The 72,089-nt window shown below is 43.3% G+C and overlaps 1 protein-coding gene and 1 pseudogene across 1 annotated transcript; both read left to right on the top strand.

The window, feature by feature from the left end:
* Window positions 1-26,996: 26,996 nt before the first annotated feature.
* LOC131006516 (uncharacterized) lies at window positions 26,997-69,467 on the top strand (annotated as a pseudogene).
* A 1,314-nt stretch (window positions 69,468-70,781) lies between these two features.
* Window positions 70,782-71,126, top strand: LOC131015525 (uncharacterized). The gene has a single exon (XM_057943970.1). It carries the CDS (start codon window positions 70,782-70,784, stop codon window positions 71,124-71,126), a length of 345 nt encoding a protein of 114 aa, XP_057799953.1.
* The last annotated feature ends 963 nt before the right edge of the window (window positions 71,127-72,089 follow it).

Genomic DNA, 72,089 nt, shown 5'->3' with positions numbered 1-72,089 from the left:
ATGGCCAAGGAAATTGATTTCTTTAAGCCATAACTCACATTTGCTGAACTTAGCATATAGCTTTTCAGCTATCAATCTCTCTAACACGATTCTCAACTGCTCTTCGCGTTCTTGTTTACTCTTTGAGTAAATCAGAATGTCGTCTATGAACACTAACACGAACTTGTCCAAGTATTCGTGAAACACTCGGTTCATGAGACCATGAATACTGAAGGAGCATTCGTCAATCCAAAAGGCATGACTATAAATTCATAGTGCTCGTATCTCGTACGAAATGCCGTCTTCGGAATATCTTCCGATCTTATCTTCAACTGATGATACCCCGTTCTCAAGTCAATCTTTGAAAAAGTGCTCGTTCCTTGGAGTTGATCGAATAAATCATCGATCCGAGGTAACGGATACTTATTCTTCAGTGTCAACTTATTCAGCTCGCGGTAGTCAATGCATAACCTCAAACTACCGTCCTTCTTTTTGACAAAGAGAACCGGTGCTCCCCACGGGGAAACACGAGGTCGAATGAAGCCCAAATCTAGCAATTCTTGAAGTTGTAGCATCAACTCTTGCAACTCTGTCGGGGCCATTTTATATTGTGCCTTTGACGTCGGTGCGGCTCCGGGCTCAAGATCAATCGTAAACTCGAGCTATCGATCTGGGGGTAATCCTGGTAAAGCTTCAGGAAAAACGTCCTTGTATTCTCGCACGACTGGCACGTCATCTATGTTTGTTTTGGACTCCTCACTCTGATCAGGTATACAACATACACGGTTGTATCCTTTCTCTGCAAAAGCTTTCGGGCTTGAAGTGCCGAAATTATTGGCGGCTTTCTCCATTTTCTCTCAACGCCAATAAATGAAGTAGGCTCTTGGCCTGGAAATTGAAATTATATTCGTCTCTCCTTGTATTGTATCGTCACATGGTTCTCCTCTAACCAATCCATTCCCAAAATAATATCTATGTACCACATAGACATCATCCTTAGGTTTTTAACCTTGAGCTTAGTCGATTCTAGCTCGAATTCTAAGTCAGGACATACGAGTGAGACCGTAGTGGTTCTGCCAATAGGAGTCATCACTCTTAGATGTTGCGGAGCAGGCTCTACGTTCAATTTCATAGTATTGACACAAGTATGGTGAAATAAAAGAATGGGATGCTCCCGTATCAAACAGTATTACTATGGGTACACCCTTCAACTCATCAATACCTGCTAGATTTCCTCGATTCTTGTCCTGAGCCTTCTGCTCAAGCGCAAACACTCTGATGATGGGGTTGATTCGCCTGCGGGGCTGGTGGCTGCCTTCCTGACTGACGTGGTCGATAGGCTGGCTGCTGTCGCTGTAGCGGCGGTAGCGGTAGGACTCCTTCCATCGCTTTGAGCTGCGGCTGGTACTGGTACGGCCTTCCTCCGCCTCCACTTTGCTGGCGATTTGGACACTGATTAGAGTAGTGTCCGATCCTTCCGCAGGTGTAGCAGCTGTTCTGTCCCATCTTGCACTCTCCTAAGTGTAGCTTGTTGCATTTCGGGCAAGGAGGTATTCCTCGCGATCTTTGTGGAGTTGCTGCTGGAGCAGTCTGGCCAACGTAAGGCCGTCTATCTCGGTTCTAATAGTGTAGCGGTGCATTCTGACTCTGCCACGACTTCTTGGGACCTTGACTTTGGTCGTCCCATTTTCTCTTACCTTTCTGGCCTTGGCCAGAAAAAGATTGGCTTCCCGATTGAAAATTCGGGTTCGACAGTTGTGTCGAAGCTTGACTCATTTTCTCTGGCTGCATAGCCAATTCCATATCTAGCGCACTTTTCAGCGCTTCATCATAAGTTACCGCACTCTGGCTTGCTAACACAACTCGTATCTCTTGCTTCAATCCAGAACAAAATAGTTCCGACATCTTTTCATCCGTGTCCACTCGATAGGGGGCATATCGAGCCAAATCGCAGAATTGCCGGTCATACTCGGCTACTGTCTTATTGCCTTGCTTCAAATTGGCAAAATCTGTTTCCTTCTTTTTCCGGTAACTCCGGGGTATATACTTCTCTCACAGAGCTGCTTTGAACTGATCCCAAGTAAGGGCATCTAGTTGCTCTGGGGTCATGGTTCTCTGTTTAACTTCCCACCAGAAATCTGCAGATCCCTTAAGTTGATAGGACATGCATGTAAGACGCTTGTGATCATCACATCTCAAAAATCTAAAGATCCGTTCCATACTCCGGATCCACTCTTCCGTCTCAGCAGGATCTCCAGATCCATTAAACACTGGTGGATTTTGTCTCAGGAAAAGTTCCTCTATTCTCCTCTCTGGTGGTGGAGGAGGTGGTGGTGTAGGATTTCTCTGTTCCTCTTCCTCTTCTCGGTTTCTGTTTCTCCTTCTCGGAGGCATACTATAAGGGTAAGAATTATATATATATATATATATATATATATATATATATATATATATATATATCAGCCTCAAAGCTAATCTTTTCATCATTTCAAAATACAAGTTCTATTTTCTCAACTCAAATATACGTCTCAACTCGGTTCTATATATTTCATATAGAATTCTCATCTCAGTTCTCTATATCTCAACTCAATTCTATATTTCTCATATAGAATTCTCATAGTTCTCGTAATCTCTATCGTTCATCTAACATCATGCATCAAATCATCAATCTCAAAACTCTGATGTGACATCAAGCTCTCTAGTCATCAACGTCATCTCTATATAATAGGGAAAATTGCCTCTCTTTTGAGGTCTTACACAAAAGCGAAGGTTCTCTGTACAAAACGCCTTATACTATAATGATGCTCTCGCTATGCAAGCATCATAGGGACTGAGCGTCATATATGTTCTATACTATGCTTCTAGCTATGTACATCGACTATGCATCACTATATATATACCTATACATCTCTAGATAGTCTCGGTCGTCATCTATCAATCTCCCATCTCGTCATCGTCATCGTCATCACTTGATATCCTACTCCCAACATCATCAGTCGGTGCATCCTCGCTTGGCTCCGACTCTTCCTCCTCATACTCGTCTATGATCCGATATACACTATCGTCACTCGGCTCATCCTCAACATCCGTGTCATACATTGGATAGTAAACCGGCACCTCGGGAATAGAAACCCATGTCTCGGTGCCGTCGTCCGCAACCTGATGCCGTAAAGGTTGGGTTCGCCCGCGTCCAACTGTCATATCCGGAGTTTCCTCGTCCGGATCCTCCTCATCGCTGTCTGACCTCGCAGGTCGAGATCCTCCCTCTTGGGCACCTCGATAAGGTGCATAGTGGAGCTGGTGCGTGTAAGGCTGTAAAGCCAAAACATCAGAATCTAGCACTGGGGCAACTCTCGAATCGGATAGCCTCGATACCCGCTGAATCTGAGGTTCTGTAAAAACAATCGGCGGTGCTGACCTAATAGGTAGCACTGGCAAGGGTGCCATCACCGGGGTCAAATCCCATAATGGTAAGTCAGCGCTAGGTTATCTGATCATCGCCAAATACAAAAACGGATCGTGCTCCACGACCGGTGAATACGTCTCGAAAACTATCGAATCTGAATCAGCCTGCTCAGATATAATCAGCATCGCCTCACTAGGGGGTGGTGGTGCAACCACTAACTCTCCACCCTGGACTGGCCCATCGGGCACTTCGTACGGCGGTGTAGGGGGATCGCCGAACACAAAATAACAATGGCTGAGTGTCGCGATAAAACCGCTAATATCACCATACCTCACTCCTCCCAACCACGTAGTGCCCACGAATAGGGGGACTAAAGTTGTCGCCCAAACTCCCCACGTGGGTGGTAACCGCGGAATCAGAAGGTCGATAGCTTCCGCTCCGTCGATCCCGTAGGGAATAACCCTCTGCCAGCGGCGATGGTAATGCGCTAGAAACTCTCCTAGCGTATCGTCCTCATCTGGCTCATACTCTCTAAACCAGCGTTTCGTTGCTTCTTCAACAATACGCTGCATCCTGAAAACAAAAACATCGTGTTTCTCAAAAGTGGATACGAAACTTACTTGGTATTCCACCCCAATCATCAACATACTCTTTCTCATTTGGTACGGTGGGGCAACGACTATACTAGCCTCAACATGACTCCCATATATTCCTCAACTCATGGTTCTCATTCTGTTCCATCATGCTCAGATAGTTTCGCCATCAAACATCACATAACTCATCAGTGGGTCAACTCAAAACTCAGCATGAAAGCGGAAAAGAAAACATCAAAAGCTCTTACCTCGATAAGTCGGAGGAGATGGGGTGCTGGGGTTCTGTTTCGACTGACTCTCAAACCAGTCTAAGAACTCAAATTAGACTAGTACTCAACTCATAAATAAGAGCAAATAAAAGCTCAACTCAATCAAGCATTAGACTCAGAGCACACAACCTGCTTTGATACCACTCTGTCGCAGCCCGGTTCCGACACTAGTAATAGCGGGGACCGAGTATCGATACGACTAATAACAGAAAGGGGAAAGATAAAAAGAATACATAGATCAACAGCGGAAGCTCACAAAAAAAAACATGTTAAGGAAAGATCTTCATAGTTCATCAAAAGGGTATATTCGTCAACATCGTCATAACTCGATAAACATCAGGAATCTCAACATGAAAAGCAAAACAAGTATAGCTCAATTTTTATGTAGAGTTAAAATATTCAGAGTGTGATAACAAAAGGTGAACCGACTATATGTATGAAGACACATAATCGGGAGTAAAATGCTTGATTTAATATAACATAACTTCATATCAAAACTCTATCGACAAAACAGTCATACGACAGAGAAAGAAAACGTCAACCCGAAACATTCCCCACCAGCACCGTTTAGAAATACATGCAGGACGTGAGTACATAAATACTCAGTGGACATATCGCCGGAAACAAAGCTGCTCATAGAGCTATAAATTGAACTTGCCACATTTCAGCAATACACAGGAATTATATCTTAAAAGAACATGTGTAAACAGTTTTAACCATAAACATCATAATTAAGTGTCCGCAGACAAGTACTCGACATGTATGAACCACATCTACAACTCTTCATCATCATCAAGGTACTGAGAAGTAGGCCTCCTTCTCAAGCACCGTGACCGGCCGACCCGAAGACGGCTCACAGTCACCTCAATGTACACTAGCCCTGGCAGGATAGCTATCAACTGCTTAGGACCCGATCATCTCATCTCAACTCATTAGTAGAGGGTAAACATACAAGCTCAACATCATCATAAAAATATTGGCAAGTCAAAAATTCTCAAACATCATCATAATCTCAAAACATCAAACATCTCATAATTTCATCATCATTTAAAACAGTTTAGAAAAGCTCTTAAATTGTATACTCAAAATAATGCCCACCTGAAGACCTTACTCAAAATCTCCCGTCAAAGTGGAGTTACTTACTTCCTTGCTCTGCTCGTGTCTTCAGGGATCATCGTCATTGAAAGTTCATGTCATAAAATGAATCTCGATTAGAAACTCATTGACTAATTCTCAAGCCTTAACTCACGCTAGCTCTATCTCAAATTCTATCTCCTTACTCAACTCTATATAAACTCTCCACTCATCTCACATCCTTAAGTTCAAGGATAGGTTTCAAGAAAAATCATGGTTCTAAGTCTCGATTTATCTCTCATATAAGGTTCGTCTAATCTCATTCAAACACATAGGCAACACAATCACATAAGACACATAAGAAATCACAATCAAACATCAACAAAACATGCTCTATTTTTTACACTGACTCAACTTCAAAATTTAAACTGTTCTGACTCCGACATTTCCTGGACTCGAGACTCATACCGAAAGAAAGATCTTCGAGTCTAGTTTCATTTAAAAAAAAGTAGAGTCGAAAAATCCAAGTGGTTTGAGAGATATGATGTTTTTACCACGATCTACCATTTCTGGCAGTTTTGTGCAACCTAAAGTTACAATTTTTGAAAAATAGTAAACGTTGTCAAAATGGGCTCAACTTTGGTTGATATCTAGTTAACAAAATAAGGTTGATACCATAAAAATTTGGAAATCTAGATCACATAGAAAGCTACTGAAATGAATGACTCTTTCCCCTGTTTTCTGAAATTCTCGGTAATAATGTGCAGTTTAGGTTCTGCATTTTAAAGAAATATCAAACGAAGTTGAAATGGCTTGAAATTGTACCAGGGTACTCAAGACTCATGTAGGGACTTGATATAAAAGTTTCAAAGCTATTAGACATCGAAAAATCGTCGATCACAGTAGGTCAGTAGGCCTACGAAATTTCTCCAATTTGGACTCAAAATCATATATCTCAAAAACATCTCTAACTTGAATATAACATCATAACTCTCAACAACAAACTCATACCACAACTCATTTCATCACTTCTAATCATCAATCTAAACCATCACTTAACATCATAGCATGCTCAAGAACTCATATAACCACTCAAATCTTCACATCAACTCAAGAACTCATGAATTTCCTCCAAACTTTCGAAAATTAAGAAAAACAAAGAGTTGAAGTTTTCATGCTTCAATCTTCCATCTAATCTCACATAGCACAACATAGAAGCTAGATCTATGCAAAAAAAAAATCACTTACCCAAGATTAAACAAAGATCAAAGTTTTCCTCTTTCATTCTTCATGATCAAGCTCCACGGTTCTCTTGGAAATTTCAAGATTTGGAAGTGTTGAAGCTTGATTTGGTGGATGATTTTGATCTTGATGTGTGTTTAGGAAGCTTTGGAGGTGCATCTATGGTGATCTTTGGAGAAAAATCGGAAGAGGGAAAGAGAGATTGAAGGTGGCCGAGAGTTGAAGTGTGAGGGAGAAGTGAGATGCTTGTCTTGTTAAGGAAGAGTGATTAAGGACAAAACACTATTCCTAATTAATGCATGGTTCCCTCATAACTCGTCTCATCAAAAAGTGTAACTCTAATGCTCAATATCTCTATTTATCATCATAACTTCATCTCATCTTAATTATAATCTTATATCTCAGTACCGTAGTACACTCTCTGTAGTGTCTCGGCACTACTACTACTCATAAAAGTACGGGGTGTTACAACAAATTTGTCCAAATCCAAATAAAATGAAACACTTTTCTCATGAACAATATACACATGTTTGGCACCTAAGGTTAGGCCACATCAATCTAAACAGGATCTAAAGGCTCGTGTCGAATGGAATTTTGAAAGATTTTCAAGCTGTTCCATTTAGAACCTACGAATCATGTATAGAAGGAAAGATGACGGCAAGGCCTTTTAAGGCAAAGGGGAATAGGGCCTTGCATGTGTTAGAATTGATTCACTCTGACTTGTGTGGACCGATGTCCACAAAAGGTCGTGGAGGATATTAGTATTTTGTCACTTTCATTGACGATTACTCAAGATTTGGGTACATTTACTTACTTCAACACAAGTCTGAATGCTTTGAGAAATTCAAAGAATTCAAGGCGGAAGTGGAGAAGAGATTGGGTAAATCTATCAAGTCATTGCGGTCTGATCGCGGTGGCGAATACCTCGGAAACGAGTTTAAACAATACTTGTCAGATTCTGGGATTACATCCCAATTGACTGCACCGGGTACTCCCCAACAGAATGGTGTAGCGGAGAGAAGAAACAGAACTCTTTTGGAAATGGTACGATCAATGATGAGTTATGCATCGTTGCCTATTTCGTTTTGGGGATACGCCTTGGAAACAGCGGCCTACTTGCTGAATCTAGTGGGGTCCAAATCGGTTCCTAAAACTCCTGTCGAGTTATGGTCTGGGCGTCATCCCAGTTTAAGCCATTTAAAGATATGAGGTTGTCCTGCATACGTGCTAGACAAGGAAGCGAACAACTTGGAGCCTAGATGCGAAGTTGTAACAACCCGCTCTTTTATCAGTATTTAATTCCAGTATTGCGTGTTTACTTATCTATCTACTAGTAAATGAAGCACCTTATGTTTTCAACTATGTTTCTGAATTACGTATTTTGGAGACAGAGTCACTACACTAGCAGTATGCATTTTTATTTATCTTCGTGTGTTTAAGACCGCGACGAGAATCATTGAATCGATGAATTATTATTACTCAGTTATAACCAACTTAGCGAAGTTGTGTTATTTATTAATCAAGATGGAGTTATTTCATGTTGTTACTTAAGTCGTGAATTATTTCCGACTTTGAAGCTAATTAAATCTACGGATTTAATTTAAGTATTAGAATGACGAACGAATTAAATCTACGGATTTAATTTAGCATTTATCGATTTTAGCAAACACGAAACCAGTATTTCTAATACAGAGAAACCAACACTGAAGGGTTTTATTTTAGATCTTTTATTTAGATCACATCACACGCCCACCCTACACCTCTCTACGTCTGCCACATCCAAGATTTAAGGAAAAAGAAGGAAAAATGGTGAGAAAGGTGTGCTGCAGCAGCAGCTCTTCCCCATGCAACAAGCCATGCCCAAGTACACCTAACATGTCAGTTCAGCCACACTACAACCATGCTCCTCCTTTTAGCACTCAAGTGCACATCAACCGAGCTCCAAGTATAAATTCACTCTTCAATCCTTGAGCCGCCCCTTTCTCCTTTCAACACTTAGAATTTTCAGCAGCAACAGCAAGAAGTTTCATCTCTCTCGACGCCTTGCACGAAGGGGAGTAGAGCAAGATTCTTGCTGCCGACTTGAACATGGTAAAAACTCGGCTTATTTTTCCTCCCCTCGCCATGTTTCTTCCCACCTGTTTTCGGCCTAAGAACAGCAGCCATTTCATTTTCAGTTTGCACCTCGACGCTCGAAAAAGTGAGGGAAAAAACATTGTTCTTTACCCGACCAAAGCACGCGATATATCAAGGTAACCTTCGACCTCTGTTGCTACTACAATCGGCATGAATCACACTCGCAGAAATCATGTTTCATGGGCTGTAAACGAATGAACAAAAAGCATGTTAAGTCACGTTTTTGTGGAACCTACAACTTGAAACTTTGATGAACGATGAGAACTTTAGCTTTAAACGTAGACGAACGTGAAAAATCACAGCATGCTCACATAGGTATAGATTAAGGTCTGTATACGAGTGAAAATCGAGGCGAGATAAGGACGGAGAATTCTGGTTTTGGAAACTGGAGTCCCCGTTGTTCTTCCCAGACCTAGAAATGGCCAGAGCAGAGAAATGGCCAGAGCAGAGGAATGGCCAGAGGAATGACCAGAGCAGAGCGGAGAAAATGCCAGACCAGAGAAATGGTCTCGCCAGAGGAATCACTTCGCCAGAGGAATCACTTTCACCAGAGGAATCGTTCCTCGCTAGAGGAATCATTTCGCCACAGAGCTAACTCAGCCAGAGCTGACTTAGAGGCCAGAGCTGACCTCCAGAGCAGAAAGTGAAGAAGCAGAGCAGACCGAGAGAGAGAGAGAGAGAGAGAGGGAGAGAGAGAGAAGAGAACATAGGGTGTTTAAATCTTTATTATTTTCTTTCCCTTGCTTACACGAATGGAGATTATTATATTTTTACTGGCAGTTTAGAACACCCTAATGAGAACGAATCAATGTAGTTAATTACTTGACTTCATGGGACGGAACCTAGTTGGATTAATTGTTTAATAAAAAGGAATATGAGTCATGCATAATTACATTACGCATCCTCATTTATTTGAGAATTTCCTCGGATTAAGACCTTATGTTATTATTTTCCGAATCAAGGTTGAACGCAAGAGTTTAAGGCTTAGTCGTGACTCTCCACTACCAGGTGGGCTTTCTTACGTATAAACTAAAACCATATAGTAGAATTGTTAAGACTTTATGCTTATGAATTTGAATGATGTTGTCAATGCCTAAATGCTTTATGTTTTGTTATTAATTGCCTATCTGATGTTAATCGAATTCAGATTCCGGATGGGACCGCAAATCCCTTCGGAATTAGTGTACACCCTTGTGATCGTGAGTCATCTAGCGGGTTGGCCGATCATAGTGACCGTAGAGGGAGGCCTCCCTCTCGGCACGAGTTACTGATATGGTGATTAATGATATTAAAATGCCTGCGCGGGTTATTGATGAAAGAAATGATGTTATTTTGGTAAATACGAGTCTTTAAAAGAAAACCCTCGTATCTTACTACTGTTGAAGGCTTGACAATAAAATATTATGCATGTATGTAAATTTCGGCAAATGTCCACTAAGTACTACCGTACTTAGCCCTGCATGTATTTTTAAATGTGCAGGTTGAGCTGTGATCGGGGATGTAGTGTGCAAGCGGAGCTTTTGTCAATCTAGGACGAGAACCTCAGATTGGAGTATATGTCTTCATACATATACTCAAATTGTTGTTTTTCCGCTGCGAACACTGATTACGAAAAGATATTATGTCATTTGTCAAAAAATATGTATTATTTAACAATGTACTCGAACTCATTGAGTACCCTTTTTGGATAATATTATGTACGGTCCCCTTGTGGCCTTCGTTAATATCTAGTTTTTTTGAATGTTTCCCTTATACAAAGTCGAGTCATCAAGAAGCTAAGCATGTCCCTTTCTAATCCCGCTCCTAAATCCACTCCCCTAGTCGCGGTTTCCCCGAATTTGCTATCCTTAGCAAGTGCGGTCGTGACAGAATGGTATCAGAGCTATTCTTTTGCTCTGAGTACTAATCATTCCTTCTAAGTTGAGTCTAGATTAAGTAAGTCAATATACTTTTGAACTAGTTGACAAAAGCTTGGCACTACATGTCGTCACGCTCAACGGAGGTTATGGTAAGTGCTTTCAAGTTTTAATTAAGTTAATTTCTTGAAATGCATGAAGCATGAATAAGTATGATTATTGTATGAATCACAAGAACTTAGAACTATTAAGTCATATACATACTCACTCTCACGATGGAACATAGAAGAGTACATCATCATCGCATGACAAGCCTTAAGATCGGTAGACGATAACACTAGAACTTTATGATTGTCGAATTCTTAATCTGTGATTAAGTATTAAGGACCTCTATGACATGTGCTTGAATACTAGATTTAGATGATGTTGTGATGTCTAGATTTTACAAGTTATGATTTTCGAACCGATTCTTGATTGCCAAGTATAGACGTTTGGAACCTTATCGTTTTAAGTTACTTGTCATGTTTTACTTTGAGTTGACGATAGAACTTCTTTTGTTAGATGGCGAGGACTGTCTTTACTCGACGACGACCATTACCCCCGTGCGCTAGTCCAGAGGAGGTCGAGCGGTCCTACCGCACTTATGCCCCATGTCACGGGGATAACCTCGGAAAGTTCCTAGTAGGTTTTCACAGACACTGGGTCGAGGCGAGTGCACACGGAGTGTCAGGGTATGACGGCATCCTGAGGTTGATCTTACTGTTACCTTCTGAGTGGCAGGGATGGGCTGGGCAGATCTCTGCCCATTACATCTTTCGCCGGGAGGATTACCACGACCTCGTGGGAGACTTCCCTAGTTTCATTGCGGAGCTCCAGGCCTGCTTCACCTTGTGGGGCAGCGCCCCTGTAGGGCCCTACATCCTCCCAGGAGACTACGTACAGGTAGGGACGCCCTTGCCCGCTGAGGCACCCGCTGCTGCACCCGAGCCCCCAATGGCCATGCCACAAGACCCTCCACCACGTGCCTCAGTTCTAGGGCGCCGTGGTAGGCACGATGACGAGGCAGGCCCTTCTCGTCCACGGGCTCGCAGGGATTTCCCATCGCCTCCCGACTCAGCGATACGGGCTGCTACTCCTCCACCACCACCGATACCCACGGTAGACGCAGAGCTTGCAGCGATCATGGCAGACAACGACAGGGTCATGGCCAACATGAGGGAGTTCCTAGATAGGGGCAAAGCCCCTATTCAGGAGGATGATGATACGGCACCGTATGGTGCGATGAAGAGGATTACTCACCCCGAGCCGTTGCCACTTCCAGCCCCGACCGAGCCTCATGCCACGGCCAGGATCCGCACCATGGACGATCTGATTCGTGAGATTGCGGACGACATCTTCCGCATAGCCCAGATCATACGGGAGACGGGTGAAGGTCAGGGAGAGACCCTGTCGCCCAGCGAGGAGGAGGAGGAGGATCCCGAGGAGGATCCGGAGGAGGACCCCCTGGCGTCACCGAGGAGCAGCCGTACCGCGACTCAGGGTTCGCAGATTTGATAGTTTTAGCTTATGGATGTATTCCGGAAATGATGATTCGTTCCGATGTTTTTGTAACCCTATGACTATATTTTATTTTGATGTCGTTAGCTGACGATAGTACGGAAACGTTGATCTCTAGGACGTTCCGCGACTAAGTACCCTTTTGTGATTGCTTAGCTAGTAAGCCGGTACATCATAGGGAGTACTTGGATAGACTTTACTTACGTTTTGATTGATGATGTAAAAGTCCTCGATGAGGCAATTTTTTTCATGATATGTATGTATGACCCTAGCATGGGCTTTCTGCGACAATCTCGCGTATGTTTTATGTTTCTCTACGGGTTTTATTCCTCACAAGTCAGTTAAGGATGTAGTATTTATGAATAATGTGACTCGTTTATGCAACGGTTCCTGTTAATATCTTTGTTTTTGGAGTTATGATAAGTTAATTTTGACAAGCAGTTCTTTATTAATTGCCTTAGAGACTCCCGTATAGAATGTGCTAAAATAGGTGTTTTGTAATTTTCAAGAATGCCGCCTAAACGAGGTCGCCCCGCTAGGAGAAACGTTAACAACGATGGAAATCGCGATGAAATACCAGAAGGACCGCGAAACGACAGGGAACCTACCCCACCCCCTCCACCCCCTGCTAGAAGAACTGAAGAACTTTTTCTTCTACAGAATCCGCCCACGTTCACTGGGACAGGCAATCCAGCCGAGGCCGAAGCCTGGATACGCGCTTTGGAGCGTATTTTCACCATCCTACACTGCACTGAAGAGGAGCAGCTCTCGTGCGTGTCTTTCCAACTAGCCGGATCGGCTGACTTTTGGTGGAAAGCCCACCGAAAGACTCTGACTCCTGAACAATGGGCAGCTTATACTTGGGAAGACTTTAAGACTGGATTATACGATAAGTATATTCCCAAGAGTTACAGGAAGAAGAAGGAGGCTGAGTTCTATAGCCTGAAATAAGGAAAGAAGACAATGACAGAATATGACAGGGAATTCTGCGATCTATCGCGTTATGCTCCGCAGCAGGTGGATACTGATGAGAAAATGGCGGAGAAATTTTGTGCCGGTCTGAGGCACGAGATTCGGATGACTCTAGCTAGTCATGGTGGACTCTCATACACCGAATCTTTGAACAGGGCACTGGACATCGAAGCTGCGATGCCAGTAGAAAGGTTGACTCCGTCACAGACCTCAGCACCAGCCAACCCACCTGCACGCCCTCAGAACTTTAAGGGGAAGCGCAACTGGAACGACCAGGGAGGGAGTGAAAACCAGACTAACAAGAGGCCATGGCAAGGAAGTGCGCCGTTGGGACAATTTCAGCAACAAGGACAAGGGAAGCAACAGGGTCCTGCCCCGGCCGGGGGCAACCAAAGACAAAATGAAGTTCCCCTTTGTCCAAAATGTAACAAACCACATCGTGGTGTCTGTAGGGCTGGAACTGACAATTGCTACACGTGTGGCCAGAAGGGCCACTACTCCTCTCAGTGCCCCAACAAACAGCAGGGCGCGGCAATTAGGGCCACTTATGCCCAGCCCTGCGAGCAGTTCAAGGGCAACACCAGCCCCGCCAACAACAGCAGCAACACCAACACCAGCACCAACAGCGCCAACAGCAACAGAAACGGCCGCAACAACTGCCGTAGCAGGCGAGAGCGTTTGCTATCACCCAAAACCAGCCCGAGAAAAACCTAGGGAAACCTGGCAGGTATGGGCAAGCTTAAGGGTTTTTCCATTATGATTCTGTTCGATACTGGTGCCTCGCATTCTTTTATTTCTGCCCCTTGCGTAGATACCTTAGAAATCGAATCAGAACGAGCTAAGTGTGTCTTAAGAATCACTACACCCTCAGGAGGAAGATCTACCACCACTCATGTTTGCTCGAACGTAGAATTTGAAATGGGAGAACTTAAGATGGTAGCGAATAATCTTAATAGTCTGCTCATGTGGGACGTAGATATGATCTTAGGAATGGACTGGCTAGCCGAGAATTACGCCACCATTCTTTGCAATGAACGAAAGATTTCTCTTCGACCACCTGGAAAAGAACCGACAGAATTTCACAGCATTGGTATGAAGAAAAGAGTACCAGTGATATCCGCATTGCAAGCCAGAAAAGAGATGATGAAGGAAGGAAGCACAGCTTTCGTCTACCTAAACGGGGAAGCTAGTGATGACAAGAGGGTGGAAGATGTGGCAATAGTACGAGACTTTCCAGAAGTTTTTCCTGAAATATTGCCAGGACTACCTCCAGACAGGCAACTAGATTTCACCATTGATCTAGAGCCTGGATCTGCCCCAGTATCAAAGGCACCATACAGGATGGCCCCAAAGGAACTACAAGAATTGAAGGTGCAACTACAAGAACTCTTGGACTTGGGTTTCATTAGGCCCAGTGTCTCACCTTGGGGAGCGCCTGTACTCTTTGTCAAAAAAGAAAGATGGAACCATGAGGATGTGCATTGATTATAGAGAGTTGAACAAACTGACGCTTAAAAACAAATACCCCCTTCCGAGGATAGATGATTTGTTTGATCAACTCAAGGGAGCCAGTGTATTCTCAAAAATAGATTTAAGGTCTGGGTATCACCAGCTGAAGATATACCCAAGACCGCTTTCCGCACAAGATATGGTCACTATGAATTCGTTGTCATGCCTTTTGGTTTAACCAATGCACCGGCAGTATTCATGGACCTCATGAATCGAGTTTTCCATCCATACTTAGACAAATTTGTCTTAGTATTTATAGATGATATCCTCATCTATTCTAAGAATGACCCAGAGCATGAAAAGCACTTGAGAATCATCCTGGAGACATTAAAGACGGAGAAGTTGTTCGCCAAATTCAGCAAATGCGAATTTTGGCTGAAAGAAGTAATGTTCCTAGGACACATCGTGTCAGTAGATGGAATCAAGGTAGACCCCGCCAAGGTGCAAGCAGTGCGCGAGTGGAAATCACCAACCACACCTAATGAAATCCGGAGTTTCTTAGGTTTGGCGGGATACTACCGGAGATTCATCGAAGGATTCTCTAAGATAGCAAGGCCAATAACGCAATTACTTCGCAAAGAAATCAAGTATAAATGGACCGAAGAGTGTGAAGCCAGCTTCCAAGAGCTGAAGAGGAAATTGACAACTGCACCAGTGCTAGCAGTTCCAGCAGCCGATAAAGAGTACGTGATCTTCACGGATGCGTCCAAAAATGGGCTAGGTTGTGTGTTGATGCAGATAGGGAAGGTCATCGCCTACGCCTCGCGACAACTAAGGCCACATGAGTTGAACTACCCCACTCATGATCTGGAACTGGCAGCAATTGTGCATGCTCTGAAAATTTGGAGGCACCATCTATACGGAGTTCGATGTGAAATCTTCACTGATCACAAAAGCCTTAAGTACTTTTTCGAGCAGAAAGACTTGAACATGAGACAGAGGAGATGGCTCAAACTCGTGAAGGATTACGATTGCGGTATCAATTACCACCCGGGGAAAGCTAATGTAGTAGCTGAGGCTTTAAGTCGTAAAACTCAATTCGAGTTAGGACTTCTTCTCACTCAAGAGGACACACTTGTAAGGGATTTTGACAGATTGAAGATAGAAGTGGTTCAGCCACCGGCAACAACAAGAGCAATTATTGCAACTCTGGTAGCCGCCCCAGACCTCAGAGAAAGGATCATTAGTGCCCAGAGAGCGGACGAGGGCTTGGAAAAAGTTCGTCTTAAGATCCGAATAGGCACGCCCGGAGGCTACCAAGAGGCAACGGATAACGCCGTTCTTTTTGAAGGGAGACTGTGTGTTCCCCATAACGAGGAACTCAGAAACGAGATCATGAGTGAAGCTCATGACACGCCCTATACCGCTCATCCCGGGAGTACCAAAATGTACCAAGATCTGAAACAGAAGTTTTGGTGGGACGGGATGAAACGAGATATAGCCTCGTTTGTAGAGCGCTGCCTTGCATGCCAGCAAGTGAAAGCTTTACATCAACGACCATTTGGGAAATTGCAGCCTTTGGAAATCCCAGAATGGAAGTGGGAGCACATAGCGATGGATTTCATGACGGGTTTACCAAGACAAATAGGGGCAACATAGCTATTTGGGTAATAGTAGATCGACTCACGAAATGCGCTCATTTTATACCGATCCCAATTACCCATGGATCGGAGAAGTTAGCCCAATTGTACATCCGTGAGATTGTACGGCTACATGGAATACCAATATCCATTACTTCGGATAGAGATTCAAAATTTACTTCTAGATTTTGGATCAGCTTGCAGAAAGAGTTGGGAACAAGATTAAACTTCAGCACCGCATTCCATCCACAAACTGATGGACAATCGGAAAGGACAATTCAGACCCTTGAAGATATGTTGAGGACAGTGGTGCTAGACCGAGGAGGAAGTTGGGAATCAGTGCTGCCACTGATCGAATTCGCCTACAACAACAGTTACCAGGCGACCATCGATATGGCACCTTACGAGGCGCTTTATGGAAGGAAGTGTAGTCACCACTTTACTGGGATGAAGTGGGTGAAAGAAAAATCCTTGGGCCAGATGCAGTAAGCGAGATGATCGAGACCATCCGCCAGATTAGAGCAACAATTAAAGAGGCCCAGGATAGACAGAAGTCTTATGCTGATACCCGACGAACCGAACTACAATTTCAGATTGGAGACAGGGTTTTCCTTAAAGTATCACCCTCGAAAGGGATCGTTAGATTCGGTGTTAAGGGTAAGTTGAGACCCCATTTTGTAGGACCTTATGAGATCCTCGAAAGGATAGGTCCCGTAGCATATAGGTTGGCGCTGCCACCTAGCTTTGGAAACGTCCACAATGTATTCCACGTGTCACAGTTGAGATGGTACGTGTTTGACCCCAAATACGTGATCCACCAAGAGGAAATGATTCTTAACCCAGACTTGACGTACGAGGAAAGACCTGAAGCCATTTTGGACCGAAAGGTGCAAGAGTTGAGGAATAAATCGATCACGTCAGTCAAAATATTATGGAGACACCATGGACCTGAAGAAGCGACGTGGGAACTTGAGAACCAGATGAAAGAAAAATACCAGAACTTTTCACATAGGTATGCAAATTTCGGGACGAAATTTTTGTTAAGAGGGGTAGTATGTAACAACCCGCTCTTTTATCAGTATTTAATTCCAGTATTGCGTGTTTATTTATCTATCTGCTAGTAAATGAAGCACCGTATGTTTTCAACTATGTTTCTGAATTACGTATTTTGGAGACAGAGTCACTACACTAGCAGTATGCATTTTTATTTATCTTCGCGTGTTTAAGACCGCGACGAGAATCTTTGAGTCGATGAATTATTATTACTCAGTTATAACCAACTTAGTGAAGTTGTGTTATTTATTAATCAAGATGGAGTTATTTCATGTTGTTACTTAAGTCGTGAATTATTTCCGACTTTGAAGCTAATTAAATCTACGGATTTAATTTAAGTATTAGAATGACGAACGAATTAAATCTACGGATTTAATTTAGCATTTATCGATTTTAGCAAACACGAAACCAGTATTTCTAATACAGAGAAACCAACACTGAAGGGTTTTATTTTAGATCTTTTATTTAGATCACATCACACGCCCACCCTACACCTCTCTACGTCTGCCACATCCAAGATTTAAGGAAAAAGAAGGAAAAATGGTGAGAAAGGTGTGCCGCAGCAGCAGCTCTTCCCCATGCAACAAGCCATGCCCAAGTACACCTAACATGTCAGTTCAGCCACACTACAACCATGCTCCTCCTTTTAGCACTCAAGTGCACATCAACCGAGCTCCAAGTATAAATTCACTCTTCAATCCTTGAGCCACCCCTTTCTCCTTTCAACACTTAGAATTTTCAGCAGCAACAGCAAGAAGTTTCATCTCTCTCGACGCCTTGCACGAAGGGGAGTAGAGCGAGATTCTTGCTGCCGACTTGTACAAGGTAAAAACTCGGCTTATTTTTCCTCCCCTCGCCATGTTTCTTCCCACCTGTTTTCGGCCTAAGAACAACAGCCATTTCATTTTCATTTTGCACCTCGACGCTCGAAAAAGTGAGGGAGAAACTATCGTTCTTTACCCGACCAAAGCACGCGATATATCAAGGTAACCTTCGACCTCTGTTGCTACTCCAATCGGCATGAATCACACTCGCAGAAATCATGTTTTATGGGCTGTAAACGAATGAACAAAAAGCATGTTAAGTCACGTTTTCGTGGAACCTACAACTTGAAACCTTGATGAACGACGAGAACTTTAGCTTTAAACGTAGACGAACGTGAATAATCACAGTTTAGAATGAATCAATGTAGTTAATTACTTGACTTCATGGGACGGAACCTAGTTGGGTTAATTGTTTAATAAAAAGGAATATGAGCCATGCATAATTACATTACGCATCCTCATTTATTTGAGAATTTCCTCGGACTAAGACCTTATGTTATTCTTTTCCGAATCAAGGTTGAACGCAAGAGTTTAAGGCTTAGTCGTGAGTCTCCACTACCAGGTGGGCTTTCTTACGTATAAACTAAAACCATATAGTAGAATTGTTAAGACTTTATGCTTATGAATTTGAATGATGTTGTCAATGCCTAAATGCTTTATGTTTTGTTATTAATTGCCTATCTGATGTTAATCGAATTCGGATTCCGGATGGGACCGCAAATCCCTTCGGAATTAGTGTACACCCTTGTGATCGTGAGTCATCTAGCGGGTTGGCCGATCATAGTGACCGTAGAGGGAGGCCTCCCTCTCGGCACGAGTTACTGATATGGTGATTAATGATATTAAAATGCCTGCGCGGATTATTGATCAAAGAAATGATGTTATTTTGGTAAATACGAGTCTTTAAAAGAAAACCCTCGTATCTTACTACTGTTGAAGGCTTGACAATAAAATATTATGCATGTATGTAAATTTCGGCAAGTGTCCACTAAGTACTCCCGTACTTAGCCCTGCATGTATTTTTAAATATGCAGGTTGAGCTGTGATCGGGGATGTAGTGTGCAAGCGGAGCTTTTGTCAATCTAGGACGAGAACCTCAGAGTGGAGTATATGTCTTCATACATATACTCAAATTGTTGTTTTTCCGCTGCGAACACTGATTACGAAAAGATATTATGTCATTTGTCAAACAATATGTATTATTTAACAATGTACTCGAACTCATTGAGTACCCTTTTTGGATAATATTATGTACGGTCCCCTTGTGGCCTTCGTTAATATCTAGTTTTTTTGAATGTTTCCCTTATACAAAGTCGAGTCATCAAGAAGCTAAGCATGTCCCTTTCTAATCCCGCTCCTAAATCCCCTCCCCTAGTCGCGGTTTCCCCGAATTTGCTATCCTTAGCAAGTGCGGTCGTGACAAAAGTAATGATGTTTGTAGGATATCCTAAGGGAACGAAAGGTGGTTATTTCTATAATCCTAAGGATCAGAAAGTGGTTGTTAGCACCAACGCACGATTCTTGGAACGGGATTACATAGATAAACACAAGTCAAAGTCCGAAATTGTCCTTCAAGAAATCAAAGGCAATGGACAGGCGATTCCATAACCCCAGCCAAGTGTGCAAGTGAATGTACCACAGGACACTGCACAAACCATTGTCACAGTTGTACCACCACCGCTTCGTCGTAGTAGGAGGGTTATCGTCCAACCCGATCGATTTATGTTCTTGGGAGAATCTTCGGATCTTCTTCCTGTTGATAAACAAAAGGATATCGACCCTGACAACTTTAGACAAGCGATGGAAGATTTAGATGCAGATTCTCGGTACGACGCCATGGTTTTTGAAATAGAATCCATGACTGCTATGGATGTATACGAGAAAACTGTATTACCAGATGGCTTCTTGGCCATAGGTAGTAGGTGGGTATACAAGAGAAAAAGAGATTCGGATGGCGAAGTCGCGGCTTTTAAAGCTAGACTGGTGGCGAAAGGCTATACCCAGGAACAAGGTATAGATTATGATGAAACTTTTTCGCCGGTTGCCATGCTTAAGTCCATCCGAATACTCCTTGCCATAGCCTTGAGGTTTACCCACATGAACCTTGAGGTTTGGCAAATGGATGTCAAAACCGCTTTCTTAAACGGTTTCCTTGAAGAAGGAAGGGACATCTATATGCAGCAACCCGAAGGGTTTGTGAAGAAGGGCGAAGAGCATCTTGTATGGAAGTTGAAGAAGTCCAGTTATGGACTTAAGCAAGCTTCGAGGTCATGGAACAAACGTTTTGACGAGGTCATTAAAACCTATGGATTTACTCGTTGTGAGAACGAAAGTTGCGTGTACCGTTTAGATGCCAATGGTGACGTGGTTTTCCTTGCACTTTATGTAGATGATATCCTCCTCATTGGCAACAATGTGGAGCTATTATCGGACATAAAGAAGTGGTTATCCGAAAAGTTTCAAATGAAGGACTTAGGAGATGCAGCGTACATCCTGGGGATCAAGGTTGTTCGTGATCGCCAGAAAAGGATGTTGAGCTTATCTCAAGCGTCCTACATTGATACTGTGATTGCTCGTTTTAGCATGCAAACTGCCAAGAAAGGGTTTCTACCTTTCAGACATGGCATTCCTCTGTTTAAGGAGATGTGTCCTAAGACACCTAGTGAGGTTGAGGAAATGAGGAAGGTACCATATGCTTCCACTATAGGTAGCCTCATGTATGCGATGCTTTGCACGAGACCTGATATTTGCTATGTCGTTGGCATGGTTGCAAGATATCAGTCAAACCCTAGACCAGGACACTGGACTGCGGTAAAGCATATTCTCAAGTACATGAAAAGGACTCGAGACTATAGGCTAGTTTACCAGTCAGACAGTCTAACTCCTTTGGGTTATACCGATTCGGATTTCCAGGCTGACCGGGATGAGAAGAGATCTACCTCTGGTTATGTGTTTACCTTGGGAGGTGGAGCCGTATCATGGCGGAGTGCAAAGTGATTTATGCTTAATTGTTCTAATTTTAGGGGTTTGCATGTGCATATTTTAAATTAAATCTTCTGGAAATTGGTGCGTTTTATGGTTTGTTTGATACTTTGCAGGAGATTTGGGTTTATAGATGGAAGAATGCAATTATGGAGATTTTTGGGCTAAAAATGGTGTTTTTAGCAGACATCCACATAGCAGAGCTAAGTGCCAAAGTCAAAGTCAGCGTTACTGCAGTCAAAGTCAAAGTCAGCGCTACTGCAGTCAAAGTCAAAGTCAGCGCTACTGCAGTCAAAGTTAAAGTCAGCGCTACTGCAGTCAAAGTCAGCGCTACTGCAGTCAGCGCTGCCGAATCCAGCTCCACCCTTTCTTGCCAGCGCTGACCATTTTTCAGCTCCACCTATTCTTGTCAGCGCTGGCCATTTTCAACTCAGCTCATAACTGCCAGCGCTGACCATTTTCAGCTCCACCCATTCTTGTCAGCGCTGGCCATTTTCAACTCAACTCATAACTGCCAGCGCTGACCATTTTCAGCTCCGCCCATTCTTGCCAGCGCTGACCACTTTCCAGCTCCGCCTATTTCGCCAACGCTGACTACCTTTCCCAAGCATAATCATAGGAGTTCACTTTCCAGAGCTATGTTTATTCTTTCCAGCTCCGCATATTCTTGCCAGCATCATTCCTTTCCAGCTATGTTTATTCTTGCCAGCGCTGCCGCATGTGTATCTAGCTATGCTTATTCTCATCAGAGCTAGGTCTATAAATAGGGTTTCATTTCTATTGTAAAATCATCTATCTTTTTGCTCTAGTTTTAAGACTCCATCTTTGACATCTCTTGGCATCCGAACTTTAGAATTTATTGCTTTCATAGTTCTTTTTCATAGTATTGAAAATTCATTGTTTTTAGTTAGTTTTCGATTAAGTTAAGTTTTTAGTTATTTATTGGATTGTGATTGCGTGACACAATTACACGTTCAAGACATTTACGGTATTTCGTATTTCAATTCAATTTATTTTCGTTTAATCATGTTTATGTTTTTAGTTCATATTTATGCTTTCTTTTTAATTATGCAATTTAAATTATGCACTTTAGTTTCATGCCTAGATTAGTTTTATTTTTAATTTACAAGTACTTAATTTCTTAAGTTAGATTTTATTTAAGTTGTTTTAATTCTGCCTAGGGTTAATAATTTAATTCGCCTAGTAATTTTACAATTTGGTTTTAATTCAGTTTTAAGTTTCAGTTCTAGATTAATAATCAAACTCTTTACTACTTTCTTTTATTACTTTTTCCACGATACTACTAGAAGCCCTTTAAGACTTTCCTTGAGAGATGACACTGGGTCAACTTACCATCACTAGAATGTCCTTGTTCTATTGCAAGTCAAACTAGAGGTGTTCTAGGTTGAGTCAAATTTTGGCGCCGTTGCCGGGGATAAGTTTTAGGCGTTTTAGTTGTGTCGTTTTTACTTGCTTTATTTAATTTCCAGTTTTTCTCGGTTTTGTTTTTACGTTTCTTCCACTCGGTACGCGTAATCTGTTTGTTCAGTATTATGCATGCAGGGACGCCGTAGTCTTAAAGGCAAATTGGTGTCTCCAACTGACGATTTCTACTCTGGCTCTGAATCTGAACCTGAAATTCCAGAGCACATCGTAGAGACAAAGGAGGAAGAGGCTAGCCCTGCCTTCAAGTTCTTCGCTGCCGAAGTCAACGCTGCCAGCTCTGCCGAAGTCAACGCTGCCAGCCCTGCCTTCAAGGAGGAAGAGGCCAGCCCTGCCTTCAAGTTCTTCGCTGCCGAAGTCAGCGCTGCCGAAGTCAACGCTGCCAGCTCTGCCGAAGTCAACGCTGCCAGCCCTGCCTTCAAGGAGGAAGAGGCCAGCCCTGCCTTCAAGTTCTTCGCTGCCGAAGTCAGCGCTGCCGAAGTCAACGCTGCCAGCTCTGCCGAAGTCAACGCTGGCAGCGGTGCCGAAGTTCGCACTGCCAATTTCAGCACAGACCAAGCCAGCCCTGCCAACTTTCGCACTGAGCAGAAAACCACCAAGGAAGAAACCAGCTCTGAACAGGACAAAGTTGAGCAGAATTTAAACGAGGAGAAGAAGGAGATGGCCCAGAACATAGAATACATGGGAGACTTCACCAGACCTGTGATTGGAGATACCAACACGTCGGCAATCGTGCTCCCCACTGCTGTGAGAAACTACAATCTCAAACCAAATGACTCGAGTTTACTGCCGGTGTTCCACGGGATGCCAAGCGAGGATGCTCTGCAATTCATCCGGGATTTTTGCACCCAAGTGCAAACAATTCCTTTGCTTAGTCTCACGGAGGACCAACTCAAGCTCAAGTGCTTCCCCTATGCACTTAAAGACCGGGCGAGGACGTGGATGCTATCTCTGCTGATTTATGCTTAATTGTTCTAATTTTAGGAGTTTGCATGTGCATATTTTAAATTAAATCTTCTGGAAATTGGTGCGTTTTATGGTTTGTTTGATGCTTTGCAGGAGATTTGGGTTTATAGATGGAAGAATGCAATTTTGGAGATTTTTAGGCTAAAAATGGTGTTTTTAGCAGACATCGACATAGTCAGCGCCAAAGTCAAAGTCAAAGCGCCAAAGTCAAAGTCAAAGCGCCAAAGTCAAAGTCAAAGCGCCAAAGTCAAAGTCAAAGTGCCAAAGTCAAAGTCAGCGCTACTGCAGTCAGCGCTGCCGAATCCAGCTCCACCCATTCTTGCCAGCGCTGACCATTTTCAGCTCCGCCCATTCACGCCAGCGCTGACCATTTTCAACTCAACTCATTCTTGTCAGCCTGGCCATTTTCAACTCAATTCATTATTGCCAGCGCTGACCATTTTCAGCTCCACCCATTCTTGTCAGCGCTGGCCATTTTCAACTCAATTCATAACTGCCGGCGCTGGCCATTTTCAACTCAATTCATAACTGCCAGCGCTGACCATTTTTAACTCAGCCCATAAATGCCAGCGCTGACTACTTTTCAGCTCCACCTATTTCGCCAACGCTGACTACCTTTCCCAAGCATAATCATAAGAGTTCACTTTCCAGAGCTATGTTTATTCTTTCCAGCTTCGCATATTCTTGCCAGCACCATTACTTTCCAACTATGTTTATTCTTGCCAGCGCTGCCGCATGTGTATCTAGCTATGCTTATTCTCATCAGAGCTAGGTCTATAAATAGGGTTTCATTTATATTGTAAAATCATCTATCTTTTGCTATAGTTTGAGACTCCATCTTTGAGATCTCTTGGCATCCGAAATTTAGAATTTATTGCTTTCATAGTTCTTTTTCATAGTATTGAAAATTCATTGTTTTTTTTAGTTTTCAATTAAGTTAAGTTTTTAGTTATTTATTGGATTGTGATTGCGTGACACAATTACACGTTCAAGACATTTACGGTATTTCGTATTTCAATTCAATTTATTTTCGTTTAATCATGTTTATGTTTTTAGTTCATGTTTATGCTTTCTTTTTAATTATGCAATTTAAATTATGCACTTTAGTTTCATGCCTAGATTAGTTTTATTTTTAATTTACAAGTACTTAATTTCTTAAGTTAGATTTTATTTAAGTTGTTTTAATTCTGCCTAGGGTTAATAATTTAATTCGCCTAGTAATTTTACAATTTGGTTTTAATTCAGTTTTAAGTTTCAGTTCTAGATTAATAATCAAACTCTTTACTGCTTTCTTTTATTACTTTTTCCACGATACTACTAGAAGCCCTTTAAGACTTTCCTTGAGAGATGACACTGGGTCAACTTACCATCACTAGAATGTCCTTGTTCTATTGCAAGTCAAACTAGAGGTGTTCTAGGTTGAGTCAATTTTTGGCGCCGTTGCCGGGGAAAGTTTTAGGCGTTTTAGTTGTGTCGTTTTTACTTGCTTTATTTAATTTCCAGTTTTTCTCGGTTTTGTTTTTACGTTTCTTCCACTCGGTACGCGTAATCTGTTTGTTCAGTATTGTGCATGCAGGGACGCCGTAGTCTTAAAGGCAAATTGGTGTCTCCAACTGACGATTTCTACTCTGGCTCTGAATCTGAACCTGAAATTCCAGAGCACATCGTAGAGACAAAGGAGGAAGAGGCCAGCCCTGCCTTCAAGTTCTTCGCTGCCGAAGTCAACGCTGCCAGCTCTGCCGAAGTCAACGCTGCCAGCCCTGCCTTCAAGGAGGAAGAGGCCAGCCCTGCCTTCAAGTTCTTCGCTGCCGAAGTCAACGCTGCCAGCCCTGCCTTCAAGGAGGAAGAGGCCAGCCCTGCCTTCAAGTTCTTCGCTGCCGAAGTCAACGCTGCCAGCTCTGCCGAAGTCAACGCTGCCAGCCCTGCCGAAGTCAACGCTGGCAGCGGTGCAGAAGTTCGCACTGCCAATTTCAGCACAGACCAAGCCAGCCCTGCCAACTTCCGCACTGAGCAGAAAACCACCAAGGAAGAAACCAGCTCTGAACAGGACAAAGTTGAGCAGAATTTAAACGAGGAGAAGAAGGAGATGGCCCAGAACAAGGAATACATGGGAGACTTCACCAGACCTGTGATTGGAGATACCAACACGTCGGCAATCGTGCTCCCCACTGCTGTGAGAAACTACAATCTCAAACCAAATGACTCGAGTTTACTGCCGGTGTTCCACGGGATGCCAAGCGAGGATGCTCTGCAATTCATCCGGGATTTTTGCACCCAAGTGCAAACAATTCCTTTGCTTAGTCTCACGGAGGACCAACTCAAGCTCAAGTGCTTCCCCTATGCACTTAAAGACCGGGCGAGGACGTGGATGCTATCTCTGCCACCCAACTCAATCACTACGTGGGGAGATGCTTGTGAAAAATTCATGCTGAAATACTACCCAAGCCATAAGACACAGGAGTTGAGAACAAAAATAATGGAGTTCACCCAAGGAGCGGACGAGCCTTTGCATGAAGCTTGGGAGAGATATGAAGAACTCCTCCGTCAATGCCCTCAACATCAATTCACTAATGTTATGTTGATGCAGTTCTTTTACGATGGGTTAGTGCAAACTGCCCAATTTATGGTGGATAGCACGGCAGGAGGTAACATAGCTCGGAAGACAGCAACTGAGTTAAAAGGGATTTTTAAAACTTTAGCTGAGAGCTCCCAACAAAAATCCGTCCGTGGAAGAAGAGTTGAAGCCAGCGCAGTGACGAATCAATTTGAAATACAACAACAATTGGCTTCAATCATGCGGGACGTACAACAACTGAAGATGGGCAAGATGGATACACCTTCCGTTCCGGTGCAGAATTCAGCTCTGCAGAATGCAGTGCTGCCGACACCAGCTCTGCAGAATACAGCTCTGCCGATGTCAGCTCTGCCGAACCCAGCTATGCAGAATATGGAGCCTTTCGGTATTTGTGGAGATTTCAGCCACGGAGCTAATGAGTGCCATAGAATGGGAGAGTTTACTCCGGAAGGACAAGCCGAGGTCTATGCGGCACAAGGATTTCAAAGCTATAATCAAGGGCTAAGTAGACCATATGGGCAGAACATGAATCAAGGGCAACAGAATGTCAATGGAGGATGGAGAAGTCAACCTAATGCTGGATGGGGAAATCAAAATTTTGGGGGGAATCAATACCGTCGACCACCCCAAATGGGCTACCAACAGCAACCACAATATTTCCCCCCGCAGCAAAGCTCCTCTCAACCATATAGACCGCAATACCAACACCAACAATCAGCCCTGCAGCAGAGTGCACAGCCCATGCCACCACAGAAAACATCCCTAGAGGATACCTTGCAAGCTTTCATGGAGATTAGTAAGCAAAATATGGAGATGACTAAGCAGAATATGGAGTCCCAAGCATCTACCATAAAAAGGCTTGAAACAACTGTCGGTCAACTTTCCGGTACTTTAAATCAAATCCAACAACAACAGCAGCCCGGAAAGTTTCATGGCCAACCTGCTCAGCCGCATCAAGCTCTAGCTGTAACTGTTCTTCGTAATGGTAAGATGGTGGATAACAAAGTGGAAGTGCCAGCGCTGCCAAGATCATCCCTGACGAACTCAGCATTACAGAATCTCTCAAAGTCAAAGTCAGTGCTACTGCAGTCAGCGCTGCCGGATCCAGCTCCGCCAATGTCAGCGCTGCCAAGTCCAGCTCTGCATAATTCAGCTCTGACCAGCCCTACCAATGGAGAGAAGGCAGATCAACAAAAAGATGGAGAGATGGAGGAAGAAAAGGAGAATAAACTTCATAAGTCTACCACACCCTATCGACCTCCGATCCCTTTTCCTAGCAGATTGAAGAATGAAAAGCTGGATAAACAGTTCGCCGACTTCTACAACATGCTTGCCAAGGTGAACGTGAATCTTCCTCTCCTTGATGTGATCAGAAAAGTACCGGCGTATGTGAAGTTTTTCAAGGAGTTGGTTTCCAACAAGCGAAAGTTCGGGGACAATGAGAAAATTTTAGTCTCGGAAGTAGCGACCTCAATCATGCAGCAATCTTTACCACCAAAGCAGCGCGATCCAGGTAGCTTTGTGATTAATATTGCTTTGGGAAATGGTAAGAAGGCCACGGGTATGTTAGATCTGGGAGCGGGAATTAATTTGATGCCTTACTCTATTTTTCAACAATTAGAGTTAGGTAATTTGAAATCCACTCGCATGTGTCTACAACTAGCTGATAGGTCTGTTAGGTACCCCCGTGGGATAGTAGAGGATATTCTGGTTAGAGTCGGGGGTTTGATTGTGCCTGTTGATTTCGTAGTGCTTGAGATTGGGGATGTGCATGAGAATGGTAGAGACCACACTCTACTATTAGGAAGACCCTTTATGGCAACCACTAACACTTTGATTGATGTTAAACATGGAACTATTAAAATGACGGTGTTAGGGGAGTCGGTGTCTTTTTCGGTGCATGAAAATCGTGCAATGCCTTCTACGAATTTCATAAGTGAATGTTCATATATAGATGCTATTAATGGCTTGGTTGAGAAGGTATTTATTCAGGAACAGGAGTATATGGAAGCTTTTGCTGGATCGGCCGACATGGAGGAATTAGCTAAGGAAGCTGAAGAATCAGCGCTGCCTGAAGAGTCAGCGCTGCCGCAGCCAGCTCTGCCGATTCCCGCGCTGCTACAGTCAACTCTGCCGAGCTCAGCACCCTTCAGCCATACCGAGCTGCCCTTTGATGAACAGATGGAAACCAAGAGGTCAGCGCTGGAACTAAAGGAACTCCCTACCAATCTCAAATATGTATTTTTAGAAGCAGGTGAGGAGAAGCCAGTGATCATATCTTCCACGCTGACTTGGGAGCAAGAGGCAGCGTTGCTCAAGGTATTGAAGAGAAACAAGGCAGCTTTGGGATGGAGCCTGGCAGACATTCGTGGCATAAGTCCAGCCACATGCATGCACAAAATTAACCTAGAGGAGGGAGCAGCACCCAAGCGAGACGCTCAGCGACGATTGAATCCTATTCTGATGGATGTCGTGCGCAAGGAAATCCTTAAGTTGCTGGCCGAAGGGATCATCTACTCTGTCGCTGATAGTGAGTGGGTGAGTCCCGTGCATGTCGTGCCAAAGAAAGGAGGAATGACGGTTGTGCGCAATGACAAGATGGAGTTGGTACCGACGCGTCCTACGACGGGGTGGCGGATGTGTGTTGACTATAGGAAACTCAATGCCGTCACCAAGAAGGATCACTTTCCTCTCCCTTTTGTTGATCAAATGTTAGATCGTTTAGCTGGGCATGATTTTTATTGTTTTCTTGATGGTTTGTCAGGATATTACCAGATCGCGATCGCCCCGGAAGATCAACTCAAGACTGCCTTCACCACTCCTTTTGGGACGTTTGCATGGAAGAGGATGCCGTTCGGGTTATGCAATGCACCCGGGACATTTCAACGATGCATGATGTCCATATTCTCTGAAATGATTGGTAAATTCGTGGAGGTTTTTATGGATGATTTTTCGGTTTTTGGGCAGTCCTTTCATGATTGTTTGACGAAGATTGATGTAGTGTTGCAAAGGTGCATTGAAAGTGGCCTAACCTTGAGTTGGGAAAAGAGTCATTTCATGGTTACACGTGGTATTGTCTTGGGTCATGTGGTGTCTAAGCATGGACTCGAGGTCGACAGAGCTAAAGTGGAGGTAATCCAAAAGTTGCCACCCCCTATTGATGTTAAAGGAATTAGGAGTTTCTTAGGTCACGCCGGTTTTTACCGACGTTTCATTAAAGATTTCTCTAAAATTAGCCAACCTCTATGCAAACTGCTAGCTCAGGACATTCCCTTTAATTTTGATGACTCTTGCATGAATTCCTTTGAAACATTAAAATTAAAGTTGAGCTCTGCCCCGGTGGTGATTGCGCCTGATTGGTCATTGCCCTTTGAAATTATGTGTGATGCGTCTAACTCTGCTGTAGGAGCTGTGCTAGGTCAGCGTGTGGATAAGATGTTACGTGTAATTTACTATGCTAGTTTAACTCTGAACAGTGCACAAGTAAATTACACCACTACTGAAAAAGAGATGCTTGCTGTGGTCTTTGCCTTAGATAAATTTCGTGCCTACATCATTGGGTCTAAGGTTATTGTTCATAGTGACCATGCTGCGCTGCGATATTTGATGACTAAACCTCAAGCTAAAGCTCGTCTGATCCGTTGGGTCTTACTGTTGCAAGAATTTGATGTAGAGATCAGGGATAGGAAAGGGAGCGAGAACCATGTAGCTGACCACCTTTCACGCTTGGATAATCATCGGATAGAGTCGAATCTTAATTGCATCCCTGAATCTTTTCCTTTTGAGCAAACATATGCATTAACCTTTGACAAGTGCAGCGCTGCAGAGTCCAGATCTACCGAACCCAGCTCCACCGAATGCAGCGCTGCCCAGCCCAACACTGCCGAACTCAGCGCCGCTCAGTCCAGCCCTGCGAGCGCCGAGCCCTGGTATGCCGATATTGTCAATTACTTAGTTTGTGGTATTCTACGACCTGAGCTGACATCGCAGGAGAGAAAGAGATTTTTAGCTCAGTGCAGGCACTACTATTGGGAGATTCCTCACCTCTTCAAGCTTGGAAAGGATGATGTCATTAGACGGTGTGTGCCGACAGAGGAGCAACAACAAGTGTTGAAGATGTGCCATGAAGATCATTGTGGTGGACACTTTGGGGGGCAGAAAACAGCACATAAAATTCTTCAATCAGGTTTGTTTTGGCCTTCCATTTTCAAAGATGCACACATTTTCACTCTTGCATGCGATAGGTGCCAGAGAGTAGGAAATATCGGCCGCAGGAATGAGATGCCTCTCCAAAGCATATTAATTGTTGAAATTTTCGATGTGTGGGGCATTGATTTCATGGGGCCATTTCCTACTTCGCATGGGTTTCAATATATTTTACTTGCTGTAGATTACGTGTCCAAGTGGGTTGAGGCTATTCCCACGCGAACATGTGATGCTAATGTGGTACTTAAGTTTGTGCAAGAGAACATTCTTTCTAGATTCGGATTTCCTAGAGCCATCATTAGCGATGGAGGCAAGCACTTCTGCAACAAGTTGTTTGCAAAGCTCATGAAGAAGAATGGAATCACGCACAAGGTAGCAACACCTTATCACCCGCAGACCTCTGGCCAAGCCGAGACGAGCAATCGGCAAATCAAGGGAATTTTGGAGAAAACAGTTCAACCCTCGCGCAAGGACTGGTCCGCAAAGTTGAATGATGCTCTTTGGGCGTACAGAACTGCCTTCAAGGGCGTGCTTGGGATGAGTCCGTACCGTCTCGTCTATGGCAAGGCCTGCCATCTGCCAGTGGAAATTGAGCATAAAGCTTATTGGGCGATCAAGGCTGCTAACTATGACTTGGACTCTGCTGTGAAGCAGCGCACGCTACAAATGGAGGAGCTAGATGAGCTACGCAATGAGGCGTATGAGAATGCGAGAATTTACAAGGACAAAGTGAAGCGACTCCACGATCGCCGCATTTGCCACAAGAAGCTTTGCCCTGGAATGAAGGTGCTCTTATTCAATTCTCGACTTAAGTTATTTCCGGGAAAGCTGAAATCCAGATGGAGCGGTCCATTTTTACTCAAAGAGGTGTTCGAGCATGGTGCGGTAGAGCTGTTGAACGAGCACACAAAGGAGAGTTTCCGAGTAAATGGCCATCGAGTGAAGCCGTACTACGAGCACCAGAGCTCGCCTATGGAGGTGGAGTCTCAAGCTCTGCACAACCCTAGCTGAAGTTCAACTCTGAAGTCGGGCTGGAGACTTTAACTCTAGCGCTTAGTGGGAGGCAACCCACCTTTGGTTTGTTTTTAATTTTTATTTTTCTTTTGCTTTCTTTGTTTTCGTTGATTGTTTTGAGTCTTTCTTCAGTTTTGGTTGCTAACGCCGACAAAGGGAAGAAGGGAGCCAACGCTAATATAAAAAAAAAAAAAAAAAAAAAAAAGAGAAGAAAGGGCCAACGCAGCTTTAGCTAGGAAATTACGTCAACGATTGAAGTTAAAAGAGTCAGCGATGGCCAAACGTCGAATGGAGCAGGCTAGCAAAAGAAGGAAAAGTCACCCAAAAAAAAAAAAAAAAAAAAAAAAAAATAACCACCCGCCAACCGCAGCCCGCCCCCGGCAGCGCTGCCACCCGCCAGCGCTGCCACCCCGAACCGCAGCCCACCCCGTCAGCGCTGCCAGCACCGACAGCCACACCCTGCCAGCCACGCACCCGTCAACGCCGCACGCCTCGGTGGCATGCCAGTCCACCAGCGCTGCCGCGCTGCCAGCCCGTCCACCCCGCCCAGCCACGCCTCCGTCAGCGCTGCCAGCACCGCCACCCATCACGGGCGTCGTGTCAGCGCTGCCATCCAGCCTGCCCAGCCACACACCCGTCAACGCCGCACGCCTCAGTGGCATGCCAGTCCGCCAGCGCTGCCGCGCTGCCAGCCCGTCCACCCCGCCCAGCCACGCCTCCGTCAGCACTGCCAGCACCGCCACCCATCACGGGCGTCGTGTCAGCGCTGCCATCCAGCCTGCCCAGCCACACACCCGTCAACGCCGCACGCCTCAGTGGCATGCCAGTCCGCCAGCGCTGCCGCGCTGCCAGCCCGTCCACCCCGCCCAGCCACGCCTCGTGTCAGCGCTGCCACCCAACACCGCCCAGCCACACCCCGTCAGCGCTGCCACCCGCCAGCGCTGCCAGCCCGCCAAGCCCGCCCAGCCACACCAGCGCTGCCAGCCCGCAAAGACCGCCCAGCCACGCCCCCGGCAGCGCTGCCACCCGCCAGCGCTGCCACCAAGCCCAGCCCCGCCCAGCCCACCCGCCAACGGCCAGCACCCCGCCCCACGCAGCTACCCGAACCATGCCAGCGCTGCCATCGCTGACCAGCCAGCCCGGTTGCGCTCTGCCAACCTGCCCACTGTATTCGCTCTCCAAATTCATAGCAACACCCGTCAGCGCTGTCACGCCACACGGCAGCCCAGCCCGGCTTCTTCGCTCCACACCGCCATCGCTGACCAGCCGCTGTGCTACGTTCAACACGCTGCTATCAATGCTGCCACTCTCCACTTGCAACAGACAAAGCCCTTTCTTAACCGCCTCTCACAATGCTTCAGTTTTTCAATGCCGATAATTAGAGAAGTTTTCTTAACTTTTTGTATTTCTTTTCTTCCCTGAGGACATGGCATGCTTTTAGTGTGGGGGGTGTTTTCTTGTGCTTATATTAAAAATTAAAAAATAATAATAATAAAAAAAATAAATAATAATAATAATAATAATAATAAAAAAAAAATAATTGGCGAGATTAGTCTTCTATGCTTAGTTTTTGGTCTTTGTCTCATGCGAATTTTTATGAATTTGTGGAAGAGAAGATGGTTTTCGATGTGCATTTAGGGTTTGTGAATGAATGGTGGTTATTCTTGTTTTATTTTTAATATGCGTCTCTTGATTATACAAAGAATTATGAGTTTTGTTGCAACATGATTGTAAGTTAGTAAAACGTGATTTGTCCGGCAGATACTAGAAGGAGTATTGTCAGTGTGATTACCTACGATTGTATCTTATCTGTGAAATGTGATAAATGTTGGACGAATTGCCAACTCTGAAAATTCCAGCTCTGAAACATCTGGCATGTTCTGAAAACGTGACAGCTCTGAGTCTCTGCTCCTCTAGACTAACTATGAGCATGGGAAACCACGTGAAAAGACTTTGGATTACATCCAAATGGTTTTATTTCATGAATTATGGCTCAACTGTTGAAAATCTTAAGCACAAAAAAATGTGAAAAATGGGGATATTGATTATAAAGGTGATCACATTAGGGAATTCACTTCTAGCGGAGAATCGGGTCTGATCGAATTACTTGCATTACTCTTTTGTTGCGTCTTAAACTTTGAGTTACTTGCATGATCAAGAGATGTGTGTTGTTGATAAAATTTTGAATTAACTTTGTGAATGTTTGGATGGAAATTTGCATTGTTGAAATCAATCTCTTCCTAGGATTCATATGGATTTTGCTTGAGGACAAGCAAAAGGCTAAGTGTGGGAGGGTTGATTTATGCTTAATTGTTCTAATTTTAGGAGTTTGCATGTGCATATTTTAAATTAAATCTTCTGGAAATTGGTGCGTTTTATGGTTTGTTTGATGCTTTGCAGGAGATTTGGGTTTATAGATGGAAGAATGCAATTTTGGAGATTTTTGGGCTAAAAATGGTGTTTTTAGCAGACATCGACATAGTCAGCGCCAAAGTCAAAGTCAAAGCGCCAAAGTCAAAGTCAAAGCGCCAAAGTCAAAGTCAAAGCGCCAAAGTCAAAGTCAAAGTGCCAAAGTCAAAGTCAGCGCTACTGCAGTCAGCGCTGCCGAATCCAGCTCCACCCATTCTTGCCAGCGCTGACCATTTTCAGCTCCGCCCATTCACGCCAGCGCTGACCATTTTCAACTCAACTCATTCTTGTCAGCCTGGCCATTTTCAACTCAATTCATTATTGCCAGCGCTGACCATTTTCAGCTCCACCCATTCTTGTCAGCGCTGGCCATTTTCAACTCAATTCATAACTGCCGGCGCTGGCCATTTTCAACTCAATTCATAACTGCCAGCGCTGACCATTTTTAACTCAGCCCATAAATGCCAGCGCTGACTACTTTTCAGCTCCACCTATTTCGCCAACGCTGACTACCTTTCCCAAGCATAATCATAAGAGTTCACTTTCCAGAGCTATGTTTATTCTTTCCAGCTTCGCATATTCTTGCCAGCACCATTACTTTCCAACTATGTTTATTCTTGCCAGCGCTGCCGCATGTGTATCTAGCTATGCTTATTCTCATCAGAGCTAGGTCTATAAATAGGGTTTCATTTCTATTGTAAAATCATCTATCTTTTGCTATAGTTTGAGACTCCATCTTTGAGATCTCTTGGCATCCGAAATTTAGAATTTATTGCTTTCATAGTTCTTTTTCATAGTATTGAAAATTCATTGTTTTTTTTAGTTTTCAATTAAGTTAAGTTTTTAGTTATTTATTGGATTGTGATTGCGTGACACAATTACACGTTCAAGACATTTACGGTATTTCGTATTTCAATTCAATTTATTTTCGTTTAATCATGTTTATGTTTTTAGTTCATGTTTATGCTTTCTTTTTAATTATGCAATTTAAATTATGCACTTTAGTTTCATGCCTAGATTAGTTTTATTTTTAATTTACAAGTACTTAATTTCTTAAGTTAGATTTTATTTAAGTTGTTTTAATTCTGCCTAGGGTTAATAATTTAATTCGCCTAGTAATTTTACAATTTGGTTTTAATTCAGTTTTAAGTTTCAGTTCTAGATTAATAATCAAACTCTTTACTGCTTTCTTTTATTACTTTTTCCACGATACTACTAGAAGCCCTTTAAGACTTTCCTTGAGAGATGACACTGGGTCAACTTACCATCACTAGAATGTCCTTGTTCTATTGCAAGTCAAACTAGAGGTGTTCTAGGTTGAGTCATCTGCCACCCAACTCAATCACTACGTGGGGAGATGCTTGTGAAAAATTCATGCTGAAATACTACCCAAGCCATAAGACACAGGAGTTGAGAACAAAAATAATGGAGTTCACCCAAGGAGCGGACGAACCTTTGCATGAAGCTTGGGAGAGATATGAAGAACTCCTCCGTCAATGCCCTCAACATCAATTCACTAATGTTATGTTGATGCAGTTCTTTTACGATGGGTTAGTGCAAACTGCCCAATTTATGGTGGATAGCACGGCAGGAGGTAACATAGCTCGGAAGACAGCAACTGAGTTAAAAGGGATTTTCAAAACTTTAGCTGAGAGCTCCCAACAAAAATCCGTCCGTGGAAGAAGAGTTGAAGCCAGCGCAGTGACGAATCAATTTGAAATACAACAACAATTGGCTTCAATCATGCGGGACGTACAACAGCTGAAGATGGGCAAGATGGATACACCTTCCGTTCCGGTGCAGAATTCAGCTCTGCAGAATTCAGCGCTGCCGACGCCAGCTCTGCAGAATGCAGAACTGCCGATGTCAGCTCTGCCGAACCCAGCTATGCAGAATATGGAGCCTTGTGGTATTTGTGGATATTTCAGCCACGGAGCTAATGAGTGCCATAGAATGGGAGAGTTTACTCCGGAAGGACAAGCCGAGGTCTATGCGGCACAAGGATTTCAAAGCTATAATCAAGGGCTAAGTAGACCATATGGGCAGAACATGAATCAAGGGCAACAGAATGTCAATGGAGGATGGAGAAGTCAACCGAATGCTGGATGGGGAAATCAAAATTTTGGGGGGAATCAATACCGTCGACCACCCCAAATGGGCTACCAACAACAACCACAATATTTCCCTCCGCAGCAAAGCTCCTCTCAACAATATAGACCGCAATACCAACACCAACAATCAGCCCTGCAGCAGAGTGCACAGCCCATGCCACCACAGAAAACATCCCTAGAGGATACCTTGCAAGCTTTCATGGAGATTAGTAAGCAAAATATGGAGATGACTAAGCAGAATATGGAGTCCCAAGCATCTACCATAAAAAGGCTTGAAACAACTGTCGGTCAACTTTCCGGTACTTTGAATCAAATCCAACAACAACAACAGCCCGGAAAGTTTCATGGCCAACCTGCTCAGCCGCATCAAGCTCTAGCTGTAACTGTTCTTCGTAATGGTAAGATGGTGGATAACAAAGTGGAAGTGCCAGCGCTGCCAAGATCATCCCTGACGAACTCAGCATTACAGAATCTCTCAAAGCCTAATTCAGCGCTACTGCAGTCAGCGCTGCCGAATCCAGCTCCGCCGATGTCAGCGCTGCCAAGTCCAGCTCTGCCTAATTCAGCTCTGAATAGCTCTGCCTTCACAAGAGCAGAGCTGCCGAGCTCAGCACAGCCCAGACCAGAGATGCCGAGCTCAGCTCTGACCAGCCCTACCAATGGAGAGAAGGCAGATCAACAAAAAGATGGAGAGATGGGGGAAGAAAAGGAGAATAAACTTCATAAGTCTACCACACCCTATCGACCTCCGATCCCTTTTCCTAGCAGATTGAAGAATGAAAAGCTGGATAAACAGTTCGCCGACTTCTACAACATGCTTGCCAAGGTGAACGTGAATCTTCCTCTCCTTGATGTGATCAGAAAAGTACCGGCGTATGTGAAGTTTTTCAAGGAGTTGGTTTCCAACAAGCGAAAGTTCGGGGACAATGAGAAAATTTTAGTCTCGGAAGTAGCGACCTCAATCATGCAGCAATCCTTACCACCAAAGCAGCGCGATCCAGGTAGCTTTGTGATTAATATTGCTTTGGGAAATGGTAAGAAGGCCACGGGTATGTTAGATCTGGGAGCAGGAATTAATTTGATGCCTTACTCTATTTTTCAACAATTAGAGTTAGGTAATTTGAAATCCACTCGCATGTGTCTACAACTAGCTGATAGGTCCGTTAGGTACCCCCGTGGGATAGTAGAGGATATTCTGGTTAGAGTCGGGGGTTTGATTGTGCCTGTTGATTTCGTAGTGCTTGAGATTGGGGATGTGCATGAGAATGGTAGAGACCACACTCTACTATTAGGAAGACCCTTTATGGCGACCACTAACACTTTGATTGATGTTAAACATGGAACTATTAAAATGACGGTGTTAGGGGAGTCGGTGTCTTTTTCGGTGCATGAAAATCGTGCAATGCCTTCTACGAATTTCATAAGTGAATGTTCATATATAGATGCTATTAATGGCTTGGTTGAGAAGGTATTTATTCAGGAACAGGAGTATATGGAAGCTTTTGCTGGATCGGCCGACATGGAGGAATTAGCTAAGGAAGCTGAAGAACCAGCGCTGCCTGAAGAGTCAGCGCTACCGCAGCCAGCTCTGCCGATTCCCGCGCTGCTACAGTCAACTCTGCCGAGCTCAGCACCCTACAGCCATACCGAGCTGCCCTTTGATGAACAGATGGAAACCAAGAGGTCAGCGCTGGAACTAAAGGAACTCCCTGCCAATCTCAAATATGTATTTTTAGAAGCAGGTGAGGAGAAGCCAGTGATCATATCTTCCACGCTGACTTGGGAGCAAGAGGCAGCGTTGCTCAAGGTATTGAAGAGAAACAAGGCGGCTTTGGGATGGAGCCTGGCAGACATTCGTGGCATAAGTCCAGCCACATGCATGCACAAAATTAACCTAGAGGAGGGAGCAGCACCCAAGCGAGACGCTCAGCGACGATTGAATCCTATTCTGATGGATGTCGTGCGCAAGGAAATCCTTAAGTTGCTGGCCGAAGGGATCATCTACTCTGTCGCTGATAGTGAGTGGGTGAGTCCCGTGCATGTCGTGCCAAAGAAAGGAGGAATGACGGTTGTGCGCAATGACAAGATGGAGTTGGTACCGACGCGTCCTACGACGGGGTGGCGGATGTGTGTTGACTATAGGAAACTCAATGCCGTCACCAAGAAGGATCACTTTCCTCTCCCTTTTGTTGATCAAATGTTAGATCGTTTAGCTGGGCATGATTTTTATTGTTTTCTTGATGGTTTGTCAGGATATTACCAGATCGCGATCGCCCCGGAAGATCAACTCAAGACTGCCTTCACCACTCCTTTTGGGACGTTTGCATGGAAGAGGATGCCGTTCGGGTTGTGCAATGCACCCGGGACGTTTCAACGATGCATGATGTCCATATTCTCTGAAATGATTGGTAAATTCGTGGAGGTTTTTATGGATGATTTTTCGATTTTTGGGCAGTCATTTCATGATTGTTTGACGAAGATTGATGTAGTGTTGCAAAGGTGCATTGAAAGTGGCTTAACCTTGAGTTGGGAAAAGAGTCATTTCATGGTTACACGTGGTATTGTCTTGGGTCATGTGGTGTCTAAGCATGGACTAGAGGTCGACAGAGCTAAAGTGGAGGTAATCCAAAAGTTACCACCCCCTATTGATGTTAAAGGAATTAGGAGTTTCTTAGGTCACGCCGGTTTTTACCGACGTTTCATTAAAGATTTCTCTAAAATTAGCCAACCTCTATGCAAACTGCTAGCTCAGGACATTCCGTTTAATTTTGATGACTCTTGCATGAATGCCTTTGAAACATTAAAACTAAAATTGAGCTCTGCCCCGGTGGTGATTGCGCCTGATTGGTCATTGCCCTTTGAAATTATGTGTGATGCGTCTAACTCTGCTGTAGGAGCTGTGCTAGGTCAGCGTGTGGATAAGATGTTACGTGTAATTTACTATGCTAGTTTAACTCTGAACAGTGCACAAGTAAATTACACCACTACTGAAAAAGAGATGCTTGCTGTGGTCTTTGCCTTAGATAAATTTCGTGCCTACATCATTGGGTCTAAGGTTATTGTTCATAGTGACCATGCTGCGCTGCGATATTTGATGACTAAACCTCAAGCTAAAGCTCGTCTGATCCGTTGGGTTTTACTGTTGCAAGAATTTGATGTAGAGATCAGGGATAGGAAAGGGAGCGAGAACCATGTAGCTGACCACCTTTCACGCTTGGATAATCATCGGAAAGAGTCGAATTTTAATTGCATCCCTGAATCTTTTCCTTTTGAGCAAACATATGCATTAACCTTTGACAAGTGCAGCGCTGCAGAGTCCAGCTTTACCGAGCCCAGCTCCACCGAATGCAGCGCTGCCCAGCCCAACGCAGCTCAGTTCATCCCTGCGAGCCTTGCCGAAGTCAGCATTGATAAGCTCAGCGCTGTCCAGCCCAGCACTGCCGAACTCAGCGCTGCTCAGTCCAGCCCTGCGAGCGCCGAGCCCTGGTATGCCGATATTGTCAATTACTTAGTTTGTGGTATTCTACGACCTGAGCTGACATCGCAGGAGAGAAAGAGATTTTTAGCTCAGTGCAGACACTACTATTGGGAGATTCCTCACCTCTTCAAGCTTGGAAAGGATGATGTCATTAGACGGTGTGTGCCGGCAGAGGAGCAACAACAAGTGTTGAAGATGTGCCATGAAGATCATTGTGGTGGACACTTTGGGGGGCAGAAAACAGCACATAAAATTCTTCAATCAGGTTTGTTTTGGCCTTCCATTTTCAAAGATGCACACATTTTCACTCTTGCATGCGATAGGTGCCAGAGAGTAGGAAATATCGGCCGCAGGAATGAGATGCCTCTCCAAAGCATATTAATTGTCGAAATTTTCGATGTGTGGGGCATTGATTTCATGGGGCCATTTCCTACTTCACATGGGTTTCAATATATTTTACTTGCTGTAGATTACGTGTCCAAGTGGGTTGAGGCTATTCCCACGCGAACATGTGATGCTAATGTGGTACTTAAGTTTGTGCAAGAGAACATTCTTTCTAGATTCGGATTTCCTAGAGCCATCATTAGCGATGGAGGCAAGCACTTCTGCAACAAGTTGTTTGCAAAGCTCATGAAGAAGAATGGAATCACGCACAAGGTAGCAACACCTTATCACCCGCAGACCTCTGGCCAAACCGAGACGAGCAATCGGCAAATCAAGGGAATTTTGGAGAAAACAGTTCAACCCTCGCGCAAGGACTGGTCCGCAAAGTTGAATGATGCTCTTTGGGCGTACAGAACTGCCTTCAAGGGCGTGCTTGGGATGAGTCCGTACCGTCTCGTCTATGGCAAGGCCTGCCATCTGCCGGTGGAAATTGAGCATAAAGCTTATTGGGCGATCAAGGCCGCTAACTATGACTTGGACTCTGCTGTGAAGCAGCGCACGCTACAAATGGAGGAGCTAGATGAGCTACGCAATGAGGCGTATGAGAATGCGAGAATTTACAAGGACAAAGTGAAGCGACTCCACGATCGCCGCATTTGCCACAAGAATCTTTGCCCTGGAATGAAGGTGCTCTTGTTCAATTCTCGACTTAAGTTATTTCCAGGAAAGCTGAAATCCAGGTGGAGCGGTCCATTTTTACTCAAAGAGGTGTTCGAGCATGGTGCGGTAGAGCTGTTGAACGAGCACACAAAGGAGAGTTTCCGAGTGAATGGCCATCGAGTGAAGCCGTACTACGAGCACCAGAGCTCGCCTATGGAGGTGGAGTCTCAAGCTCTGCACAACCCTAGCTGAAGTTCAACTCTGAAGTCGGGCTGGAGACTTTAACTCTAGCGCTTAGTGGGAGGCAACCCACCTTTGGTTTGTTTTTAATTTTTATTTTTCTTTTGCTTTCTTTGTTTTCGTTGTTTGTTTAGAGTCTTTCCTCAGTTTTGGTTGCCATGTGGATACTTTGATGTTGGCGTTCATGTTTTGACTCCAGCGCTGCCAGCGCCTATAAGGGCACAGTTACAAGGCTAAGGTCAAGAATTGCCAATAATGGCTAAGGGAGAAAAGACGCCATAAAAGCCAACGCTGGCAAAAGAAAGGAAAATAGCTGAAGGAGTCAGCGTTGGCAAATAAAGGCAAGGCCGATTGAGTGAAGCAGTCAGCGTCGCAAATTTTTTGGGGGAAAAGAGTATCTTAAAAAAAAAAAAAAAAAAAAAATCAAAAAAAAAAAAAAAAAAAAAAATGGTGCACCAGCCGGGAACGCCAGCACTGACCAGCCCGCCAACACCCAACCACCCGCTGACCAGCCCGCCACGGAACGCCAGCGTTGCCCGCCCAGCCATGCACCTCCGCCCAGCCATGCACCTCCGCCCAGCGCTCTCGCTCTCCATATTCAGCGCAGCCCACCCGCCACACGGCAGCCCAGCCCGGCTTCTTCGCTCCACACCGCCAGCGCTGCCAGCCGCCAAGACCCGCCAGCGCTGCCACCCCGCCAGCGCTGCCACCCGCCAACCGCAGCCCACTCCCGTCAACGCACCCGCTAAGTCCGCCCAGCTCACACCGACGCCAAGACCGCCCAGCCACGCCCCCGGCAGCGCTGCCACCCGCCAGCGCTGCCACCCCGCCAGCCACCCAGCCATCCACGCCCCGCCCAGCCACCCCGCCAGCGCTGCCACCCCGCCAGCCACCGCGCCATCCACGCCCCGCAGCCCACCCCCGTCAGCGCTGCCAGCATAACAACCCGCACCCGCCGAGCGCTGCCAGCCACTCCCGTCAGCGCTGCCAGCCCGCTCAACGCACCCGCCCAGCCACACCGCCACACGCCAGCGCTGCCAGCCACCCCGCCCAGCTCACACCGCCACATGCCAGCACTGCCGCATGCCGGGGCTGCCCTCTCCTCGCCCAGCTCTCCACCCGCAAAGACCACAACCCCAATGAATCCCTCTACGCCACCATCATCCACAAGCTCGCCCTCGCCAACAACTTCGTGGTTTCGCTCTTCAACACGCTGAGTCAGCGCTGCCTTTCTATTCTACAGCTACCAATGCTGCCACTCTCCACTTGCAACAGACAAAGCCCTTTCTTAACCGCCTCTCACGATGCTTCAATTTTTCAATGCCGATAATCAGGGACGTTTTCTAAACTATTCGTATTTCTTTTCTTCCCTGAGGACATGGCATGCTTTTAGTGTGGGGGTGTTTTCTTGTGCTTATATTTAAAAAAAATAAATAATAATAATAATAATAATAATAAAAAAAAATTAAAAAAAAAAAAAAAAAATTGGCGAGATTAGTCTTCTATGCTTAGTTTTTGGTCTTTGTCTCATGCGAATTTTTATGAATTTGTGGAAGAGAAGATGGTTTTCGATATGCATTTAGGGTTTGTGAATGAATGGTGGTTATTCTTGTTTTATTTTTAATATGCGTCTCTTGATTATGCAAAGAATTATGAGTTTTGTTGCAACATGATTGTAAGTTAGTAAAACGTGATTTGTCCGGTAGATACTAGAAGGAGTATTGTCAGTGTGATTACCTACGATTGTATTTTATCTGTGAAATGTGAAAAATGTTGGACGAATTGCCAACTCTGAAAATTCCAGCTCTGAAACATCTGGCCTGTTCTGAAAACGTGACAGCTCTGAGTCTCTGCTCCTCTAGACTAAATCTATGAGCATGGGAAACCACGTGAAAAGACTTTGGATTACATCCAAATGGTTTTATTTCATGAATTTTGGCTCAATTGTTGAAAATCTTAAGCACAAAAAAGTGTGAAAAATGGGGATATTGATTATAAAGGTGATCACATTAGGGAATTCACTTCTAGCGGAGAATCGGGTCTGATCGAATTACTTGCATTACTCTTTTGTTGCGTCTTAAACTTTGAGTTACTTGCATGATCAAGAGATGTGTGTTGTTGATAAAATTTTGAATTGACTTTGTGAACGTTTGGATGAAAATTTGTATTGTTGAAATCAATCTCTTCCTAGGATTCATATGGATTTTGCTTGAGGACAAGCAAAAGGCTAAGTGTGGGAGGGTTGATTTATGCTTAATTGTTCTAATTTTAGGGTTTGCATGTGCATATTTTAAATTAAATCTTCTGGAAATTGGTGCGTTTTATGGTTTGTTTGATACTTTGCAGGAGATTTGGGTTTATAGATGGAAGAATGCAATTATGGAGATTTTTGGGCTAAAAATGGTGTTTTTAGCAGACATCCACATAGCAGAGCTAAGTGCCAAAGTCAAAGTCAGCGTTACTGCAGTCAAAGTCAAAGTCAGCGCTACTGCAGTCAAAGTCAAAGTCAGCGCTACTGCAGTCAAAGTCAAAGTCAGCGCTACTGCAGTCAAAGTCAGCGCTACTGCAGTCAGCGCTGCCGAATCCAGCTCCACCCTTTCTTGCCAGCGCTGACCATTTTTCAGCTCCACCTATTCTTGTCAGCGCTGGCCATTTTAAACTCAGCTCATAACTGCCAGCGCTGACCATTTTCAGCTCCACCCATTCTTGTCAGCGCTGGCCATTTTCAACTCAACTCATAACTGCCAGCGCTGACCATTTTCAGCTCCGCCCATTCTTGCCAGCGCTGACCACTTTCCAGCTCCGCCTATTTCGCCAACGCTGACTACCTTTCCCAAGCATAATCATAGGAGTTCACTTTCCAGAGCTATGTTTATTCTTTCCAGCTCCGCATATTCTTGCCAGCATCATTCCTTTCCAGCTATGTTTATTCTTGCCAGCGCTGCCGCATGTGTATCTAGCTATGCTTATTCTCATCAGAGCTAGGTCTATAAATAGGGTTTCATTTCTATTGTAAAATCATCTATCTTTTTGCTCTAGTTTTAAGACTCCATCTTTGACATCTCTTGGCATCCGAACTTTAGAATTTATTGCTTTCATAGTTCTTTTTCATAGTATTGAAAATTCATTGTTTTTAGTTAGTTTTCGATTAAGTTAAGTTTTTAGTTATTTATTGGATTGTGATTGCGTGACACAATTACACGTTCAAGACATTTACGGTATTTCGTATTTCAATTCAATTTATTTTCGTTTAATCATGTTTATGTTTTTAGTTCATATTTATGCTTTCTTTTTAATTATGCAATTTAAATTATGCACTTTAGTTTCATGCCTAGATTAGTTTTATTTTTAATTTACAAGTACTTAATTTCTTAAGTTAGATTTTATTTAAGTTGTTTTAATTCTGCCTAGGGTTAATAATTTAATTCGCCTAGTAATTTTACAATTTGGTTTTAATTCAGTTTTAAGTTTCAGTTCTAGATTAATAATCAAACTCTTTACTACTTTCTTTTATTACTTTTTCCACGATACTACTAGAAGCCCTTTAAGACTTTCCTTGAGAGATGACACTGGGTCAACTTACCATCACTAGAATGTCCTTGTTCTATTGCAAGTCAAACTAGAGGTGTTCTAGGTTGAGTCACAAAGCAGAAGTGCATTGCAGACTCCACCATGGAAGCCGAATATGTAGCTGCTTCCGAAGCTGCTAAAGAGGTTGTATGATTCCGGAACTACCTCTTGGATCTAGGAGTGGTACCTAATTTGCCTAAGAGTATCATAATTTATTGTGATAACTCGGGTGCAGTGGCAAATTCTAAGGAACCCAGGACCCACAAGGCGACCAAACACATAGAGTGAAAGTACCACATCATACGAGAAATCATACACAGAGGAGATGTGCTGGTTGAGAATATCAATACCTTGGAGAACTTAGCTGATCCTTTCACAAAGAGTTTACCGCAGAAGGCCTACGAGAAACATGCTCGAGAGATGGGATTGCGGTTGATGCCACCCACTTAGAGAAACTTTCAGTATAAGTGGGAGAAGTGATAGTGTTGTAATAGCTAGTATTTAGACACATTGTATACTAAAAGTTTGCTTTAGTATAAGTGGGAGATTGTTGGATTTGTATACTGAAAGCAAGAACGTTTTATGCTTGTATACAATGATTCCTGTGTTCACTATTTAATCTCCTATCTGATTGTGTTCATGTATGTATGTTCTTTATCTCTATATAAGTAGATTATATGGTGTGTTGTAGATCACAGAAGACCATATAATTGGAATAACCTTAAGAGATATAAAAATGATCACAGCCGAAATGACTCTAGGACGAGTCGTTGGTTTAGGCTGCAGTATAGATGGAAGGAGTTTGTCTTGACTACTTGTCTATACTGGTACGTCATAACGTATTGATAGGATCACAGTGAGATGTATTCTTCTATCTGACATAAGTGAAGAATCAAGATCTCGGTGACTTAATAGAATCTTAATACTAATAAGATTTCAAATATATATGTTGATTCGTATATCACTTTGACTTACTGTGGGTGAGAGTTATATAGTAACTTGAGTACTCTGTATCTTGGGTGATAGCGGTCAATATATGATATTTGATTATCTGTATTAGTACCCGTATCTAGTATAGGATAGGGCTGCCGCCGGTTCCGGGCCCGAACCGGCGGTTCAGGGTCGAGAATCCGGCGAACCTGAACCGGCCCGGATGAAATGTAAAGGGCCGGTTTTCTGACCCTGAACCGGCGGTTCAAGGGCCGAAAACCGGCGGTTCCGGGCTTTTTCCTTTTTTTTTAATTTTTTTTTTGTATTCTTTTTTATGAAATTAAATGATTTGTGATGAAATTTCAAAATTCTAATTCAACTTAAATCTTAAAATATATAATATAATTATATAAATGACTTGTGTAGAAAATTTAATGATTGTGAATTGTGATGAAATTAAATGATTTATGTCATACTTTTTTTCCTTTTATGCAATTAAATGATTTATGTCATATTTTAAAATTAAATGACTTGTGTTGAAAATTTATATTTTATGAAATTAAATGATTGTGAATTTGTGATGAAATTTCCAAATTTTAATTCAACTTTAAATATAAATTATAAACATGTGTTGAAATCGAAAATATAAACATGTAATAGTTTTTATGTCATATTTTTAAATTAAATGACTTGTGTTGAAAATGTATATTTTATGAAATTAAATGATTTGTGATGAAATTTCAAAATTTTAATTCAACTTACAATATAAAATATAAACATGTGTTGAAATCGAAAATATAAACATGTAATATCTTTTATGTCATATTTTTAAATTAAATGACTTGTTGAAAATTTATATTTTATAAACATGACAATTAATATATTTTTAACATAATATTTTGTTATGTCATCTTAATTCTTAAGTAATGCTTGTGCTTTTTTTTTAATTATTAAATGACTTGTGTTGAAAATTGAAATACAATAAAAGTAAAATAATGCATAAAAATTGAATTTATTCTATGTATACAAAAAATATTATATGGATACAAATTACAATATTCAAAATTGAATAAGTAAACAAACTAACACTAACTAAATAACTAATTCATTACAAGTTTACAATAAATTGCGAAAGAGAATTGTCTAACAAGGGGGAAGAAAAATTAAAAAAATAAAGGGCTTGAGCTCAATTTTAATATAAATATTAAAATTGAGTGGCCTACGTATCTTCATTGAATAATGAAGAATCAAAGCCCACGTAGTTCTTTTACCTTAACTTACCTAATCGTAGTCCTCGCCGGGCTCGGATCGTTCGGACTCGGTGAATTCATCGTTTGGGCTCTCGTCGGCTTGATCCCATTCATTCCCTTGTTGTCGCAACTCGGCTTTGGACCAATCATCAAACAACATGGTGGCCTCCATGTTTCGAGGATCCATGGTGCTTCTTCTTTTGTCCAAGACAAGCCCACCAACGCTAAATGCTTGCTCGACGGAGACCGTGGAGGCCGGGACCGCGAATAACTCCTTGGCCATGGTGGCGAGTATGGGATATTCCCTCTCGTGCGTGGACCACCATCTCAAGACGTCAAATTGTATACCACCTACACTTTTGAAAGCAAATGTACTAGACAAATATATATCTAGCTCGTTAGTAGTATAGCTCCTATGTGTATTCATAAATGAATAAGCGGCTTGAGCCCATTCGTTTTGATCAAAACTACTTCCTAAGGTGGAGGAGCCATATTGACCTTGTGAACTAGAAGTGCCACTTGAAGAGTATAAGGGGTTTGCAAGAATATATTTTTGTTCGTAGTCATTAAACAAAGTTCTAAGTGTGTTATCTATTCTATGTTTAATATCATCTAAGTTGGGAATGTACCATTCTAGCATTTCATTGTTTCCTAATCTTGACTCATAGATTTCTCTAAAGGTACCATAATAAATTTCTAATAAACGATAAACACTACCAATTTTCATTGAAGGATCTAAAATCTTAGCAATTAAAAAAACATCGGGAATTTCAAGAAAATATTTAAGCCACTTAATGATCATTTGATATGATACATCCTTCAAATCGTTTTTTTTATAACAATCATTTAAAGCAATACCAATAAACATGAAATGTTCTAAAACTTTAATACTAGTACAATAATAAACACCGAATAAATCCGTGGTAGCATTTTGAAAAACCTTTAAAAGTTGAAATAAACTACCACATTATTTCCAATAAGAGGGCAATAAAAGCAAGTTAGCCTCGGGAGTTGCTCTAAAAAAATCACATAAATGCTCAACATGTTCTATGGTAGATGCAAGCATGCCAAATGTTGAATTCCAACGTGTAGAAATATCTTTAACAAAATTTGTATATCGAATTTTTTTGTGACGACAATATTTTTGCCATTTTTTGCCAATAGCGGCTTTTCCATACAACATATTAACGGCTTGTCTAATGGGATCAACAGCATTATTAATAAGAGTATAAGCATCTTGTACACATCTATTTAAAATATGACAAATACAACGAGCATGAAAATACCTACCTTCAAAAGAGGGTGCGCACGCGGCAACTAACTCGGGAATGGAGGCGGTGTTGGCGGATGCATTATCAAATCCAACCGAAAATATCTTGTTTAAAATGCGATACTCATTTAACACAGAAACAATCAATTGAGCAATATTAGTAGCATTATGTGTTTCATTGAAATCTCTAAATGCAATTAAACGTTTTTTAATTAACCAACATTCGTCAACCCAATGACAAGTAATACCCATATAAGAATATCTTTGGAAAGAATCACTTCATATGTCGGAACATATAGAAAAATTTTGATTTAAATTCTTAAAATATTTTCGTAAATCACGTTTTCTTTCTTCGGCTTGTCGCCTAATATTTTTGCACATAGAAGTTCGACCAATTTTTTTGGCGGCCGGATTATAAGCATTTTTCATAATATGTTCAAAAGTAAATTTATCGGCATGCATAAAAGGCAAATGCTCCATTGAAACATAACGAGCCATGTAATCTCGAGCATTTTGTTGGTCATATTTCCATAAAACATTACCTTGTTCATTACCTTGTCGTTCGAAAGCTTCGGGATGTAGTTGAGTTTGAGTTGTATGGATTCCAAACTCGACAGTGTGTTGCTTCTCCATGTGCCTTATGAGGGTGCCATAACCCCCTCCCGCTTTCCATTGATAAGTAGCGTTGCAATAGTTGCAATAGGCAATGAACCTCTCGGGAGCATTTGGAGCATCATTTGGATGTGGTGGAGCGGGTTCCCTCCTAAAATGTTTTATGAAAATGTTAGAAGAAAGTGCTTTACTCTTACCCTTACCCTTACCCTTACCTCTAGTGGGAGGGATTTCCTCCTCAACGTTGTGACGTGCTTGCTCGGCTTCCTCATCCGCCTCTTGTTGTCGAATTCTACGTGCATATTCTTCATCCACCGCTTCTTGAAGTTGTCTAGCATATGCTTCATCGGCAGCCTCCCGGCGTGCGCCGAATGGTCCTCGTTCAACTGGAATTTTCACCCTTCCCCTAGAGGATGATGATGGAACTTGAACATTTTGAGTAAACTCGTAAGAAGTGGGAGTGCTATCAATATCTTCTTCGTGGTCGACATTGATAGACTTGCCACACGGTTACCACGACCATGAGACATGATAACAAATAAATAAGTAGAGAAGAGAATATAGATAATAGAGGTTAGAGAATAATAAGCAAGAACAATAAAGTAAATGAGCAAGTGAGTGTAGTGATAGTGTAATTGAAATATATAATATAGTATAGTATAGTATAGTATTTAGTACTTAATAGTAGTACTAGTAGTAATATAATGTAAAGCAAGAACAATAAATTAAAGGAGCAAGTGAGTGTAGTGATAGTGTAATTGAAATATATAGTATAGTATTTAGTACTTAATAGTAGTACTAGTAATAATATAATGTAAAGCAAGAACAATAAATTAAAGGAGCAAGTGAGTGTAGTGATAGTGTAATTGAAATATATAGTATAGTATAGTATTTAGTACTTAATAGTAGTACTAGTAGTAATATAATGTAAAGCAAGAACAATAAAGTAAAGCAATTGAATAAGCAAGAGAATAGCTAAAGAATTATAGAGCAAGAGCAATAGCACATAAAGAATGGAGGAGAATTAGAAGTAGAAGAGAGGAGAGTGTAGAATTGTTAATACAATGGAGTGATTTTGAAGGTGGAAGAAGGGGGATATTTATAGATAAAATTGGGTGGGGGAAAATGTGAATTAGATAAAATTGTGTGGGGAAAAGTATAATTATAATGTTGAAAATTTGAAAAAAGAAAAGAATTCAAATTTTGAACTAAAGAGTGAAGAAGGCCGGTCAAGGCCCTAGGCGCCTAGGCTAGCCCCCTGCCCCCCTGCCGCCTAGCTGCTGCCTGCTGCGCCCCTGCCCCCCTGCTCTCCTCGGCCCCCGCGCCGGAACCGGCGGGCCGGACCGGCGGTTCAGGGTTGGGGGAAATGTGAACCTTAACCGGCCCGGATAACTGGCGGTTCGGCCCTGAACCGGCCCGTCGGTCAACGGTCCGGGCCGGAACCGTTGACCGGCGGGCCGGTTCAGGGCCGAACCACCGGTTCCGGGCGACCCTTGGCAGCACTAGTATAGGATAATGACATCCCCTTAAGGAGCTCAACAAGGTTTATTGCGTTAAACCCTGCAGGTTGATTAAGTTCAGATGCAATAATAAAGTTTGAGTGGTACTGCTTAAGGATTACAAAGAGATTAATTAATTTAAGCTATCAGAGCTCTAATTAATTAATGGATGTCGGATATTTTAAATACGGAGATTTAATAAGTCTAAATACAAGCCCCGACTAATCACCGGCAATAAAGGGATAAGTCAGTATTGATTCTCTAGTGGAATGAATTAATACTTATGAATTAATTATGATCTGGGCTGATTATAAAAATTAATTCATTAGAGGCCCATCTTTATTCATTGTATCTGGTCCCTGGACTGGCCCAAATTCTCTTGTGCCCTAGTAGGAGAATTTTTGCCTATCACAGTTCTGGTGCCCTAGGACTGTATTTTGTCTTTAAATACAGTTGTCTGCTCTCAGGAAAACACACATGCTATTTAGGTTTTTCGAGAGAGCAGCAGAGGGGCGCAACTTGAGAAGGCTAATTCTCCCTTGGGAACTTTCACAGCTCGTTGTCCATCCAACGGTGAAAGTTGAGCGGGATACAGTTCAGAAGATCAGAACTGGAGTCTTTCAACTCAATCATCGACAGCCTCTGCATACAATTCTCAAGTAAGTAATTGTAACTCTTATGTGCAGCACTTAAATTCATAGGAGCATGTTAGGGATTAATCGTTGTATGGTGAATTAAGATATCCGAGAAATGATCCTATTGGGGCTATAATCCTTCGGCCCTCTCACTACGACGTGGCACTATTGCAGATCCAGTATCCACAGCTTGTGCATTTTTTTATGAGACTTGAGGTACTACATCTTGCACAATTGGCTGAGTTGGTTGACTTGTCGTGCCAATGTCTTTGACCTCACCGAGGACGATTTCGCTCCTACTTTTGTGGTTAATTACATAGTCCTCTTCCAAGAATCTTGCGTTAGTGCTAATAACGACTTTCTGATCCTTAGGACAATAAAAATAACCATCTTTTGTTCCTCTAGGATATCCTATAAATAGCTTTACTTCAGTTCTAAGGCTCAACTTATCGGCATCCTTGTTCAGCACGTGTGCTGGACTATCCCAAACCCGGATGTGGTTAAGAGAAGGCTTGCGCCCTGACCACAGCTCGGATGGAGTCTTTGCAATCGACTTAGAAGGCATTAAGCTAAGAATGTAACCAGCTGTTTCTAAGGCATATCCCCAAAACGAAATAGGTAAAGTAGCGAAACTCATCATCGAACGAACCATTTTTAGAAGAGTCATATTTCTTCTCTCTGCTACACCATTCTGTTGGGGTGTACCCAGTGTAGTCAACTGAGATGTAATCCTAGATTCTAACAAGTATGCTCTAAACTCGTTACTGAGGTATTCGCCACCGCGGTCAGATCGCAATGACTTGATACTTTTACCTTGTCGCTTCTCTATTTCCGCCTTGAATGTTTGAAACTTGTCAAAGCATTCAGACTTGTAGCGTAACAAGTAAATGTATCCGTACCTTGAGTAATCGTCAATGAAAGTGACAAAATACTCGTACCCTCCACGAGCTTGAGTGGACATAGGTCCGCACAAGTCAGAATGAACCAGTTGCAACACTTCTTTGGCCCTATACCCCTTGGCCTTGAAAGGCCGAGTCGTCATCTTTCCCTCTAGCAGGATTCACAAACTAGGATTGGTTCTACTTGGAGAGACTCCAGTCTCCAAGATACCATCGAAAACCAGTCTTTGGATACTCCCTAGATTGATGTGACCCAATCTTAGGTGCCAAAGAAGAGTTTGGTTCTCTAGAGAAGAAGTCTTTCTCTTCTTTTGGTTTGTAGTCAAAGTATAAGCAGATGAAGAATAATTGAATGGACATGAGTCTTTCTCTTCTTTTGGTTTGTAGTCAAAGTATAAGCAGATGAAGAATAATTGAATGGACATGAAAAAGTATAAAGAGAATCAGCTGCACTTCTAAATAAAACTTGACCATCTTTAATGAATACTGCATTGTCTTCTAAAAGAACATAATATCCATACTTGCGTAATTGAATGGTAGAAATCAAGTTTTTTCGAAAACCCGGAACATAGAGTACATCTCTCAAAATCAAAACTTGTCCATCAATAAACAAATTCACATCTCCAATTGAAACAACAGGCAAGCTTGCTTCATTTTCCATGGAGAGTGCTAGTTCGCCTCCACTAAGCTCCCTTGTCCGCAGGAACCCTTGCAAGCTATAACAAACATAGTCAGTTGTGTTTAGCCCTATTTTGTGATGTTTTTGTGAGTTTTCTTGCTGCGCATTCGAGCATGCTTCGTGTCTTTTTGATCTATATTTCACGTGCTCGATGATCTTTTGGATGTACTATTGTCGCGTGCAGGATTCACGAGTTGCCGAGCGTTTTGGCATTCTTTTCGAGCATTTTCTGGAGTTCGGCTCACGGCCGCCGCCGCCAGGCGGCGGCCGCCGTGGAGACGGCGGCCGCGGCCCCACGGCGCGGGCCGTGCACATTTTTGGTGAGAAATGCGAAGGGCGCTCACGGCGCCGCCGTGTCACGGCGGCCGCCGTCCACGGCGCCGCCGCCGCCCCTGTGCAGTTCCGGCAGTTACGGATTTCACCTTTAAAATCCGATTTTTAGGGTTTCATTCATATTCTCGTCCCCAGCAGCCCCCAGGCGATTTTTCCTTGCTTTCCCTTAGTTTTTGAGTAGTTAGAAACATCATAAACATCTTGGATTCATTGGATTGCTTTGGATGTCAATTAACATTTCATCGGATTGGATTTCCTTGGATTGCTACGTTTTGTAAGAACTCATTTCGATTCTCTTGGTTATTTGAATCTTTGTTTTATGCTTTGGATGGATGTGATGATTAGAGATTATTGTCGTTGAGTTTAGATAATCTACGTGATTCGTAGTTCGTTGCTATTGCTTACGTTTTTCCCTTCTTGTTGGTGAAAGTTTAGAGATTTCTTTTTATGGAGATTAAGATTTTCTTTGCATTCGAATCTTATGCTTGATTTAGTTTCTTGTCTAGGTAGTTATTAATCTTTGATGTTTACAAGTTTATGATCGTTTGGTTTAGTGTTGGAGTTGGAAACTCTTGTTGATTTCGTTAATGTTCAAATACCATGTTCTAGTTAGTTCGTCGTTGAGTTGCTTGTGAAATTCTCTTTGATTGTGTGTGTTTGCTTAACATTCATTTGATTAAATGTTAATATGTTATTTCGCCTAGATAATCGTTGTTTATGGTGTTGAATTGATGATTGCTTTCTAGATTGCTAGTTTAGAACCCTAGCTTTGTTTGCCTTCTTGCATTCTTATTGGCTTTCTATCTTTTGCCTAGTTAATTAACTTTATATGCTTTATTTTAATTACGCATTAGTTAATCGGAGAGAAAGTGTCAGACCCAAACTTCTGATTAGAGTGTTTAGATTTCTTTTAAGTTTCTTGTGAGCAATACGATTAGAGCCCTGCTAAGTCTTCCTTGTGAGACGACTTGAGTCACCTTACCACCCTAGGACGACCTCGTATAAATTCGAGTCCATCCGTTAGGTGTTTTTGGATGAGTCAAATTTTGGCACCGTTGCCGGGGAAGGCTTTAGGCATTTGATTGTGTTGCATTGTTTTCCGTGTTTATTTTTGTTTCTTTCTTTTGACTTGGTTATTTTCTCCCTCCGGTGCGTTTGATTTGGTTTGCTAGTGTTGTGTATGCAAGGTCGCCGTAGCTTGAAGAGAAAGCTAGTGCCTTACTTTGACAACATTCACCGACCTCGTGAGGTCCTTTTAAGCCTGGAGGAGGAGTCCGAGTCCAGTTCGAGGATCCTTGTGGAATCACAGTCTCGAGAGGGAGACTGTGAAGAGAGAATCGCTTCCAACCCCATTCTGGAAGCCGTTGAGGATACACCTTCTGTGCACTCTGACGGAGAAGAAGAAGTTCGGCCTAATCCTGACCAAGAAAACATGGCAGAGCAGAACGTACAGTATATGGGGGATTTTTCCAGGCCTGTTATCGGGAACACTAGCACGTCGGCGATAGTGTTGCCCACGGCGGTCCGGAATTATAATTTGAAGCCTAACGACTCGAACCTGCTGCCGCTCTTTTATGGGATGCCGAGTGAGGACGCCTTACAGTTCATCCGTGACTTCTGCACTCAAGTGCAGACCTTCCCACTGTTGGAGCTCACCGAGGACCAGTTGAGACTCAAGTGCTTATCTTATGCACTCAAGGACCGGGCTAGAACATGGTTGCTGTCCCTGCCGCCGAACTCTATCACCACATGGGGAGAGGCGTGTGAGAAGTTCATGCTCAAGTATTACCCTAATCACAAGACTCAAGAGATTAGGAGCCAAATAATGAACTTCATGCAAGGAGCTGACGAGCCTCTCCACGAGTCTTGGGAGAGATTCCAAGAGCTCCTCCGCCAGTGCCCACAGCACCAGTTAGCACCCGTCATGTTGATGCAGTTCTTCTATGACGGATTACTTCAGACGGCACAGTTTTTGGTGGACAGTACAGCAGGGGGCAACATTGCCCGGAAGACAGCAGACGAGCTCAAGGAGATTTTCAACACACTTGCTGCGAGTTCTCAACAAAAGTCAGTCAGAGGAAGGAGGGTCGACGCCAACGCAGTAGCCCCAAACAATGAGCTTCAGAAGCAAGTAGCGGACTTGATGAGGCAGGTACAGCACCTCAGGATGAACCAGGTGGAGGCTCCACCTGAAGGAGAAGTAGAGGTCTATGCTGCTCAGAGCTACCCGGGGAGGCCTCAAATTGAACAGCGGCCTATCTTTAATCAAGGGCAACAAAGCTCCAATGCGGGTTGGAGAGCTCAGCAGCAGAACTGCACTCAAGCTTATCAGCAGCAGCAGCCCCCGCAGTATCAGCAGTATCAACAGTTCCCTATGCAACAAGGGAATTTTCAGCAGCCGCAGCAGTACCAGAATGCTCCCCAACAGTGTCAGATGCAAGCTCAACCGCAGAAGCCGTCTCTCGAGGACACCATGCAGTCTTTCATGGAGATGACCAAACAGAACATGGAGTCTCAGAGTGCTACCATCAAGCGCCTCGAGACTACAGTTGGGCAACTTACAGGAGCCCTAAATCAGCTGCAGCAAGAACAGCCAACTGGGAAGTTCCCGAACCAGGACAAACAGCCGCATCAAGCTCATGCCGTCGAGGTAGTCAAGGACAAGGCCCCAATAACCACGGGGAAATGGAGAAGCAGAACCGTGCAAGCAATCAAGGCAACCCAATGCCCCAGTGAGCCACTGCCACCTGTCACTGTTGCACCAGACCAACCACCACCCAAGCAAGGAGATCCAGGTAGCTTTATCGTTGATATTAGCTTAGGAGGGGTTGAAAAGGTCTTGGGAATGCTTGATTTGGGCGCGGCAGTCAATTTGATGCCGCTTGATATTTTTGAGAGGTTGGGAAATAAAGAGCTGAAATGCACGAACATTAAGATAGAACTAGCTGACGGCTCCATTAGCAGCCCACGAGGCCTTGTCGAGGATGTTGAGGTAGTCGTGAGGGGGATTAGTGTTTTAGCTGACTTTGTTGTACTTGATGTGGGAAAAGGGATTAGAGGCGAGAATGGGCATCTCGTGCTACTTGGCCGACCCTTTATGGCTACCACCCATACTCGCATCGATGTGGGTACGGGAACTGTAAGTATGGTAGGGGCAGGTAGAGCGGTAACATTCTCAGTTTTTGATAAAAAACCTACTACCCCCACTTCCTTAATTCAAATCTGCTCTTATGTTGAAACATTTGATGCTTTGGATGAGGATTGTATTGTGCAGGAATTCCTTAATAAGTTTAAGGAGGAGGACGAGATTGTGGAGGAATTCCTTGCTACCTTGCAGGATGAAGCTGACATTGAGCATGAATCTCTGGATAAGCTGCACGAGGAAGGTGATATTGAGCAAGGCTTTCTGTGTGCCTTGCTCCTAGAAGAGAAGCTTGATGAGGTTGGGTCATTCAATCTCGTGGGATGTGTGGATAGAGGGCCATCCCAGAATACGAGCATGGAGGACTCATTTGGAGGACCCGCAGCTGCAATTCAAGAACATGTGTTTACAAGGGCGCTAAGGCAGCTGGATCTTCAATCGGATTTTGGTTAAGGGGTTCTCTTAGTCGGGCTGGCGACTTAAAAACTAGCGCTGCATGGGAGGCAACCCATGTTTTCTTGCTTTTTCTTGTTTCGTTTATCTTTCGTTTTGCTTGTGTTTGAGTTCTTTTGTTTCTGTTGTTTGGTGTAGGTTGTTGCGTTGGAGACTGCCTGTTCTAGGGATGAGAGTTGGGCAGACATCGTGGGACACTACAGACTCACCACTGGATCGGTATTCAGGGAAGTTTCCTCTTTCACCCCTCTTTTTGTTTGCACTGAGGACAGTGCCAGATTTTAAGTGTGGGGGGGCGTTTGTTGGTAATTGTAAATCCTGTGGGTGTCTTCTTGTTGTGTCCTTGGGCTTTCTTGTGTTGGGGCGAATGGTCCCCTTGCCTTGTTTTCTTGCTTGTTTTTAAGTGCATCGCATGTTGATAGTGGTTCATTGGCGATTCTGGATTGTGTCTGTGTTGTTTGTTATCCTCGTTTTTCTTGATTGATTTGTTCCCTATGAAGTGTAATTAGTTTAAGGTTTTGGTGCAACACCCTGATGAGCAACTCTTGATGTGATTTGTCCGGTAGATGCTAAGGGGAGTGTTTTCAGTGCAATTTCCTAATATCTGTCTCTGTTTGAATTGTTTGGTTGGTTGTTGAGTTTCTGATAGTCTGGGTCTCTGCTCCTCTAATGTTTTCATTATGAGCATGGGAAACCACACGAGAACATTTTGGATCACCTCCAAAAGTGCAATCTCGTGAATTTTGGCCCATCTATTAAGAGCGAAAATAACTTAACCCAAAAAAAAAAAAAAAAAAAAAAAAGAGAAGTGTAATATGAAAAGTGAAAGAATATGAAAAAAGGAATTGAGACATGATTGTAAAGGAAATTGCATTAGGAAATTCACCCTTAGCGGAGAATTGGGTCTGATCGGATTGAGTTGTATCACCTTGTTGTTGCACTTTTAAATCTTAGCTTTGAACACTTGATTGGGGGACTTTGATATTTTGAAAGATTTGGATTGGTTGTGTTTGCTTGGTGAGAAGAGTCGCTGGTGGATTTTCTGTCGATGTTGTGATTGTTGCTTGAGGACAAGCAAGGAATTGAGTGTGGGGGGGTTGTTTAGCCCTATTTTGTGATGTTTTTGTGAGTTTTCTTGCTGCGCATTCGAGCATGCTTCGTGTCTTTTTGATCTATATTTCACGTGCTCGATGATCTTTTGGATGTACTATTGTCGCGTGCAGGATTCACGAGTTGCCGAGCGTTTTGGCATTCTTTTCGAGCATTTTCTGGAGTTCGGCTCACGGCCGCCGCCGCCAGGCGGCGGCCGCCGTGGAGACGGCGGCCGCGGCCCCACGGCGCGGGCCGTGCACATTTTTGGTGAGAAATGCGAAGGGCGCTCACGGCGCCGCCGTGTCACGGCGGCCGCCGTCCACGGCGCCGCCGCCTCACGGCCGCCGCCGCCCCTGTGCAGTTCCGGCAGTTACGGATTTCACCTTTAAAATCCGATTTTTAGGGTTTCATTCATATTCTCGTCCCCAGCAGCCCCCAGGCGATTTTTCCTTGCTTTCCCTTAGTTTTTGAGTAGTTAGAAACATCATAAACATCTTGGATTCATTGGATTGCTTTGGATGTCAATTAACATTTCATCGGATTGGATTTCCTTGGATTGCTACGTTTTGTAAGAACTCATTTCGATTCTCTTGGTTATTTGAATCTTTGTTTTATGCTTTGGATGGATGTGATGATTAGAGATTATTGTCGTTGAGTTTAGATAATCTACGTGATTCGTAGTTCGTTGCTATTGCTTACGTTTTTCCCTTCTTGTTGGTGAAAGTTTAGAGATTTCTTTTTATGGAGATTAAGATTTTCTTTGCATTCGAATCTTATGCTTGATTTAGTTTCTTGTCTAGGTAGTTATTAATCTTTGATGTTTACAAGTTTATGATCGTTTGGTTTAGTGTTGGAGTTGGAAACTCTTGTTGATTTCGTTAATGTTCAAATACCATGTTCTAGTTAGTTCGTCGTTGAGTTGCTTGTGAAATTCTCTTTGATTGTGTGTGTTTGCTTAACATTCATTTGATTAAATGTTAATATGTTATTTCGCCTAGATAATCGTTGTTTATGGTGTTGAATTGATGATTGCTTTCTAGATTGCTAGTTTAGAACCCTAGCTTTGTTTGCCTTCTTGCATTCTTATTGGCTTTCTATCTTTTGCCTAGTTAATTAACTTTATATGCTTTATTTTAATTACGCATTAGTTAATCGGAGAGAAAGTGTCAGACCCAAACTTCTGATTAGAGTGTTTAGATTTCTTTTAAGTTTCTTGTGAGCAATACGATTAGAGCCCTGCTAAGTCTTCCTTGTGAGACGACTTGAGTCACCTTACCACCCTAGGACGACCTCGTATAAATTCGAGTCCATCCGTTAGGTGTTTTTGGATGAGTCAAGTTGCACCCGAGTCAACAACCCATTGAGGGGAAGATCTCGAAACTGAGTATGTTTCCGTTACAAGAGCAGTAGAAATACCTTGAGCTTTCTTCATCATGGGACAGTCAGACTTCCAATGTCCTACTTGTTGACACTTGAGCAGAGCAGAGCAGAGGTCAGAGGTCAGAGCAGATACCAGAGCAGAGCTGCTCAGAAGTCAGAGCAGAGACTAGAGCAGAGCAACTCAAAGGCAGAGCAGTACAACTCAGAGGTCAGAGCAGAGACCAGAGCAGAGCAGCTCAAAGGCCAAACCAGAGACCAGAGCAAAACAACTCAGAGGTCAGTGGAGAGACCAGAGCAGAGCAGCTCATCTGCACTAGGGTTTCTGCCTGGATCAGGGTTTCCGCAACCACCTCAGGCGGCGCCCCCAACCTCAGAGCACCCTTTCGACATTCCTGAACCCTAGTACACCCTAGGGTTCCGTCGAACCAAGGCTGCACACCAGCATCAACGCCGAAGCGGACGCTGCCTTCGCCACCGTAGTCACCGCGCCTCATCCACCTATTGATCTAACCAGTGACGAGTTAGGTCTGAACACCATAGACGCTGGAGCCAGAACTCCAGTGAATCGGATTCTGTTCATCCCATATCATCACCATGGTCAAACCCTAGCAGATGGAGAAGACGCGACTTAACTACAGCCATCTGCATGCCAACGCCATTCCATTCTCCGCCAGAACCACGACCCGTACAAATAGATTACAAATTGAAAGTACGAATACAACAGAAAAACTACACTAACCACATATTTTCTCGTGGTACAAAACTGCCAAACCGGTTGAACCGAAAGCGATTAAACAACCACGATAAGACGACAAAATAGGTTAACAAAACTAAAAAACCTAGTGATTCTACTATTCGTTTATCCGGCAGAGCCAAAATTCTGGAACCACGGCTCTTATACCAATTGAAGGAACGATATTGTGATATATGATCCACGTGCCTGTGACCAACTTTGGATACCAAACAAATACATACAAAAATCACAAGTGCCTATTACAAGAGAACGAGGCTTACTTGCAATTCCGGCGATGAGAGACTCGAGTGTTGATCTTCCAACTTGTTCCCACAGTAAGACTTGACGTTGGGTGGCAACTATCTTCAAGTCACCTCCCTCAAAGTTGGCGTCTCCTCCTCACTATTCTGCTCTAACGTGAATGAATAAATTAATTAGGTTTAGGGTTGTCTTATTACTTATACTAGGTATTAGTCATTACCTAAATAATAAGCCCATAAACATAATTAAATCAGACCAAGCCCAAAGGCTTAAGAGAGGAGAGGGACGCCCTCTTAAGAAGTACAAACCTTAATTGGGCCAAGCTGGGATCTACTAGCTTGAATAAAGTTTGGGCTCCCAGTGTTCGATTTTCTTATTCAGCCCAGAATAAAATCGAGACACATGCATTAATTTATTCCACTAGAAAATTAATACTGATTTACCTCTTTATTCTTTAGGTGAGTCAGGGCTAGCATTAGACTTAATTAATCTCCGTGTTTAAGATATCCAATATCCATTAATTAATTAATTCCTCTGACGATCAATTAATTAATTAATCAGTCATTTAATTATAAACGACATCTCGAGTGCTACCACTTAAACTTATTATCGTATCAGAACTAATTCCACCTGCATGGTTTAATACGATAAACTTATTAAGTTCCTCGAGAGGATATTAATTATCATCCTGTTATTAGCAGGACACAGATCCTTATTGCAATATAATCGCATGTCAAATAATAATTGCTATCACCCAAAGTATCGAGTATATTGAGCTTTAAGATAACTCTCACCCATGATAAATCAAAGCAATAGTCAATTAATTATTCACACCGATTAATTCAATTAAGGTTAAGACTATTTAAGTCACCGAGATCTTGATTCTTAATAAGTCAGAATATAAGAATTCATCTCATTGTGATCATGTTCAATACACGAAGGTACTAGCATAAATAAATAGTCACGACAAACTATTTATCCATTTATGCTACAATCTACACCAGCAACTCGTCCATAGTTGCCTTGATTGTGAACTCAATTTATATCTCAACTTTTTTCAATTATATGATCTTCTGTGATCTACAACACACCATATAATCTATAGTATGAGATAAATTGGACTATAATAGGATTATGCAATAACAATATTTCAGATAAAAGAATCACAGTGAACTGATGAATCAATGTATACAAGCATAAAGTATTGATTTCAGTATACAACCCTTCAGAGAGGAGGCTAGAGCCGCCGGCCACCGGCGGCTGGTTGCTGTCCGGTGGCAGCGGCAGGGGGAGATCGAGGGAGAGAGGGAGAGGGAGAAGGGGGCGGGGCTGCGTAAGTGTGGAGTGTGTGTTGAGGTTGTGGGTTTTAAATTAGGGTAAAAGGGAAAATGGGCTTGGGCCTAGGTTGTTTAATGAGCTTAGATTATTTAAGTAGTTGGGCTTACTTTAATTATCTTATGGGCTGCATATTTTATTTTAAATAAATTGGACTTACTTACTTTTAAAATAAATATCAACCCACATTTTTATAAGAAAATATATTTTACTACTTAAATTTTTTAGATCAATTATGTTTACATGATCCTATAATTTAAATTATTCTATAAAGTTCAATTAGGCCTTTATGTTTTATTATTTGAATTTATCTGATTAGGTGTGGCGCGACTAGGACGTGAACTTTAAATTCTCGCAGTTAATTTTCGAGTTCAAGTTTCAGGTGTGGAATTTATTTCAGTACATGTTGTGGTTAATCTTTGTCCATTTTAATATTATGTGTTTGCCATATGTGTTGTAAATTAAATTATATCGCTAGGGGCCCGCTCAATGGGTCCAGGACTTCACCGTCCTTGGTATGTCACGATACGATTTCATGTTACACTTAAGGTTGCAACCTATTCTCCAGGGGCCCGCTCAATGGGTCCAGGACTTCACCGTCCTTGGTATGCCACCGTGCGAATTTCAGTTATCAGTATTACAGTGCAGTGTGTATGTGTTGACTATTTTATTAACGTGGACAATTATTGCATGTTCCCACACTGAGTATATTTCATATGCTCATCCCATATTTAATATTTTCAGGTCATTAAGGTTGGAGACGCGTAGAGGATCGAATGGACGCGTCAAGTAAATATTTTTGGAAAATATAATGTTGTAGTTACACCTAACCTTTTGCTTTGTATAGTTTTCGAAGTCTCAAACTACTCTTGAGATTTTGGTGGAACTTATCAAGTATAATGTTATCATATTAGCTTTCTACCATGGATGGCCTTCTTTCAAAAGTTATTTCAAATATTTTATTAAAAAATTTATTTTCTGAAAATAAATCCAAATCTTTATTTTATGATATTTCCGCTGTCAAAAATTATTTAAATTCATATTTAACACTTTAATTATATTAGGGTGTTACAACCATTGACAGTTATTTGGACATTTTAGGTTGGGATCCCTATTAAAGTTAGTAAAGCTAATTGCGTGATAATATAATATTTAGTTAGGTTGTAATAAATTTCGTGTTTTGCTACTGTTGGTAGACGAGTACTCTTTTTCCTTGTTATGGGTTTTCCCTTGGGTTTTCCATGACAAGGTTTAAATGAGATTCGGCCCTTAGTTTGCTTTTCTGTGCACTCAAGGGTTTGTCTAGGTTTTTTGCTCTTTTTTTCCTTTTTATAAAATCTTATTTTAATAATATTTAGTACAATTATTTTTTTCTCTCTTTTGATATTAATTTTGTTAGTTATTATTTTATGAATCATTTTATTATACATAAAAAATTGTAAATGATACACAATCGCACTACTTCAACGAGTTAATGTTAATCCAAAAGTCTTACAACATAAACATTGCTGCCAATACGAGGTTTGAACATATTACTTTCTGGATCCAGTTACATAATATGCCCATTGCGTACATGGATCCCAATACCATCCGCCAATTGGGACAGCAAGTTGGCAATGTCGTAGAGATCGACGATAACAGAGGGGGCAACTGATGTGATCCTCGCCGGTATTAGTATGAACTTTTTCGGATCGATCAAACAAACACGCGCGAAAGACTTGATATGAACAAAATTGGTTAAACAACGAAGTAACAAAGATAAAGGATGGAAATCCCAAAACCTCTGAATCTAATCTACGAAGTAATCTAGGCGAACGAATCCATACACCCCAACGTATGATTGACGCAGCAACTCGGGGATGATGAATGACATGCGACGAGGGTTGGTGAACTCGCCGTTACGTCGATAAGTTGAATTTGCTTGGGCAAAATTTAGGAAGAACTCGAATTCCTCAAGAGAGAATAAACTCACAAATTTGATTAATAAAAGATAAGGTATGTTTTTCGTTCACATGCAGCCATATATATAGGCAAACTAAACCCTAATCTAATGAAGGGAATAATGTAAAATAAGGAAACTCAAAACAAGGAAACAAAGAAAACTTGTTCAACAAGCTTGGTCAAATCTGGCGAGAAAGCCAACTCTGGAAATATAGTCTGCTCTGGGACACCAGCTCTGGAACGTAGTCTTTTCAGACCTAAGTCAGCTCTGTAACTTAACTCTGCTCTGGAAAGTCCACTCTGCTCTGGGCTTTAGTCAGCTTTGGAAAATCCGCTCTGCTCTGGAAGTTCGCTCTGCTCTGGACTTCAGCTCTGCTCTGACTCTGGAAGTCTGCTCTACTCTGCAGGTCTGCTCTGCTCTACAAGTCTGCTCTGCATGGGCTTTCTTCTCTGCTCTGCTCGGGCATTCCATTCTACTCTGCTCTATACGCAATAACATTCATCATGCTTGCACTTTGCTCACTAACTCCATTATCCCCGATCGGCTTCCTCAACTCTTGTTTCCAAATTTCTTCAACCAAGATCATTAAGCTTTCCTTAAATTTCTTGGCTCTAGCTCGTGTTACCGGACCAACGGGAACATGCACCGGATCTCTGCTCTGGTCCGCATCAGCAACTATATTGGTAGATACGCTCGGGTGAAAGTTACTTGGTCTATCTTCGACCCATTGGTCCGGGGGATCCCATTAAAAATCGAGGGAGGGTCATAAGAAATCATGGTTCTGGTTTTGTATGAAAAGCTGCCTGACCATTTGTGATTCTCTTGTGGAAAACTTGGACATTACCTAAAGGAATGCTCAGCAAACGAGGAGTCTAAAGCAAACCCTAGCTTTGGACTTTGGCTCCGGGCAGGGCGTGGGATTGATGATTTATGCCTAATTGTTCTAATTTTAGGGGTTTGCATGTGCATATAAGTTAAATCTTCTGGAAATTGGTGCGTTTTATGGTCTATTTTATGCTTTGCAGGAGATTTAGGTCTTATAGATGGAAGAGTGCGATTTTGGAGATTTTGGGGTAAGAACGGTGTTTTTAGGCACACTTTGTTATGCAGAGCTGAACTTCTCTATGAAAGCCCGTGCCAGAGTAGAGAAGCCCGCTTCAGAGCAGAGGAGTGCGCTCCAGAAGTCGCCAGCGAAATCCGCTCAAGCCAGAGAAATGAGAAAGGCGAGCGCGGAAATGCCAGAGGAATCGAAGCGAGCGCGGAAATGCCAGAGGAATCGAGGCGAGCGAGGAAACGCCAGAGAAATCACTTCGCTACTGGAAACATAAGTATCAGAGGAATCGCTATGCCAAAGAAATCACCATTCCTCTGGCGATAGCCAGAGCGGAAGCCATTCCGCTGGCGAGAGTCCTGAATTCGGCCAGGGAGGAGATTATTTCCGGGGCGCGCGTCACAGCTGGAAAGTTGCCTTCTTTTGCACGATTCTATTGCCTTTAGAGTTCTACTTTGCATGGCAACTTTCATGGTGATCCAGAAGGATTTGAAGTCTATAAATAGGGCCATACTTTTCATTGTAAAAGATCAATCCCTAGCCCTAATTTTTGGAGTTATGCCGTGAAGAAGCATCCAGCGCTGCACTGCTCCGAAGCTTAGGAATTTACTTGCTTTCATAGTTTTTCATAGTTTTAAATTCATTGCTTTAAGTTAGATTTCAATTTAGTTTTTAGTTTAGTTTCTTGGATTGTGATTGAGTGACACAATTACACGTTCAAGACATTTACGGTATTTCGTATTTCAATTCAATTTATTTTGTTTAATCATGTTTACGTTTTTCATTCATGTTTATGCTTTCTTTTTAATTATGCAATTTAAATTATGCACTTTAGTTTCACGTCTGGATTAGAAGTCTTTAAATGTACAAGTATTTAATTTCATAAGTAAGTTTAATTTAAGCTCTTTAAAATCTTGCCTAGGGTTTAATAGTTCAATTCGCCTAGCTTAGTTTTATAATTCGGTTTTTAATTAAGTTTTTAATTCCAAGTTTTAGTTTAATAATCAATCTCTTTATTGCTTTCTTTTACTGCTTTCCTACGATACAATTAGAAGCCCTTTAAGACTTTCCTTGAGAGATGACACTGGGTCAACTTACCATCACTAGGATGTCCTTGTTCTATTGCAAGTCAAACTAGAGGTGTTCTAGGTTTAGTCAAATTTTGGCGCCGTTGCCGGGGAAAGTTTTAGGCGTTTTAGTTGTGTCGTTTTTACTTGCTTTATTTAATTTCCAGTGTTTCTCGTTTTTGTTTTTACGTTTCTTCCACTCGGTGCGTTTAATCCGTTTGTTCAGTGTTGTGCATGCAGGGACGCCGTAGTCTTAAAGGCAAATTGGTGTCTCCTTTGCATAGTACGAGCGAATAGATTTTCAGGAAGAATAGCTGCAAAGGAGTGATCGGGGACGACAGAGCAGACGGTTCAAACTCCAGCTCTGACGGAGAAACACGTGACAGAACTGAAGATTTCTTCTCTGACTCTGAACCTGAAGTTCCAGAGCAGACTGTAGAAGAGGAAGAAGCCAGCTCTGCCAAGTCCTACTCTGATTCTGAACTACCAGAGCAGAGCGCAGGAGAGGAGGAACAAGATTCGCCAGCCAGCTCTGACTCTGAGCCTTCAGAGCAGCCAACAAAGGAGGACGCCAACTCTGCCGATACAGTGCACACGACAGAAATGGCAAAACAAGCTAAGGAGGAAGAGGCCAGCTCCGCCAATTTCAACACTGAGCAGAATTTAAACGAAGAAAAGAAGGAGATGACCCAAAACATGGAGTACATGGGAGACTTTACCAGGCCAGTGATTGGAGATACCAACACGTCGGCAATCGTGCTCCCCACTACTGTGAGAAACTACAATCTCAAACCAAATAACTCGAATTTGCTGCCGGTATTCCACGGGATGCCAAGCGAGGATGCGCTGCAATTCATTCGAGATTTTTGCACCCAAGTGCAAACGATTCCTCTGCTTACTCTCACAGAGGATCAACTCAAGCTCAAGTGCTTCCCCTAAGCACTTAAGGACCGGGCGAGGACATGGATGCTATCTCTGCCGCCCAACTCTATCACTACATGGGGAGATGCTTGTGAAAAATTTATGCTGAAATACTACCCAAGCCACAAAACGCAGGAACTGAGAACGAGGATAATGGAGTTCACACAAGGAGCGGACGAGCCATTGCATGAAGCTTGGGAGAGATATGAAGAACTCATCCGTCAATGCCATCAACATCAGTTCACCAATGTTATGTTGATGCAGTTCTTCTACGATGGGTTAGTACAAACTGCCCAATTTATGGCGGATAGCACGGCAGGAGGTAACATAGCTCGGAAGACGACAACAGAGCTAAAAGAGATTTTCAAGACTTTGGCCGAGAGCTCCCAACAAAAGTCAGTCTGTGGACGGAGAGTGGAGGCTAGTGCCGTGACAAACCAGTTTGAGCTGCAGAAGCAAGTAGCCGATCTTGTGAGACAAGTGCAGCATCTTACGATGGACAAGAAGGAAAATTCAGCTCTGCCAATGACAACGCCGCCGATGCCAGCTCAGCCAAATCCTGCTCTGCCGATGTCAGCCCCGCCGAATCCAGCCATGCAGTACGTAGAGCCGTGTGGTATTTGTGGAGATTTCAGCCATGGGGCCAATGAATGCCATAGAATGGGAGAGTTTACTCCAGAAGGACAAGCTGAGGTCTATGCGACACAAGGATTTCAAGGCTACAATCAAGGGCCAAGCAGACCTTATGGGCAGAACATGAATCAAGGTCAACAAAATGTTATTGGAGGATGGAGAAATCAGCCGAATGTTGGATGGGGAAATCAAAACTTTGGGGGGAATCAATACCGTCGACCACCCCAAGTGGGCTACCAACAACAACCACCTTACTTCCCACCGCAGCAAGGCTCTTCTCAACCATATAGACCGCTATACCAACACCAACAATCAGCTCCGCAGCAAAGTGCACAGCCCATTCCACCACAGAAAACATCTCTCGAGGATACCTTGCAAGCCTTCATGGAGATTAGTAAGCAAAATATGGAGATGGTGAAGCAGAATATAGAGTCTCAAGCATCTACCATAAAAAGGCTTGAAACAACTGTCGGGCAACTTTCCGGTACTTTAAATCAAATCCAACAACAACAGCAGCCCGGGAAGTTTCATGGCCAACCTGCTCAGCCGCATGAAGCTCTAGCTGTAACTGTTCTCCGCAGTGGTAAGATGGTGGATAACAAAGTGGATGTTCCTGCACAGACCAGAGCAGAGCAGCCAAGCTCTACCCTCATCAGAGCAGCGGAACAAAGCCAGGCCAGAGAAATCAAAAGCCAGGCCAGCGGAACCAAGCCAGGCCAGCGAAGTCAATCTCCAGAGCAGAGGAATCACTTCGCCAGCGGAATCACTTCGCCAGAGTTGCCAAGCTTGGCCCAGACCAGAGCTGCCGAGTTCCGCTCTGACCAGCCCGACTGATGGAGAGAAGAGAGACCAGCAACAGGAAGGAGAGAAGGCGAAGGAGGTCAAGCTCCACAAAGCTACTACACCCTATCGACCACCGGTTCCTTTTCCAAACAGACTGAGGAACGAGAAGCAGGACCGACAGTTTGAGGAATTCTACAATATGTTGGCCAAAGTAAATGTGAATTTGCCTCTTCTTGATGTGATCAGAAATGTGCCTGCATATGTAAAATTCTTCAAGGATTTGGCATCTAACAAGAGAAGATTTGGAGACAATGAGAAGATTCTAGTCTCAGAAGTAGCAAACTCAATCATGCAACAATCCTTACCACCAAAGCAGCGCGATCCAGGTAGCTTTGTAATTAATATTGCTTTGGGAAATGGTAACGAAGCCACGGGTATGTTAGATCTGGGAGCGAGAATTAATTTGATGCCTTACTCTATTTTTCAACAATTAAAGTTAGGTAATCTGAAATCCACTCGCATGTGTCTACAACTTGCTGATAGGTCCGTTAGGTACCCCCATGGGATAGTAGAAGATATTCTGGTTAGAGTCGGGGATTTGATTGTGCCCGTTGATTTCGTAGTGCTTGAGATTGGGGATGTGCATGAGAATGGTAGAGATCACACTCTGCTATTAGGAAGACCCTTTATGGCGACCACTAACACTTTGATTGATGTCAAAAATGGAACTATTAAAATGACAGTGTTAGGGGAATCAGTGTCTTTCTCAGTGCATGAAAATCGGGCTATGCCTTCCGCCAACTTTATGAATGAATGCTCATATATAGATGCTATTAATGGCTTGGTTGAGAAGGTATTTTTACAGGAACAGGAATGCGTGGAAGTTTGCGCTGGATCAGCAGACATGGAAGAATTAGCTCGGGAAGTTGAAGAGTTCAGCGCTGCTCTGCCCAGTAACCCTGCATTGCCCAAACTTGCACTGCCCAACTTAGAGGAGGAGTGTTGTTCAGAGCGGCTGATGGATGAACAGATGGAGGCGAAAAAACCATCACTCGAATTGAAGGAACTCCCAACCAATCTCAAGTACGCCTTTTTAGAAGACGGAGATGAGAAGCCAGTCATCATCTCGTCTACTCTGACTCTAGAGCAAGAAGCGGCGCTGCTCGAGGTGTTGAAGAGAAACAAAGCAGCGCTGGGATGGAGCCTAGGAGACATACGTGGCATTAGCCCAGCCACATGCATGCACAGGATCAACCTAGAGGAAGGCGCTGCACCCAAGCGAGATGCCCAGCGACGCTTAAACCCTACGCTGATGGAGGTTGTGCGCAAGGAAATCCTTAAGCTACTTGCCGAAGGGATTATTTTTTCTATCGCCGATAGTGAGTGGGTGAGCCCCGTGCATGTCGTGCCAAAGAAAGGAGGAATGGCGGTTGTGCGCAATGACAAGATGGAGTTGGTGCCGACATGTACTACCACAGGATAGAGGATGTGCGTTGACTACAGGAAACTGAATGCCGTCACTAAAAAGGATCATTTTCCTCTTCCTTTTGTTGATCAAATGTTAGATCATTTGGCAGGGCATGATTTTTATTGTTTTCTTGATGGTTTGTCAGGATACTACCAAATCGCAATCGCACCGGAAGATCAAGTCAAGACTGCCTTCACCACGCCTTTTGGGACATTTGCATGGAAGAGGATGCCGTTCGGATTGTGTAATGCACCCGGGACGTTTCAACGATGCATGATGTCCATATTCTCTGATATGATTGGTAAATTCGTGGAGGTTTTTATGGATGATTTTTCGGTTTTTGGGCAGTCTTTTCATGATTGTTTGACTAAGATTGATGTAGTGTTGCAAAGGTGTATTGAAAGTGGCCTAACCTTGAGTTGGGAAAAGAGTCATTTCATGGTTACTAGTGGGATTGTCTTGGGTCATGTGGTGTCTAAGCATGGACTAGAGGTCGACAGAGCCAAGGTGGAGGTAATCTAAAAGTTGCCGCCCCCTATTGATGTCAAAGGGATTAGGAGTATCTTAGGTCACGCCAGTTTTTACCGGCGTTTCATTAAAGATTTCTCTAAAATTAGCCAACCTCTATGCAAACTGCTAGCTCAGGATGTTCCTTTTAAGTTCGATGACTCTTGCATGCATGCCTTTGAAACATTGAAACTTAAGTTGAGCTCTGCCCCGGTTGTGATTGCGCCTGATTGGTCATTGCCCTTTGAGATCATGTGTGATGCGTCTAACTCTGCCGTAGGAGCGGTGCTAGGTCAGCGTGTGGATAAGATGTTACGTGTAATTTACTATGCTAGTTTAACTCTGAATAGTGCACAAGTAAATTACACCACTACTGAAAAAGAGATGCTTGTTGTGGTCTTTGCCTTAGATAAATTTCGAGCATACATCATTGGGTCTAAAGTCATTGTCCATAGTGACCATGCCACGCTTCGATATTTGATGACCAAACCTCAAGCTAAAGCTCGTCTAATCCGTTGGGTCTTACTGTTACAAGAGTTTGATGTAGAGATCAGGGATAGGAAAGGGAGTGAGAATCATGTAGCTGACCACCTTTCCCGTTTGGATAATAATTTGATAGACTCGAGTCTTAATTGCATCCCTGAATCTTTTCCTTTTGAGCATGCATATGCATTCACCCTTGACGAGTGCAGAGCTGCCGAGCTCTGCTCCGCCGACTCCAGAGCAGCCAGCTCCACTCTGGCCAGCTTTGCCGAGCTCTGCTCTGCCGACTCCAGAGCAACCAGCTCCCCTTTGGCCAATTCCACCGAGATCACCTCTACCAACCTTGCCGAACTCAGCGTTGCTCAGTGCAGCCCTGCGAGCGTCGAGCCCTGGTATGCAGATATTGTAAATTACTTAGCTTGTGGTATTCTACGGCCGGAGCTGACGTCGCAGGAGAGAAAGAGATTTTTAGCTCAGTGCAGGCATTATTATTGGGAGATTCCTCACCTCTTCAATATTGGAAAGGATGATGTTATTCGACGGTGTGTGCCGACAGAGGAGCAACAACAAGTGCTGAAAATGTGCCATGAAGATCATTGTGGTGGACACTTTGCGGGGCAGAAAACAGCACATAATATTCTTCAATCAGGTTTGTTTTGGCCTTCCATTTTCAAAGATGCACAGACTTTCACTCTTGCATGTGATCGGTTCCAGAGAGTAGGGAATATCGGCCGCAGGAATGAGATGCCTCTTCAAAGCATTTTAATTGTCGAAATTTTTGATGTATGGGGCATTGATTTCATGGGGCCATTTCCTACTTCGCATGGGTTTCAATATATTTTACTTGCTGTAGATTACGTGTCCAAATGGGTTGAGGCTATCCCCATGCGGACATGTGATGCTAATGTGGTGCTTAAGTTTGTGCAAGAGAACATTCTTTCTAGATTCGGATTTCCTAGAGCTATTATTAGCGATGGAGGCAAGCACTTCTGCAACAAGTTGTTTGCAAAGCTCATGAAGAAGAATGGGATCACGCACAAGGTTGCAACACCATACCACCCGCAGACCTCTGGACAAGCCGAGACGAGCAATCGGCAGATCAAGGGAATTTTGGAGAAAACGGTCCAGCCCTCGCGCAAGGATTGGTCCGTAAAGTTGAATGATGCTCTCTGGGCGTACAGAACTGCCTTCAAGGGTGTACTTGGGATGAGTCCGTACCGTCTCGTCTATGGCAAGGCCTGCCATCTGCCGGTGGAGATTGAGCACAAGGCTTATTGGGCGATCAAAGCTGCCAGCTATGACTTGGACTCTGCGGTGAAGCAGCGCACGCTGCAAATGGAGGACTTAGATGAGCTACACAACGAGGCGTACGAGAATGCGAGGATCTTCAAGGACAAAGTGAAGCGACTCCATGACCGCCGTATCTGCCATAAGAAGCTTTGCCCCGAGATGAAGGTACTCTTATTCAATTCTCGACTGAAGTTGTTCCCGGGTAAGCTGAAATCTCGATGTAGTGGTCCGTTTTTACTTAAGGAAGTGTTTGAGCATGGTGCCATTGAGCTATTCAATGAAAACACGAATGAGAGCTTCAGAGTGAACGGCCACCGAGTGAAGCCGTACTACGAGCACCAGAGCTCGACTATGGAGGTGGAGTCTCACGCTCTGCACCAACCCAGCTGAAGTTTAGCTCTGAAGTCGGGCTGGAGACTCTAACTCTAGCGCTTGGTGGGAGGCAACCCACCGTTGGTTTGTTTTTCGTTTTTGTTTTTCTTTATTTTCTGTTATTTGTTTCGTGTCTTTTCTTAGGCTTCGGTTGCTTTGCGGATACTTTGATGCTTGGTGAGCATGTCTTGTTTTCAGCGCGCTGCACTTGGCCAGCGCTGCCCTTTTCCGCGCTGCACTTTTCCCCGCTGCCCTTTTCCGCGCTGCACTTTTCCCCGCTGCACTTTGCCAGCGCTGCACTTTTCCCCGCTGCACTTTGCCAGCGCCGCCCTTTTCTGCGCTGCACTTATCCACGCTGCTCTACCAGCGCTGACCTGATTCAGCGTGGCCACTCTTCACTCTGCCACAGACGCGAATTCCCCTCTTCACCACCTCTCACGATGCTTCAGTTTTTCCATGCCGATAATCAGGGACGTTTTCTCAACTCTTCTTATTTCTTTTGTGCCCTGAGGACATGGCATGCTTTAAGTGTGGGGGGGTGTTTTATTGTGCTTATGTTTTCAATTGGGCGAGCTTAATCTTTCTATGCTTAGTTTTTAGTCTCGAATCTTGCGAGTTTTTATGAATTTGTGGAAGAGTAGATGGTTTTCGATGCAAATTTCAGGTTTGTGAATGAATGGTGGTTATTCTTGTTTTACTGTTGATATGTGTTTCTTGATTGTGCAAAGAATTTGAGTTTTGTTGCAACACGATTGTAAGAAAGTGAAACGTGATTTGTCCGGTAGATGCTAGAAGGAGTGTTGTCATTGTGATTGCCTACGATCGTATCTTATTTGTGAAAATGTTGGACGAATTGCCAACTTTAAAATTGCCAGCTCTGAAACATCTGGCCTGTTCTGAAATGTGATAGCTCTGAGTCTCTGCTCCTCTAGTCTAACTATGAGCATGGGAAACCACGTGAAAAGACTTTGGATTACATCC

This window comes from Salvia miltiorrhiza, chromosome 1 (genome assembly GCF_028751815.1).
Source record: "Salvia miltiorrhiza cultivar Shanhuang (shh) chromosome 1, IMPLAD_Smil_shh, whole genome shotgun sequence".
NCBI lineage: Eukaryota > Viridiplantae > Streptophyta > Magnoliopsida > Lamiales > Lamiaceae > Salvia > Salvia miltiorrhiza.
This window is presented reverse-complemented; position numbering and strand designations above follow the sequence as displayed.

What these genes read in the sequence shown, in the direction of transcription:
- LOC131015525 (XM_057943970.1), top strand. Translation starts at nt 70,782, where the DNA reads ATGGAGGACTTAGATGAGCTACACAACGAGGCGTACGAGAATGCGAGG.